This window comes from Pinus tabuliformis, chromosome 8 (genome assembly GCF_031772625.1).
Source record: "Pinus tabuliformis cultivar Carrire ecotype Pingquan chromosome 8, CPIR1, whole genome shotgun sequence".
Taxonomy (NCBI): domain Eukaryota; kingdom Viridiplantae; phylum Streptophyta; class Pinopsida; order Pinales; family Pinaceae; genus Pinus; species Pinus tabuliformis.
Window position 1 is genome coordinate 903,315,883 of NC_142294.1, and position 72,089 is coordinate 903,387,971.

General features: G+C 39.2%; 3 protein-coding genes across 3 annotated transcripts; 1 reads left to right on the forward strand and 2 right to left on the reverse strand.

Annotated features, from left to right (window-relative positions):
* Window positions 1–32,666: 32,666 nt before the first annotated feature.
* LOC149238459 (polyamine oxidase 1-like) lies at window positions 32,667–35,362 on the reverse strand. Its single transcript, XM_089366981.1, has 10 exons — window positions 35,308–35,362; window positions 34,935–35,184; window positions 34,692–34,832; window positions 34,542–34,603; window positions 34,292–34,449; window positions 34,045–34,188; window positions 33,780–33,929; window positions 33,431–33,685; window positions 33,249–33,330; window positions 32,667–33,095 (listed from the first exon to the last, which is right to left on the reverse strand). Exons 1-10 carry the CDS (start codon window positions 35,360–35,362, stop codon window positions 32,905–32,907), a joined length of 1,488 nt encoding a protein of 495 aa, XP_089223107.1. The 3' UTR covers window positions 32,667–32,904.
* Window positions 35,363–37,973: 2,611 nt separating this feature from the next.
* On the forward strand, window positions 37,974–39,591 carry LOC149238460 (uncharacterized). The gene is made up of 4 exons (XM_089369569.1): window positions 37,974–38,155; window positions 38,528–38,681; window positions 38,768–39,123; window positions 39,554–39,591. Exons 1-3 carry the CDS (start codon window positions 37,974–37,976, stop codon window positions 38,957–38,959), a joined length of 528 nt encoding a protein of 175 aa, XP_089225695.1. The 3' UTR covers window positions 38,960–39,123; window positions 39,554–39,591.
* A 7,743-nt stretch (window positions 39,592–47,334) lies between these two features.
* On the reverse strand, window positions 47,335–47,831 carry LOC149238461 (uncharacterized). Its single transcript, XM_089369570.1, has 2 exons — window positions 47,450–47,831; window positions 47,335–47,348 (listed from the first exon to the last, which is right to left on the reverse strand). The coding sequence occupies exons 1-2, from the start codon at window positions 47,829–47,831 to the stop codon at window positions 47,335–47,337; spliced, it is 396 nt and encodes a 131-aa protein (XP_089225696.1).
* Window positions 47,832–72,089: the final 24,258 nt, after the last annotated feature.

Sequence of the window (72,089 nt, forward strand, 5' to 3'; positions counted from 1 at the left end):
GTCCAATATTTTTCTTCCTTTTACTCTCAAGAAACTCAAAACAAATGATTCCACTATGTTCATCTCATAAAGACAATTCTGGGGATATAAATTTTGCCCTGATTTGGCCTTTGGATCACAAGATATGAACATTTAAAATTTAGCTATTAAGTCAATGCCACTTCATCAAAAATCCATGTGGTGCTCACATGGTCCCCTCGTGGTGCCCACATGGCTATCCTGGTCAGTCTCCTCACTGCTAATACACAATGGTGTCTTAGTTTCCAACCCACTTGTACTAGTCACACAATAACCCGTCGATGGTTTGTAGGTCCTAAACCTACAAACCATAATTTCAGAAGAAAAAAAATCCCCATCACGAAAGAAACCCCCATCTCGGAAAAAACCCCATCTTGGAAGAAACTTCATCTTAGAGGAAAATCCATCTTGGACGAAACTTCATCTCAAACATTTCTCTAAGTGGCACAGTATGGAAATCCATGAGATCTAAGATCTAGGGATGGCAGAAGATAGGAACATGGGGATTATTATTAACAAAGAAATAAATTTTCATCTTAGAATGGACTCTCAAAGACCTTATCTTGACCAAAATAATCTCATAAGTTTGGGAGGAGTGGTGTTTCTTAGAATTTGTGATATCCAAGATTTTGAGATCTTGGTATGAGGGAAGGGGGCATGTGATATGTAGTTTAAAACAACTGAGGGCCAACACCTCGCTTGAAGAGACTTAGCCTACATCTTGACCGCAATGGTTTTATGAACATTTGGGCTTGGCTTCAGGGCTCGGCCCATTGTCCTTAAGGATTTTGTAAGGTCCCTTTGGGGTTATTCCTTCTGATCTTTTAACGAGGCTCTACCCAACACATTTGACCTTCATATATATATGGTTCTCCATGATCTAATTTCCCAACTCAAACCACTAGATCAACAACTACAATTGAAAGTGACACCCCCCTCCCCTTACTGACATCACAGGGGGAGAAGGCCTCGCTACCATGATTTCACTTCATGGTTACAGGGTGAATATCTAATAGTCCACGCTCATTTGAATCATCTAAAAATTACCATTCAATAGAAACAACCCCCTTGCCTTGCTGATGTCACAGGGGGAAGGTCTCACTGTTATAGGGAAAAGTGTCCATATAGAACTGCTCTATCCCACTAAGGTGTGACAGCTGCCTTAGAAACAAACAGAGAAAAGCTACTTTTGTTTTTCCTTTATGAATTATAGATAGAGAGGAAAAGAAAGACCAACCTCTATCTTGCGCTAATCTCCTGATTTGATTCCCCTCTTCTTTGATAGTCTTTAACTACCTGCTCCCTTGCACGCCCAGCTTCACAAAGTACCTGTAAGATCACAGAAGCATATCACTATACAAAGACATGGATCTATAATCATAAACAATCTAGGATCAGATGTAAATTGACCATACAAATGTAGCAAGCATCAATGACACAAGAGCATGGAGGAAAACTTGAATATCTTTTATTGATAAAACAAGAAAGAGCCAAGATGAGTTACAACCAGTTGTTCTGACCCAGCATCAACGTCCCAGCAAAGAAGCCCCTCTTCACCTCAAACAAAGCTTAGATCACCCAATGATCTGATGTTTGTCTCAAGAAACCAACATCAATTCGTTACAATATGCAAAATTCCAGCCTCCAACCTCTGGATCTCTGGGATGAGAGATCTATATATAGATATTTGCAGTGTGAGTCAGCTCTGGGTTTTTTATTAGTGTCTTCTCTCTGATAGTTCTTGATGCCACTTGGAGATCTCATTGATCTCTTACTCATCCTTGGGCGATTCTGAGAGGCAAGTGTCCCAGGAGAAGTTTCTGGAAGATTCCATGATCATCCACCTCGCAAACTGTCTCCGCCACTTGTCTTTTCCCGTCCATCGCACCCCATAGAAGGGCTTTTTGAAATGCAACGCACTTCCTGTGTGTACAAGGTGCAATGATCCTGTTTTGACCAATTCTGAGCAGTCTCTCATGGAGAACTTCTGGGAGAAGCTGTAATCTGTTGACCTTGCTCCTTTAGGGGTTAGAACAACACTTTTAGGGACTTAGGAGCCCTTGGTTTATGGACATTTCATGCTTGGGGTTGTAGGGCCCAAAAATGTATATAACAGTTGCCCCCTAAAGCATGAGGTTGTTAATCTTTTGATGTCGGGTGAAATGCTTTATTATGAGGATCCGAAGTTCTCTCAATGCTGGGAGGAGACCTGTAATAAGATACAATACAATACATTATCTTCATAATATTTTCATGATCTAGTTGAGGCGGGCATTCCCATGCTCAGTTTTATAAATTCATTTTCATGTACATAGGACAGACAATCGTCTGAGTGTAGACTGATGATTCTGATAGAGCCATCATCCTTTTGATTGGATGATTATCTGCGCGGAAATGATGTACATTTGATGTCTTTATTTCCCTGAATATATATCGCAGCCCGGATGGATGAAACTAGATCCGGGGTCTTCAACCTCATTCGATCTTCACTCGAAGTACAAGTCGATCCATGTGAAAGCTGTTCTAGAGTCAAACATGGAAAGACATCGACTGATTACTAGCCAATGATGTTAGTTGTTAACAGGCGCGAGAGGAATCATCGATAATGATAATGACCCTCAAGGTACTACAGTACAATTCACGTGGTGTGAATAAAGGACTTGGCGTCGAACACCATGAAAAATCTTTCGGTCGAAGGCCATTGATGTAAACCTTTCACCGGAAGTGAGAAACTTGCCATTGAGGCATGCAAGCTTCAAAGTACTGAATGGGGTGTTCCTAGATCAACTTCTTGGATAATGAGCTGATGTCGACAAGAAGTGATCCGTCACAGGAGGGCCTTAATGAATCCCACATCAACGACACGGAATGGAGCAAATGACTTTAATGGAGGTGAAAACGATCTGGTGATATAAGGTTCAGGGTGGCGGTCATGAAAGAATGGAGTATAAATTTATGGTAGTGGGTGAGACACAAGTGAATTCTCTGAATGACTTCTCTTGAACATATCGGCGACACTGACGTGATGGATTGGTAGCATTAACCCCAAATGTGGATGGTATGATGGGACCATGGTGATGTGACCGGTGAATGAAACAACCCAACCCAACTTGTATGTAGAGTGAAAGTGTCATGTTCAAGAGCCACTTGCTACCAACAAAGTTTCTTCAAGTTTTCTTCCCAATTTTTCCCCAGTCATTGCTGACCAATACCTCTTTATTTTTTCAAGCTTGAGGAGGATAACATATGCTTGTTCTATAATTTTCCCTTCAGGCAAACCCATCACTATGTTTTAACGAGCCTAGCGATAGTGAAACTCGTTCTCGTCTATAGACAAGTTTGTCGCTATTAAGTTTTAACGAGTTTAACGACAAAGATAACTCGATCCTTTTCAATTTTAGAGAGTCTGAAAAGGAACGTAAAGGTAACTCCAAAATTCCTTTTTCGTCATCTAATCCCTTAAGTCCGAAAAAGTATAAAACAATACAGAAGGGATGAATTTTTGATACTTTTAACGAGCCGAACAAAACAAGCGCCCGATCTTTTTGTGTAATAATCCCTCAGGTCCAAAAAGATTCAAATTTAGAGGACAGATAGCACTTCCTGTCCCTTTAACGAGCTAGAGAGGCTAATGGCTTAGCAATCTTTTCATATTTTACGAGTCAGTTGAAAAGAGCTTAAAGGAGACTCGTCTTTTGAGGAACGAGTGATAAAATGGGTAGCAATTGATTCCAGGTAAGGTTTGGAATTTTCCAATCACGACAATGTTACAAGGATGGCTAGTGAGATCACTCTTCGCAGCTGTTCCTCAAAATGGGTAAACAATCAAATGGAGGTGAATGATCGGCCAATGCAAAAGTGGAGGTGACGGTGCAAACATGACCAAGGCTTTAAAGGTTGAAGTACTACATTCACGATGATGATTTACCGAGAAATAGTTCATTTTTTAATGAGCTTAAACGCGGGGGGAAACATTTGCTCATGGCTTATGTTTATTTTTTAACGAGCTTGAACTATGCGCTAAAACTGCTCGATGCGGGTTTATTTTTTAACGAGCTTGAACCCTGCAGTAACACTGCTTGTGGAGGGTTTATTTTTTTTGAGCTTGAACCCTGCAGTAAAACTGCTCATGATAATTTTGCATGCCCCCAGCATAATAACGCAAATCGAGGTGCATGCCCCCCAAGCTTCATTGCATTCAACTTGGTGGTTGGAATGAAGGTTTACCTTTGAGATTTGGAAAGGGGATTTGTTTCATTTTTTAATGAGGTTGACATAGTAAAAGAACTATCCTCATGACTCCTTGTTTCATTTTTTAACGAGGTCGACACGAGATAAGAACCATCCTTGAAATCCACCGTATTTACAGTATTTGATAGAAAATAAAAAACTGATGGATGATTAAGGTTGCTGGAATAATCTTCGTGGTAATGGGAGTGATGGTGGTAATCTTCCCATGGTGCCTCTCCTATCATCATTGATTGAATGATTCCTTCGTCTGTAGAATGTACATGCGACCAAGGATCTGAAGAGGTGCCATATTCCTTAAACCTATCTATCCAAACACTCGATGAGCGTTGATTTGGGTTTGCCCCCCAAGCCAAGAAAATTGATTGCTACAATATTTCTAAAATGGTGATGATCCATGCTGACAAAATGTTTAGGAATCTTCCGAATCCATTAGATATAGAAGATTTCATATTGCAACTTTCCACTGTGGCCACTTCCGCCAAATTGCTCGGAGGCGGTAGGGCAAAAGTACCCATTAAGGCAGGCTCTTTTAGGAGGCCTACCCCAATATTTTGAAGTGAATGATTGCTTCCATGGATCATTGGAATGCTTCCCGTAACTTGTGAACTGTTGGGGAGAAATGTTTGTTGGTCAACGATTGTAATTCTTCCTTGAAAGGGAAATGCAATCTTCCTGAAGTAGGTCGACACAACTGTGGCCATGGCATATATCCAGGGCCTTCCCAATAGGATGTTGTAATCGAGGTTTTTGGATAACCTCAACATCAATTTCTACTGTTTTGCCCCCCAGTTCAACTTGAAAGTTACTTAAAATCCCGTATGGAGTGTATGATCATCCATCAAATGCTTTTAACGTCGTTGACGATCTCGACAAGGGTGGTGAGCCTAAATTTTTCCAGCAACTCATCGACATAATACATGTAGATGCCCCCTCATCAATAATTGTTCGATGAATAGTTTTGTTGAGGGCTTTCACTTGAATAAGGAAAGCTAGTTGAGTCGGTAATTGAGGGTCATATCCTTTATGATCAAAGGCCACAAGATTGGAATCCATTGGGTCAATCCCACCTATTGTTGATAATAAAGCCTGCTTTTGGGCGAGGCAATTTTGCAGTACCTCAAGTGTCGACATAGCGGATGGCGATTGGGCCAGGTCCTCTACTATATTATAATTCTGTGCTACTTTGGAACGAGGATTAAATGTCGATTTGTGTACTACTCCCTTTGGCAGCTTTATCATTGGTTCAGGAATGATGGGTGGCACAACTTCGGTCAAAGTTGTTGTCGAACTACTAGGTTGTTCATTAGCCTTGTTATTCGACACCTGTGGATTCCCGTAATCTTTATTCCTTGTCAAAACATCATTTTGCTGCTTTGAGATAGACAACATAAGCACTTGGGATTGGGAAGCATTTTGATTAGCAACCAGTTTGGTTCCCGGGTTTGGAAACGGATCAGTCAATATTGCTGAGGTTTTTGAACTCTTAAAGAGTTTCTTAACTTCAGCTTTATGTGGACAATCTCTTGTCCGATGATCCTCATCGCATATATGACACCCCACAGGGGGTTTCCTTTGCCCAGAAGGGTTTGCAGAAGGTTTTTCAGGAGATGACTCATCCTGTTTCTTCTTCTTCCCTTTCTTTTTCTTCTTGCCCCCTGGTTGCTTCAGTCGTTTTCCCTTGTCGGTCGACACGACGTTTACATCCGAGGCAACAAGTTCCTCTTTTGCATTTTGACCACAATCTTACGGGCCTTTTTAGATGTAGCCTTTGTCGATTTCGTGTCTGTTGCACCAATCACGCCATCGCCGGCATGAGAGTCATTGTTTGATTTAGGAGGGAGAGGGACTGAGAATTCCGGTCTAGGAGCATTAGGTATTTTATCGTAGAGCATGCCAAACTGAGTGTAAATCAAGTCCAAATATTGCGCACGAGCGATAACCTGCTCTTCGGTGATGACTCCTCCTTTTGCCACATCTTCCGTGATGGAAGGCAATAATGACTTAATAAACCATTCAGCTAAAAGCTGATCGGGAACATATCTTTTTACCATTCTACGACGACGTCGCCACTCATGTATATGATCAGATATGTGAGTGGCCGTTGTTTGTTTGAAATTGGTAAGAATTTCCGTTCCCGTTTCGTACCTTATCGGTAATTGAAAATGGGTTAAAAAGGTTGTGGCTAGGGTACTGAAGTTGTCAAATGAAGCTCTGGGCAATTCGATATACCATTTTGCTGCCGGACCAGTTAACGTCCTCTGAAAAAGGTGAATTCTAATCGAATCATCGTTTAGGGTGTTTGATGAACACCACAGATGAAAGGTCATCACATGATTCAACGGATCTTCACCCAGATTTCCATTAAATTTAGGAATATCTGATGGAAGTTTATGCAGAATCGCCGGCCACCAAGGGGCATAAGCAATTGGATCATTCATCAACCGGTTTAGATCAGGTAACTCTAAAGTTGCCAAAAAGGGTAACTGCTGATTCAGGTTAGGCGAAGCATACCCAGGATATGATGGGATTGCCTGAGCAGTTGGTCTTTGCATACCGGCATAATGCATTTGATGTTGGTAACTTTGGTTAGGTTGGTGGGCATGACCATTGTAAAATGGTTGATTTTGACCATTTTGAATATACGGCTGTCCACTATTTGCAAAGATTTGTTGCTCAGAACCTTGGTATACTTGTTGGAATTGCAGTTGTTGGTATTGTACTAGCCATGGTTGTGAAGCCATGTGTTCTTGACCGATACTAACAGTTTGACCAAGATGAGGGGTCATAGTACTTGTTTGAGTCTGAGTCGCTCCAGATAAGGAGGCACTAACCTGAGGTTGTGATTGAGTCGTTGAGACAAGAGGCTGTTGTATTGCAACCTGAGAAACTTGGGGTTGACATACAACAGGTAGCGCTTGTACTTGCGACGCAATCACCATAGCAGGTATAGTGGGAATATTCGACACAGCGTGGACTGGTTGCATTGAATATACAACCCTTGGTTGCTGAGGTAGTATTGGTACCCAACCACTGGATGTAATTCCAGTTTGACCTGAACTTTGTTGTAAACTCCCATATGGTTGTTCTCCGAGAGGGAACAATGAAAAGGCATACCACCCTCCATATGGTGGCAATCTAGTACTTAAAGGGTAGATTGGCCTTTGAAGACACATTGGATCAATTTGTTGAGTTTCAACATAAGAAATACCAGATGATAATCCGGATGAAGAAATAGGAACTGACCATGTCGTCGAAACAGTCCCTGATTGGACTCCGGCTTGTTGTTGATAACTTGCCGGGACAGATGGTATACCATTGAACATCGTTGGAGTAGCAGCAGGAAGTTCTGTCGCCACTGTGTCAAACGACACAGTCCTAGATGTTGACGGTGGTTCAGACATTTCTAGTCTATCCAAAAGGTTACCTAGCGATTCTACAGGAGCTTTCGCTGGCGGTAGACTAACTTCTGATGACGAAGGATACAGAGTGATCCCAACTCCAAATTGCGATGGAGTACTAATTGAAGGATCTTCCACAATCTCTTCTATGGCAATTAGACCAGGTGGAAGGGGTAGACCGTCAGGTCCGTAGAACATTTCTGGTGCCGAAGAAGGTATGGAATCGGCAGCGGCAGATGTTTGAGGAGCAAGACTCTCCGAACCGGTTGTAAATGGAACTGTTTCGGTAATACAAGTGCTTATCCTCAGACTAGGATCAGTACTACTGTCCTTCTGTGGCTGCTGAACTTCTTCTGTAGAGGCAGGGATTCCAGAAATGTTTGGAGTAAGCAGAGTCTCTGATGTTGTTGGAACACTTGTTCTAACTTTAACAGGAGATTTGGAACTGGTTAAACGAGTTCGCTTTGTCCGTACTAGCTTCGATTCCGGAGACAAAGACGGCTGACTCGTAAGCCTCCGCGAATGACGGGGTTTCAATTGACTTTCTTCCACAATTGCGGATGACTCGATCAACTAAAAATAAAGGGGAAATATGTTTCTGAATTAAATGAATTTTAGACACTTTGACACAACTTGCTTTTTCAATTTTTAAGAGTCGATAAAAAACAAAAGATGACTCTAGTCTCTTTCGATTTTTAATGAGCCTGAAGTGACAAGTGCTCAGATGGACCTTTTCTGTTAAGGAGTCTGAAAAGGAACGAAAGGGACTGCTCTGGAAATCTAGGTAGAGGGATTACCAAACCAATCCCAAAACTGCAGAATACTTTTTACGGTGCGGCAGTCAATCTTCCCGAATGTTGTGTTCGGTGCATTGCGATCGATGGGGCGGCAGACACGGCTTCCTATGGATAAAGGATTAAGCCTATTGGGGTCTCCCAAAATATACTCGATGGTACGTGGGAGAACAAGTCTGTACTGGCACTTATCGTCTCAAATTTGAGGAATCACCCAACCATCAGTGAGAACAACAGTTACCAGGCTTTACGATGTCGGAATACGTCTCTAGCCTAGACTTCTAAATGTTGTGTGTTAAGTTCCAAAGCGTTGTTAGATTCATTGAATTTATTTTAAGTTGATCTTGTTTATGAAGTTTGCCTTTCAGGTTCACCGTGAGATGTAGATGTAATTCCTAAAATGCAATCTAAGATGATAAACAAACTTTTTATCTTCTTTGTGCAATGAAAATCCTAGCTACTAAGGAAAAGAAAGACAAAATCTTTTCACAAAGAGCAAAGAGCACACTCTAAATGCACTTTCCTAAATCAAGCCAATCAGATTGTCTATATGCAAATGCACATGCATGTATTTGTTTTCGACTTTCTTAGTATATGAATGCTAAAAAGAAAGTTGATGCACAAATTTGAATTTCTTTTCAAGCGACAAACATCAACAAGTTTATTTTCGAAATAAAAAATGGAGACGATCACAACACCTTACGATTTTGAAATGAATACTTGTTCTTGACACTAGAAAATTACAAATTCAGACCAAAAGCAATAGTAACAGGATAATCGACCATCAAAAGCAATCAAACTCTTTCCTACGATTGAAAATGACACTTGCGACAGTTTCAGATCAAAGGACGATAGTACGATTATGCTACTTTTGCAAAGGAGAACTGTAAATGACTCAACAAACACACAAAAACATCTATAGTTCTTTTGTACAAAGGAGGCGGAATAACAACAAGGAAAAGGGGTTTCAAACAAACATATACTGATCACAGGCAGCAAAATTCAGGAATAGAACTAGAAATAATGGATCACAGAAACCAAAACTGCACAGGGCCTAGTCTGATCAGCGCACCTATAACACAGAGAATTTGAAATGCAGCACAGATTGTCCACTCGGGAAGTGCGCTGAAGTTCATATTCTCTGAACAGTACCTACTCTGGGCCAGAAACGAGACTCTGTTTGGGTTCCGGGTCACAGTTTGCAGTTTAGTTCTTGGGTTTTGGTCGAGCAAAAAGCAATCAGTAATGCAACAATCAGGGGTAGATCTAAGGAGGATCTAAGAGCTATCACAAGGGCAATCAGATAGTTTGTGAATCAGTTGTTTAAATCATAAACAGATCCAGTAGATGGATTGAAGTAGCAGTTACCTACTTTGCATTCGTTATGGCAAATGCAGTTCGAATGCTACCTGTAAGTTTATGAAACAAACAACGAAGAATGATAAACAAACAAACTAATTATCTCCCTAGTATGGTCACCATTTTGTTACAGGGAAAAGTGTCTATATAGAACTGCTCTATCCCACTAAGGTGTGACAGCTGCCTTAGAAACAAACAGAGAAAAGCTCAGGGAAAATTTTAAAAACCCCCCTAAATTTATAAATATAATAAATGGGCGAATCTCCATGGTATATAGGAAAAATGGAAGGCAATTTTATCAATAATATAATATGTATATGTAATTTTTTGGCGAATCTCTCACCAGGCATGGCGAATATTTTACTCAATTATAAAATCTTGTAAGATCTTGGCGAGTCTTTCACTAAATAATAAAACTTTGTAAAGTCCTAGTGAATCTTAGCATAGGCTACATGCTGGTTTAATTCCCCCATTTAAATAGGCTACATTCCAGGTGAATACCATGGGTCAATACCATGTGCCATTTTGGTGAATACCATGGTTCAATACCATGTGCCATTTTTATTTTTATTAATTCTAATATTAGGGTTAATAATGGTTTTTTGCATGGTATTAATAACAATCTAGTCCATGGTATTTGTCCCATAGTATTTTGGCCATAGGTTTCACGTAAATATAACCCATTTTTTGACTGTTCGCAAATATAAGGTGACTTATGGAGTAAATATAAAAAAATGTTTTATTTGTTTACCATACTTCTCGTTTATTTATATTTTTATTAATTTACCATAACTCTTTTACAAATATGGTATTTGGCCCATAGGATTCACTTAAATAAAACCTCTTTCTTGAGCCTTCATAAATAGAACGAGGGTTATGGACTAAATATAAAAAGAGGTTTTATTTATTTACGATACGTCTAGTTTATTTATATTTTTATTTATTTACCATGCCTTTTGAGTAAGTATAAAAATATTTTTTATGTATTTACCATACCTCCACTTTACTTATATCTTTATTTGTTTACACCCTTACATGTATATATGGTGACTTATGGAGTAAATATAAAAAATGTTTTATTTATTTACCATACCTCTCATTTATTTATATTTTTATTAATTTACCATAGCTCTTTTATAAATATAGTATTTAGCCCATAGAATTCACTTAAATAAAACCTATTCTTGAAAATGGGCGAATGGATTCACTTAAATAAAACCTATTCTTGAAAATGGGCGAATGGAAGGTTGTAAGTCCTAATTTCAAGGGCTAAATTTACCTTTTTTACCCTCTCCCTTAAAATAAGGTGGGCTATTTGAGGTTATTTGTAAAAATGCACTATGATATAAAATATTCGCCCACTAAAAATTTAAAACCCCTTAATTTCGCCAAAGGGCGAACATTCGCCCCTAAAATTATCCTTGGAAAAGCTACTTTCGTTTTTCCTTTATGAATTATAGATAGAGAGGAACAGAGAGACCAACCTCTATCTTGCGCTAATCTCCTGATTTGATTCCCCTCTTCTTTGATAGTCTTTAACTACCTGCTCCCTTGCACGCCCAGCTTCACAAAGTACCTGTAAGATCACATAAGCATAGCACTATACAAAGACATGGATCTATAATCATAAACAATCTAGGATCAGATGTGAATTGACCATACAAATGTAGCAAGCATCAATGACACAAGAACATGGAGGAAAACTTGAATAGCTTTTATTGATAAAAGAAGAAAGAGCCAAGAGGAGTTACAACCAGTTGTTCTGACCCAGCATCAACCTCCCAGCAAAGAAGCCCCTCTTCACCTCAAACAAAGCTTAGATCACCCAACGATCTGATGTTTGTCTCAAGAAACCAACAGCAATTCGTTACAATATGCAAAATTCCATCCTCCAACCTCTGGATCTCTGGGATGAGAGATCTATATATAGATATTTGCAGAGGTGTGAGTCAGCTCTGGGTTTTTTATTAGTGTCTTCTCTCTGATAGTTCTTGATGCCACTTAGAGATCTCATTGATCTCTTACTCATCCTTGGGCGATTATGAGAGGCAAGTGTCCCAGGAGAAGTTTTGGAAGATTCCATGATCATCCACCTCGCAAACTGTCTCCGCTACTTGTCTTTTCCCGTCCATTGCACCCCATAGAAGGGATTTTTGAAATGCAACACACTTCCCATGTGTACAAGGTGTAATGATCCTGTTTTGACCAATTCTGAGCAGTTTCCCATGGAGAACTTCTGGGAGAAGCTGTAATCTGTTGACCTTGTTCCTTTAGGGGTTAGAACAACACTTTTAGGGACTTAGGAGCCCTTTGTTTATGGACATTTCATGCTTGGGGTTGTAGGGCCCAAAAATGTCTATAACACTCACTATTAGTCGCAACTATCAATTTCATGAACCATTAGAGGAAATTTCAGCCTAAAAGTGGCCTACTAAGGAAAAATATGAAAATAATAATTAAAATAATAAAATAAGAACTATGAATTTTGGAGGGCACAGAAGAAAACTACCTTTTTTAATTGTATTTTTTGTTTATCTCCTAATATGTTTACCAAAAATTCAAGTGTAGGCACCCATTGGATGAAAATATAAACTCCGCATCCAACAAGTGCTCATTATGCAGACTTTTGAAAAGACCCACATTGATAAAAATCAAGATACAATAAAAAAAAACATGTTGAAACATTGTTTTTAATGTATCTTACATTTTTATCAATGTGGGTCTTCTAAAAAGTATCTATAATTGGTACTTATTGGATCTAGAATTTAGTTTTTCATCCATCAAGTATCTACACTTGAAATTTGAGTAAACCTCTAAGGAGATAAACCAAAGATACAATTAAAAAGAATAGCTTTTCTTCTCTTCCCTCGCAAATATTTACATGAACCTATTTTTAAATTTAAAATATTTTGATTGGTTTACATATTATGACATGGAAATTACATAAAGAAATTATGGAAACTTTTAGGATAAAATTTCTTGTAATGCAATCTCCATTGTCCATTACAAATTTGGATTTTGTTATGAAACTAGGTCACAAAAAAGATAGAAAAGAGAGATCAATGCCTTCAAATTAAGCTTCTTTGAATGGGCAGCCTCCTTTACATTACACAAAAGAATAATTCTTGGATGATACAAATGACAAAACCTCCTTTCTATATATAAGAGTCTAAGGGGTCATAATATAATCAGAGTCAACATAACAATAATAATGTAAGGGCACAACAATAACAATAGTGGGCTTCTATGGGGCACAATAATAACAATATGGGGACTACATGGGCACAACAATATAATAAGGGGGCTGCACTAATAACAATAAGGGGTTACACTAGTAGTATAGGGACCTAACATGCCCCTCTCCTTCAAAAAGTGTTGTCCTCAATGCTTGAGTAGTTCTGGATGCTTCTGTATAGAATTTTCTTCCTCCCATGTGGAATCTTCTGCGGGTAAGTTCTTCCACTTGATGAGATACTCTTAAATTGATCGATTTCGTAGCTGTTGATTTCTTGTTTTTGTGACTGCTTCAAGTTGCAATATGATTTTTTTTTCGTCAAGTTCTGGAAATATTGTTTGAACTAGGACCTTCTGCAACTTTTGAATGAGTTCCCGCACTTCTTCTTCATTGCTCCATTCATCCTTTCCTTCATTTATCCAATCTAGTTGGATAATAAAAATGGCACAAAAAATGCTTCCACATCCTCATCCTTTCTTGAGAGTGCATTTGCAACAACATTTTTCTCCCCTTTTTTGTAGATGATTTCAAAGTCATAACCCAACATCTATGTGACCCATTTTTGTTGTTCTCCTAAAGAAAATATTTTTTCTAAAAAGTATTTAAGACTATCATGATCTAGTTTTACCTTTAAGTGTCTTCCCATTAGGTAAGGTTTGATGTTTGGAGGAACACTTCCTGGAATCAAATGAATAGCATATTCATGATCATGAATAAGGGGGAGGCCTTTGGGAGTCTCAAATACCTTGGAATAATTGTGTAATACTTTTTGGAGATCTGGAGAAATAAATGATTTCGATGTGGGAACCTCTAGCGAACATAATTGTGAAATTACGCCTTGTTTTTCTTTCTTTAGAATATTTGTCATTCCGTTAGAGCTGATTATCTTTCCCGGTTTCCATGTGATACCCCTTAATTCAACTTCCTTTCCTTCTGAAAAAAACTTCATGAAAAGTTCTTGAAAATTAAAAGTTATTTTACCCAAGGATTGTAGTCATTGGACTCCTAGTACAACATCAGCACCACCCATTGGAATGGAAAGCATTGGGCTATTCAATAAATATTCTCCCATGGATAGCTTGATATTATGGCACTTTCCAGAGCAATTTACGGTTCCTCCACTTGCAACCGTCACTTGACACTCTAGTGCTAGATATAGGAAGCAATTTGATTCCTTGGCTATCTTACAATGAATAAAATTATAGGTACTACTTGAATCAATCAACATTATTATATTTTTCTTCTTGATATGTCCTTATATATTTATAGTTTGAGTGGTAATTTCGACCAATGCATTACAAGATATGGTCGGATTTATTTCTTCTTTCTCTGGGGTTGGTTCCTGGCGAGTATCCTTTTCTTTTCACGCTTCTTAATCCTTTTCTTCTTGATATTTCACTGCTTGAATCTTCTTCTTCTTGATATGTCCGTCTATCTCGAGAGTTTGAGGAGTGGTAATTCCTGCCATTGCAGTACAACATATGGTCATATTCATTTGTTCTTTCTCTAGGGTTGCTTCCCGATGTATATCCTCTTCTTTTGAAGTTTCTTGATCCTTTTCTTCCTCCTCTTCACAATCTATGTAAAATAATTTCTTCTCAGCACACTTATGACCTTTAATATATTTGCATTCATAATTGTAACAAAGCCCTTTTGCTCTTTCTGCTTCCAATTGTTGTGGTGTCAACCTTGTAGGTTGTGGATGGCGAGGAGAAGAAACACTTCCATATTTATAGTTATGAGGGGTAGACTTCCTTGTTGCCATTATTTTTCTTTCCACTTTTCTTTCTAACATGTATGCCTTCTCTAATGAATCAGGTTCCTAAAGGTGAACCTCATGTTGAATGTTATCCTTTAAAATCCCTATGAAGACATCAATCATCTACTTCTCTGGAATATTATTTACCCTTATATTCAATTTTTGAAAGTCCTCAATTTGCTCTACCATTGAACCCTTTTTTTTTAGATTTATCAATTGGCTAAAGAAGGTGTTTCTCTTTGTATCCTCATAATGTGCTATCATTCCCTCCTTGAAAATTGACCACGTGACAAGTGGTTTACGAGAACAAAGCCCTTCATACCATAAAACTTGATTCAGTTCTAAATATAAAGATGCAATACGTACATTTTGTAATAGTTCCACCTCATGTAGATCAAAATATTTCTCCATCTGTAGTATTCAATCTATCGAATCCTTGCCATCAAACTTCCTCATATCGTTTTTTCTTGATTTTAGGAGCTCCATCTTGAAATGATTGTAACTCTGTAATTTTAGATCCTTAAGTTCTAAAATATCGTCATGTGATATCCCTCTGAGTCCTCCTTCTAACCTTGCAAGTTGGATCGCAATTGGATTCACGAAGAAAGAGTTATGCCCAATCTCCCTGATGACCTAATTATAGATTGGTTCAATGGAGCAAACTTGTACGACATTTCGTGTGTCACGGTTTAGACATTAGGCTCTGAAATTGATACCAAACAAATGAAAATATGTCTTCTTTCTATCACATTTTATGAAATTTGAATCAGATGCTCTGAGAAAGAGTTATGATGATTTTCCCAATTTCACCTGTTTGGAATGTAATTCGGGGGCTTGTAGAAACCCTAAATGTCTTGGACCGTATCTTTGAAAATATAGAGAAGAAAAATATGAAATTTGAGCCCGAGCTTCACTAAGATTTTGGCTCAAATGGGATTTAATTTTAGAATCTATAACTTCATATAAAATATAGTATTGCAAAAATGCCAACATGACCTGTTTGCGATGGAATTCTGGAGCTTGCAAAAACCCTAACTTCCTCATATCATATCTCACCAAATATAGCGAAACAAGATATGAAATGCATACCCAAGGTTCATAATAATTTCTTCTCAAATGAGGTTTTCTTTTAGCTTCTGAAACGTCACAGGAAAAATGTTATAGCGAAAATGTCACGATGGTTTGTTTGGAGCAACAAAACCCTAGAATCCAAAGCTCTGATACCAAATGTTATGAAACTAGCTCACAAAAAGATAGAAAAGAGCGATCAACTCCTTCAAATTAAGCCTCTTCGAGGGTGAAATGTCCTTTACATTACACAAATGAATAATTCTTGGATGATACAAATGAAAAAACCTACTTTCTATATATAGGAGTCTGAGGGGTCATAATATAATTAGAGTCGACATAACAATAATAATGTAAGGGCACAACAATAACAATAGTGGGCTGAGGGAAGAGGGCTTGGGCGGAGAGGCGAGAACAGAATTAGGGTTCTGCGAAAAACCCTCAACGGAGCCGTCGGCACTGCCCGGCAGACGCACCAAACCTGCAAGAATCGCGCTGCAGCGTGACAGAGCTGCAGGGTACTAGCAAGAGGCAATGGAACAGCCTTAGGGGGGGGCATCAGAGCCCTCCCCCTCACAGCACATGCCTGAACATACCGTCATCTTTGGCTCAGTGGATCAGGAAATCCTGAGCAAAGGGAAACAGCAGCAAAATGATGAAAAGGAGACAGGACAACGGAAAAACAAGGACGGTAACACGCAAGAAAGACAAGAAACTCCAGATCAAAGCCCGAAAATATCCTCTTCTACATGCCGACCAGTGGCCAAAGAACGGCCACGAATCGAGCTACCCGGTGACATAATAGACAGCAGAATAGAGTACATGACTGAACATGCCCTCATTGGGAAGTTCATAGGGTTCTGGCCGACTGAAAGAGCTTTACATGGATGGATTGTGGCGAAATGGAAACCCAAAGGAGATGTTACCCTTCAGTTGGGGCCGAAAGGCTTCTTCACCGCAATCTTTTTCTGCCTAGAGGACAAATATAGGGTCCTGGAAGGAGGGCCTTACTTCTTTAACTCAGCAGGACTATATCTGCGGGAATGTATTCCAAGATTCAACCCAGATAAAGAAGACCTCACCTGGGCCCCGGTATGGATCAGATTATACTCTCTTCCAGACGAATATTGGGAGGAGAACGTTCTCAAGGGTATTGGAAATGGAGTGGGAGAATACATCAGAGCGGCAAGAGAAACCAAATCGTGTAAGTATATCTCCTATGCTCGAATCTGTGTTTTTATCCGCCTGAATGAAGCTCTACCAGAGTCGATAACTCTTGCCCACAGAGACGAAGAATCAACCCAGCCTCTCGATTATGAACACGTGCCCTTTAGATGCAGAAGATGCCATGCACTGGGGCATCTCTTCAGGGATTGCCCTCTAAATGCCAAAGACAATACCCCTGCCCCTTCTGAAAACCCAACCCAAGACGGCTTCACCAAAGTCACAAGTCGGAAACGCTCGCATAAAAAGCCTCAAAATGGAACCAAACCCCAGCCCAACAAACCCCTAGATTCAGCATCCAAGAACAGCTTTGATATACTTTCCCAGACCCCTGAAGATCAACCCCTTACCACTGAACCCAACCCCACATGCCCTTCTTCTTCATCCCACCCGTCCCCCTCTGATCTCCCCTCCAAATCTCATTCCCCCATCGTCTCCCCTTCTATCCTAAGCAGAAGTCAGAAAGAACCAGTGGAGATTCACAAGAACATGGAAGTTGACGGGAAGGAAGACGCACCCCAGGACTTAGAGATCAATAAGGAAGAAAGCGGTCAAGTGTAGCAAATGGACGAAGAGCCAGAAAGCATAGATCTAAATGGTTTGGATATTCTGGAACTAGAACTAGCTTGCAAAAAAAAAGCATATGACACCATATCTGAGCTTCAACTCAACAAGCTCGAAGTGTTTATTTCAAGAGCCTACCATCAACACCAACTGGGGATACAACCAGGTAGTCATTGGGATAGCAACTTGCGCCCAAAAGACTCCAAAAAGAGAGGAAGGAAAACAGACCTCCAGCGAACTATCGAGGTAGGGAAAATCCTGGTAGACTCAGGCAGATATGCAAAGTTAACGAAGTACTACAGGCCCTCCAACAATAGTTGATCCATGAAGCTTGTATCCTGGAATTTAAGAGGGCTTAACAACCCCGGGAAACTAAGGATGTTAAAAAACATGATCAAAATGGAAAAGCCGCAGATGTGATTTCTCCAGGAAACCAAATGTAGTAGTTCTACTCTAGGCGACATACTCTCTAAAGCATGGCCAGGCTGTCGATCGGTTGCTGTAGACGCCTTGGGAGCCTCAGGAGGACTTGTTATAGCATGGAACACCCAAGCGGTTACTCTCACAGATTTTCATGCCTCTCGTCATCTCATTCAGGCAGCCTTCCATATATTGGGAACCAATATTCATGGCAACCTATCAAATGTTTATTTTCCACAAGATACAGGTAGCAAAATCATGCTCCTTGACACTATAGAAGCCCTGAGCAATAATAGAAGTCACCCACTATGGATCGTGTCAGGGGACTTTAACATGATCACCAACAGCGAGGAAAAGATAGGAGGGAGAATCAGAATGGAGCCGGAAGTTGCACGCTTCAAAGACTTCATCCAGACTGCGTCCCTAATCGATTTGCCGTTCTGCCATGGCACCTTCACCTGGAGCAATCGCAGAGCTGGCAAGTCCCAAATCGCCTCCAAACTAGATCGATTTCTCATCTCTGACAATTCGGTGCACCTAGGTGGAGATATCTCACCGGAAATTCTTACACACACTGGGTCGGATCACTGGCCGATTGCTCTTCAATGGAAGAGACCAGGGGATTTGACAAAAAGACCCTTCCGCTTTGAGGGTTTTTGGCTTTCTCACCCTGCATTCAAGGACTTCGTCAAGACCACCTGGGCATCTTTCGTCCCACCAGAAGGCGCAAAGATGTATCAATTTCAACAGAAGCTAAGATTTCTAAAAAATCAGCTAAAAATATGGAATAGGGAGACCTTTGGAAATATATTTAAGGCACAACAAGAGTTGAATCAAGAACTGGTGAATCTCCAACAAAAGATAATCACAGAAGGCCACACGGAGACCACCCTGGACCAAGAACGGCTCATTCACAATCAGCTTGAAGAAAGGAGAAAGCAGGAGGAAATCTACTGGAGGCAAAAATCAAGGGTCAGGTGGCTGAAGGAGGGGGAGCGCAACACCAAATTCTTCCACAGAACCACGGTGCAGAGAAGGATGCACAATACCATCCCCTTCATCCAGAAACAGACAGGGGAAAAAGTCGAGAAGCATGAAGAAATCGAAGAGGTGCTCCTTAATCATTTCCAACATGTCCACCGGGAACCAATAGATGACAGGCAACAGGCTATTGAGAAAATAATCAGAAATGTGCCAAAAATAATTTCGGAGGATCACAATGAGCTTCTAATGCGTCCTATTCCTCCACAAGAGGTAGATGACGCAATGGCCCAGCTCAAAGATGGTAAGGCCCCTGGCCCAGATGGCTTCACCACCACGTTCTTCCATGCCTTTTGGGACATGATAAAATTGGAGGTTTGGCAGATTGTTGAGGAGTCCAGGGCCATGCGTTGGCTCCTCCCTTCCCTCAACTCCACTTTTATCACTCTCATTCCCAAAGAGGAGAATTCCATTACCCCTGACAAGTTCAGGCCCATCGCTCTCTGCAACGTCATCTACAAAGTCATATCAAAAGTCATTGCAAACAGGCTAAAGCCCCTCTTACCTCTGCTTATCTCTCCAGAACAGTCGGGGTACGTGGAAGGACGACAAATAATGGATGGCATCCTCCTCACGCATGAGATAATCCACTCCCTCAAGCACTCAAAACAAGCAGGTATTATTCTCAAACTGGATCTCTCTAAAGCTTTCGACAAGCTCAGCTGGACTTATATTCATCATATGTTAAAAGCTTTTGGATTTGGTTCCATGTGGATACGCTGGATTATGAGCCTAATCACATCCACTCACTTCTCCATCCTGGTGAATGGCATCCCCTCTCGTCCTTTTAAGCCATCTCGAGGCATTAGGCAAGGTGATCCCTTATCCCCCTTCCTTTTAGTTTTAATGGCTGAGGGTCTTGGTAGACACATCAAACACGCCCTCCACTCTCAGCAGCTCAAAGGCATCTCGGTTCACAACACCCCTGCCACCTCTCAGCAGCAATTTGTTGATGATACCATGCTTTTTGGCTACCCCTCTGCCCAGGAAGCTTCCCGCTTCAAATCCCTCCTCAACGACTTCTCGGAGGCTTCTGGCACTTATGTCAACACCTCCAAGTCGTAGATATTCTTCTTTCATACTCCTCCTCCGGTAAAATCTGCAGTCATTCGCATTCTTGGCTTCCCCTCTGCTACCCTCCCCTCCAAATATCTTGGCGCCCCTCTCACCGCTTCCGCCTTAAAGCTTCCCGCTTGGAGCTCTCTCCTAGAAAAGCTTGAATCTCGCCTCAACCTTTGGACCTACAGATCTCTAAACCTCGCCAGTCGGGTGGTGCTCATCAAATCTGTACTCCAAGCCATGCCTCTCTACCTCTTCTCCATCCTTGCAGCCCCTAAGTGGGTCCTAAAGAGAATAAGGAGCCTACAACGTGACTTTCTTTGGGGCAGCTCAGCAACAAATCGCAAATGGGCTTTGGTTAAATGGTCTTCTGTGTGCATGCCCAAGGACAAGGGCGGCATTGGACTAAGGGACCCAGAGCATAGTAACTCCATCATGAATGCCAAGATTTGGTGGCAATGGATCACTAACCCGGAAAAGCCATGGGTTAAAATCTGGATGGCAAAATATGCTAACCACAGACCACAAGAAGAACTCATCAGGTTCACGCCCACTGAAAAAGGGTCGTTAATCTGGAACACCGCCAAACAGCACCATCATCTAATCCAACAACACAGCTTCTGGGAGATTAGGAATGGAAGCTCGGCCAGATTTTGGACAGATGCCTAGAATCAATTGCCCAGGCTCACTAGTGTTCTCCCTCCATCTCTGATACCTAACAGGCAGGAGCAGCAACAGGATAAAGTCCATCATTTTTGGATGCAGGAAATGGAGCAAGGGTACAGAAAATAGAGACAGAGTAATCAAATTCTCAGCAACACAAACATACAGGAGATAGAAGAACTCGAGAAAGAGTTAAGAAAACAAAGCATACGGCATCATGAAGGTCACGACATACTCAGATGGGGTTATCAACCCAAGGGGACTTATACCACCTCCGAGGCCTACAAGCTGGTTTGCAACTTCCCCTCTCCGACTGATCCCTTATGGAGCAAACTTTGGGAGCTCGGAGCATGGCCCAAAATTTCCTACTTCCTCTGGCTTGTAGGACGTAAAAGAATCCTCACTTGGGACAGACTAAGGAGAAGAAGCTTCCAAGGCCCTTCAATATGCCATAATTGCTTTCAAAACGAAGAAACCCTTCAGCACCTCTTGGCTACTTGTCCCTTAGCCACGCAACTATGGGAAAAGGTGAGCTTCAGATACCAAAAAAGATGCAGAGAGGGCGAAGACATCATCAGCACCATAAGGCAATGGCCAAAAAGCCCCTACAACTGTGAGATCCTCAACCACCTGTGGAAAATCATCATGGGACTAGTCCTATGGAATATCTGGAAGGAAATAAATAAACGCATCTTCAAAAACACGAGCTCTCATATTGAAGAAATAAGGAACAGGCTTCAAGGGAATCTTAAAGAAACTATGCTGCTCCGAACATGGACAAAGGAGGATCTCCCCTCAACAGACAATGAGAAAAACATCCTCGACAATTGGCAATTGCAACTGCCACAAGAAGTTCACAAGCAGCGCCCTTCCAATAGCAATACCAAAGACGACGACTGCTGGAAAGCCCCCCCCATTAACTCTTTAAAACTCAACTTTGATGGGGCCTCCAAAGGCAATCCTGGAGCTGTTAGATTTGGATGAATTCTGAGGAACCATGATGGCACTCCCCTGCAACTCTACTTTGGAAATATGGGGTGGGATACCAACAACTCCGCCGAACTAGAGGGCCTCTGGCAAGGTCTCCTACAAGCGGAAAAGCTCAATCTCCAACCCTTGATTGTGGAAGGGGATTCCCAGCTTCTCATCAACATGGCCACCCGCATTCAGAATGGCTCCCAAGCCAGGAAAATAGCCCCAAGCTGGCGATTAGAAGCAAGGCTAAACATCATGGAACAGTATCTGCGCAACAACAGAGCCATCTCCTTTAATCACATTAGAAGAGAGGGCAATAAGATAGCTGACCTCTTGGCCAATATTGGGGTAGAAAATGATCAGGTCATCTGATCAGGAACCACGGATATCATTCAAAACAATCTCCAAGCCCAGGAATGTGAATGCCTCATCCAAAAAGATGCAGGCCACCCGGATGCGGGTGTTCGCACGGAAGATGATGCTAGGCCACATGGCCAGCAGGTGACGACACGAATCTACACGAGGGAGGACACTCGGAACGCCGCCGAAGACATAAATTCTGAGGCCTCTGTTCAAAACCTTCAATGAATTTTAAGGCGGATTGTAATCGTGGCAGAGCGCATTTATGGCACCCAGGTATCAAGAGAATGTTGATAGAATTAAGCTGGATGTTGGTATGGGGTACAACCATTCTCAGAGAGGAAGGCACGCTGCGCAGACGGGCCTGGGCAAACTCTTCCTTTTGGCAGACGCTGCGGCCGTCGAATTCCCTGTTGATAAAGGCAGGGGCATCACTGTATTATTTTCAGGTGTTGAGGAGAGAGGCCCTGCCTTTGAAGAACTGTTTTACACAGTCAGCTCCACTGCCATCATGGCCAGGCCAAGAGAAAGAATGCCGTGCAGACGTGGCACTGGTCGAGGGGGCTCCTCACGCCTTCCAGCAGCGGATTCCCATCACCATTGTTGCTGCTGCTATTGTCACAGAAGGGCCGGGGCTTCCCACTTGCAGGCTACACAGTTCATGGACACGGGTAGCCCCAATGCAGGACCACCCTCGCTTCCAGCGTTTGGCACTGCAGTGTTTACTCTTGGAAACATCAGCGCACACATTTCAGTCCTATTTATTAAGGAAAACGAGAAGGATGAAGACGGGTCGAGCAGCAGAGAATCGCCCTCCGATGTCCAACCGCAAAGGGCTGAGGAAAGGGCTCCTGAGAAGGCTCCCACCCAACTTCAGACGCAGGAGGCGTCATCATCCAAGGCAGGGGAAGAACGGGAAGGCCTCCCTGAAGAATACGGATGGGTCCCGATCATTGAGGAGGAGCCTGAAGAGTAGCAGTCAGTGGAACGCTCCGTCGACCATCTTTTTGTTCAGGTCTTTTGTCTCGGTCGCTATTTGTGCATGGGATAAATCACATGTTTATGTCTGGGTCTTTTAGTTCTTATGCAGGTCTTTATGTGCTTTGGTTTCAGTTAGTAGGTCTTTTAAGAGCGATAGCACAAGTCCTTGGTCGCCCCTGCGAGGGTAGTTTTTTGTGTCAAAGCCCCTGCGAGGGTAATGTTGGTTTAAGAATGAAAACTCTGATGAATTTTGAGGCGGCTTGGACTCATTTCTTTGGAAGGGCCAGCTGCCAACCCACAGTGCCACTGTCGGCCATGGGAAACCTGTTTTTCTGTCTGTAATGTTCTTATGTACATAATTAAATAGATTAGCATAGTTTTACTGAGAAAAAAAAAAAACAATAGTGGGCTTCTATGGGGCACAATAATAGTAATACGGGGAGTACAACAATATAATAAGGGGGTTGCACTAATAGAAATAAGGTGTCACACTAGTAGTATAGGGGTCTAACCCTTGCCCACAATATGTGGTTACATGAGTCAATGGCTTAGCCCTCAGGGAAAAGTCCTCCGATTAGTGTATGCATTAGCTTGAGCACCAACGTTTGGCCCTGTGTGTACCATAAACATTCAATGGTTTTCAAGGGACTCTTCCCTAAGCACATGCCACTTATATGCATATGTAATTGAATAATAATTCCTCTGAATCTCAAAATTAGCACAAGGCTCACCAACCTCATCATTGCATGCAGATGCTTAACATATTGATGAAGATATTCTATCTCTTTACGCACAAGTGATATAGACCACATACTTAGAATAATTACAGGAATAAAAGGAAGGCATTCAACAACATTGCATGGAGGAATTCCACATTCCTTAATGTAAACATATGCAAACCATTAACTCAGTGACTCAATATAGCAATTGGTCAGTGTAAATAATTACTCATTAACAGAGATTTCTACTTCTTTAGACTCTACAACCTTAATTTATTTCAAACTAATAATGTCCACAGAGTTAAACCATTTCATGAGATCTTTACATAAACATTTACATAACTCATGTATGCAAGAACCAATAATTCTTAACACTAACATGACATTATCGTGATGCAAATAAAAAACAAAATATATTATAGGCAAAAGCCTAAGGTTATACTTATCTTATAAAAATTTTTGCATTAAGAGTGGGACTCTAACTCTCCACCCAACCACAGACAACTACAGCCAACTCTTACTTGCAACTATCACCCTCAAGCCAGACTCCACTGCTTGAGGTGGGGTGCTTTTGGAAGAAAACCCAATTAATTTCTTCAGCTAAAACAATATGACACAAGGTGACACAACCTTTATCCACCATCTACTCAATTTCCCACTCATTCTTCCATACTTTACATACGACACTATCCTTCATCCCAAGATACCACATAATAGATAATTCTCAACTCACCTATATGAGAAGAGAGTCCATGTTAATGGAAGTTTCATTAGAGGATATGCTATTGATAGGTGGACGAGATAACCTCTCCAGAGACAAACACCGAAGCTTCAACACCCAAGGAAACTCCTACTGGTTCATCAACCTCACATGCACGTGAGTGATCCTTCCCAATATAGTAGGTTTTTCATTCTCAATATAGTAGGCTTTTCAATCCTACATTTTGGTGGGTTCTTCATCCCTTAGCAAAGCCTCCACTCTCTCTAATATTTCACCAAGTGAGTCTCTCTCAAAGAATTCCTCAGCTAGTAATCTTTTCCATGTAGGTTTTAACCCTGTATATAAATTACCTGCAAGAGGATTCTTAAAATAAAAAAAATATGCAATGGCGAGAATATAGAACAAATACACATTCCCCTGGATCCCAAAATTTGGACTACCAAATTTATATTTCATTCTATTCATTTCAATGTTACGATACATATATATAAATGTCGAAGCGTCCATAAACCCCAATCCATTAACCCTGGATTAGAACATAATTGTAGTTCCCTTAGCTAGATCTAAAAAATACCATGGGAAAAAAACCATCATGCCCAAAACCATGTGCGAAATCCATGCCCAAAACCATAGGTAGGTCTGCCCACCTAATATAGTGTCCAAATAAAAATTCTCAGGGCACCACCCTGATGTCCGTGCAAGGGGGCTATAGCCCCCCCTGCAAACCCCACCATGACCACACGTTGCACCTGAGACAACAATGGGGGGGCTACGCCCCCCCTCTAACCCTCTAGTTCGCTTGTGAACCCAGTTGTGGAAAGAATATAACACACACTCAACATTCCAAAGTTTAATCCTTATGCTGCTCTTTTTGATGCCTCCAATCCCTCGAGGAATTTTCATCGTTTTTTTCCCTTGTTCTCTTCCAGATACATAAGAGAAAAATGAGAGTGCATTCCTCCCCCTCGTGGACTTCCTTTCATACCTCTAATAGAACAATTGTCTATCTTTTTCCAAGGCTCCACGCAATCCACCCCTAGACAATGCGACCCACACTTCCCTAAATTTGTTTCTCTTACTTTTCTTGTCATTGTAGTCCTTGTCTCTTTAGTTAAATTTAATGCGTAGTCACCTCATTTAATATTCTCAGCCAACCCATGGCTAATGTATTTAATTTTGTAAATTCCTTAAGGAATATCCTCACCAAGCAATTGGATCTATGTCCCTTCTCTCAAACTTTAATTAATTACAATTATTTACAGTAATGAGAGGTTTCGCTAGGGTTTATTACACTTTCCTATTAAACACACATGGGCAGCAACATAATCTGAAAGATAAAACATGATAATACATTTTTATTAACAAGAGATATACATTTATAGTACATGGTTTGACCGTTGGGTTCCACATCCCAAGGTCTCATGGAGTCCTTTTCTCTATTCGGCTTCCACACTAACCCATTGAGGATTAGGTGTCCAACATTCCCCCCTTAATCCGAAGGGTTATGTATGAGTCCAAGAAGAGAGTTGTAATACAAAATGTGCAAAAATGCATGGCAGCACTAGGTTGAATGTGCTCTCTGGAATGTTGGTATAAAGGGCGGTGGTTTAAGGATGAACACCAACATTGGAACGCTTAGTGCAGTTCTCGAAACTCTTCCAAAACTGGCAAGACGCTGAAGTCTTCTACTAGAGGAAGTGCTCCTATTGTTTTGAAGAGGGAAACCTTCAACCATGAAAGGGATGTCTCACCCTGCATAAAAGGTAGAACTTCAACCTGAAAGGGGAAGTCTCAACTTGTGATGGTTTAAGGATGACCAACAACTATGGAATGCTTAATGCAATTCCTGGAACTCTTCCAAAACTGGCAAGAAGATGAAGTCTTCTGCTAGAGGAAGTGTTCTCAATTTTGTTCCTGAAATTCTTCCGAAACTGGTAAGAAGCTGAAGTCTTCAGCTAGAGGAAGTGTCTGAGATTACCAACTGAAGGCATGTTCAAGAGTGTCTTTGTTTCTAGCTACAACTCTGAAACTGGTGTGGCAGGTTGTGGCTCATGCTCTCTTGATGTGACTTTAAAGCTTGTAGATGACCATCATTTCCCCCCCTGTCAAATACAAGGTGAGATGATGGAGAAAACTCAACTGCAAGATTGTTCAATACTCTGGAACAAGTTCTGACATGTCATTGGAATATCTTCTTGGTTGTTGATGCCCATTCCCAAGAAGCGATCCATCCTAGATGAATCTTTGTTCTTGCAAGAGACTTGTTTCTGAAGCATCTATTTGAAGAATGACAGGTTTTATGACAGTGCTTACATGGACGAAGATCAAAACAGTGATCTTTCAGATGGCCAACTCGGTCATAGTGTTGGCATTTCACAATCTGTTGTTGTTGCTGTTGCTGTGGAAGAGAGGCAGAATCTGGAACAGCCGGAGGTGAACTATCATGAAGGAATCCAGCACTCTAAAACTGAATGGGCTTTGAGTAGTCTGGAATATGAAAGGACAAATCCTTCTCATATCCAAGACTAGTTATGTGCTTGTTGTGGACAAGTTGTTCCCAAGGTCTGATGATGGGCTTGGGAAGTGTAGACTGAGTTTATGCATCTGCATGTACAACTACTCCTTTATTGGGCACTGGATCTGAATGAACTTCAACAATATTGTCTTGTTGTTTATGGGAGTTTGTTTCATTGTTCTGAATAGAAACAGGTTCAGAATGACTCCTCTGTTTTAATTCTTCTCATTGTAGCTGAGATTCGAGCTGCAAAAAATCAATTTTCTCTTATGCATTTTGTAGACAGAAGTGAATGTCTGTGAGAGAAACTTTGCTGATTTTTAATGTATCATGAGTAGTAGACAATATTAGAGTTTTGAGGAACTCTAATACTTCATTGATTCTGACCATTTTTTCTTAATGTTATAATTACACCTTAAAAACCGATCACAACTACTACTCAATGCAGAAAAGTAATACCCACTCATAGTACACAACAATATCCTTTATAAATGTGCAACAAATGATTAGTGTGCAACCAGCAAGCATCAATTACAATCCATATAAAAATAAGTGTTTACTCATGACCAACATTGTGTTCTGACAATACAACCAACTAAACTTTTCTCCACAAAATATTACTTTTATTTTTCAAAACAATCATAGCCTTTATACAGCCCACCAAACTCTTATGTAGCAGTCGAATCAAGGAATCAATGCATATATATGTAGACAAAAAACTATAATGAGTTTTAAATACAATGCCACACTGGGGTAGTAGCAACTGCAAACTTGCTTGGATCCTTCAAATACTCCTTCTCTTTCAAAGCAGAAATGATGGCTATCAAAACTTCAACAATTATAGCACCATGTCATGGATAGGACTTGAATTCTCACATATAAATACTTTGACTAGGGTACTAATCAATATTCTCTGATCTTGCCACTTTCTTCAAAGAAAACAATAGTCCAATGTAAGAAACCCAACCAGAATAACTAAGAGAAAACCACAAAGAGTTCTGAATTTGTATGGTTTGGTCCACTGTAGTATTTTAACAAACAGTTTGTGTATCAAATGTTGTAGGTGCATTCCTTGTTGTTGGCTCATGTAAATACATAATATGCTGGGACAAATACTTGTGGAAGAACTTCAAAATATTAATTTAATATCAACTTTGGACCCAAAAAGCATAAATAATACTAAGAACAAGTGTAGAAACCACAAACTTCTTCGCTCTTCATTGAAATACATGTTCAGAATATACACAATGATGTTGTAGATGCTAGTAGCCATTTGATACCACGAGCAAGAACTACCAGTGCTTAAATCAACACAGGGTTTAAATTTACAAATCACCAAGACAACGAATAGGGGCAGCATTCCAATGGACCATCTGGCACAGCTCTTGAAGACTGTGAACACATTCTACACAATGAATTATTTCAACGTGTTCCCATAAATGACCAAGTGCATAATTTTCAACGCACAATCAACAGACTTTAATTAGTCAAATGCACAAGTGAGGCTCCTCCAAATGACGGTCTCGATGGGGGCTAAGAGAACTACACACATCAAGTCATAGATTCATAAAATATGCTTTAACCATCAAGCATTCAGGGTACAAGCACTAGTCAATGTGCACTTGATTCAACAGTCGGCACCATGGATTTCAAGAGGAAGGGTTTATGAACCATGCTAACACATCCTTCAAAAATAATTTCGACTCATAATCTTGCACCGTACAGGGTCTTCATAAAAAATTGAACGCACACATGAATACTTCAACATACAGGTATATCGGTCTTCCAAGAAGCAACTTCACCATGCAATATATATCGACCTTCTTAATTTTTTTTTTTAAGATAACTATTTATTGACCATCAAAAGCTTCTCCCAAAAAAACACATACCTCAATGTTAGGCAGGCAGCTTTCACAGTTTTTCGACTTCCAGAAAATGCAAAGATTAACGCACAAATTGACCAGAATGACCAACGCATCATGTTACGCTGCACCAGACCACAGTTACCCTCACGGTCTTCAATTTATATCAGCCTTCAGTTGCTAGCATACCATACTCAATTAAACGCATGAGTAACATTTCTTTTTTTTTTTAATCCTCTGCATATAGTGCGTCGAATCTATTTGTGTTCCTCTAGCGAAATTTTCCACTCCATATCTACGTTCCTCCTTGTTCTATAGAAATGAAATATTGTTGTAAGGAGTGTCGCAAAGCTTGTGAAAAATGCTTGTAGCTGCAAGCCTGTAACCATGACAGGGAGCAACGTAACTCCAAAATTAGAAAGGGCTCAGCTTTGGAATAGTGGCCAATGTGGAGAGAGAGTTTGAAAAATGTATAAGAGCGCAAAAATATGACATGGGTTCAACTTAAAAAATACTAAAGATGGCAAAGACATTGACTAGTTGCCCACTACTACAACCTTGGAATGGACATCGATAAGATAATCGAATCCTTTCTTTTGAAGCTTGGCTTCATTAAGGGCTTACAATTCAACACTGACCTTTCATACTTCAATTTTCTCTATCGTGTACACCTACAAGAAATAGCAGAGTATGAAAGTGGTACCTAGTATGCACCTCACGCATGGCTTAATCTCTTCGTGATTGGAACATCAATTTTTTGAAATGAATAAAGCATATGAGAAGAAAATTTCTACATTGTGTGGTGAAAATCTTGGATACCCGGAGGATGAAGGGAAGGACGAACAATTCTCATCTCACAGAAAAAAAAACACGGGCATCACTGAAAATGGAAATGTAGTATGATATCAAATGTGTCCAGGAAGGTCGGACCAGCGTTCAACTCAATCAACGGAGCAACGTTACAAATTCAGGAATGCGCAGAGGTCGTTGTGAGGAATACATTGCAGTCAAAGAAGAATATGAACAACCCTTACAACATAATCAAGTACCCGACGGGCGTTTGTGAGGTAGAAAGGAGTAACTTACGATGAAGGGAATATTGATGCGTTATGCATACAATGTTATGTTCTGAAAAATGCTCTGAAACCGGCATAAAAAACGTATTAAACACATATGACTGTTATGACAACATATGGCAGAGGTGAGCAGCGCAACCTGGGAGGAGAAGCATTCGAAGATCAACATACAATTCTCAGGAGGTAGCACTGGAAAATATAGGAATAGTAATGAACAACGGATTATATGAAACAACGTTAGGGCAGTGCAGTGTTATATGTAACAGGATTATAAAAAATTGGTCAGAGAAGAGCAGATACTAGTAGCATTATGGGCAGTGTACCAGCAGGGTATTATATGTCAGAGTAAAGTAGAAGAGCAGTGCTTTTATATGCAGGTGAATAAAAAATGACACTGGAGAAATAACAGGTTGCAGCTAAAATTTAGCTGAGGAAATATTCATGAGAAAATATTCATGAAATGCATAATTGATGGCAGAAATAATATGCACATAAAGGCCATAAAACAAATGGCTCAAAGTAATTATGTAGGGCAAGAATACGCCTGCTCTGATACCATGTTAAACACACATGGGCAACAACATAATCTGAAAGATAAAACATGAGAATATATTTTTATTAATAAGAGATATACATTTATAGTACATGCTTTGATCGTTGGGTTCCACATCCCAAGGTCTCTTGGACTCCTTTTGTCTATTCGGCTTCCACACTAAACCATTGAAGATTAGGTGTCCAACATTTCCAAATGATAGAAACATTATTTTTCAATTTATTTAGTATGAGAAGTTAGTCCTCTAAATGCATAGGGTATACATATTTCATATACACCACTTCCGTCCAAAGATAGTGAGTTTTTAATAATATTTAGCTAAGCATTGAGGGTCTTTCCAAGTGCATTATATTAGATATCATTTTTTGAGATTCAACTTCGTTAAGAAATTCATTCATCTATGACCATTTCTATGAGAAGTAGTTATAACTAACTAATTTCTCATGATTTTTGAATAGTCCACTTAGCACTCGTTGCATCGGGTGATGCTCACAAGGGTGAAGAAGTGGGATTGAAACTAGTGAAATGAATCACATAGCGTGAATCATCACTTTTGGGGCTTGTACCCAATAACCAGGACTTCTCAGGAGGTCACCCATCCCAGTTCGCATTAATGTATTTAATGTACGAGTTCTCTAAAAGGATTATGTGTAGTTGCTAGGATTTTCACTTAACATTTATTGTTTGTAGACGACATTCTCATCTTTTGTGATGGTACAAGAAGAGATGCTACAACATTAAAGATGAACTTGCTCTCTTTGAAGAAGCTACAACTATGTTGGTTAATTCAGCAAAATCTACTTTATCCATTTGCGGGTTAAATGTTGAAGATATAGCCTTTTATCTAGGTACTTTTCCTTTTATAGTAATTGAGATTGATGTGCGATTATTTTGGATTCAAGTTAAAGCCTAACTCTTATAAAGTTGTAGATTGACTTTAGTTAATAACAAAAATTGGAAAAAAACTTAAATATACTTAAGATGACTTTCTAAAGCAAGAAGACTTGTGATTATTAAATGAGTCCTTGAAACTATACCATTTATTGCATATCACTTACCTAGATTCCAATCTATTGCATATCACTTACCTAGATTCCAAAATATATATTAAACCCAAGAAAGAAACTTTGCTATAAAATTTTATGGTCAAATTCATTAGATCACTATATTCTTCCATGAGTAAACCCGACAAGAATATAGTATCCCTAACGCTTTTGGAAGTTGAGATTTTAAAAACTTGCATTCATGCTTTAGGAACTAAAACATTAACCAAGAGATTAAACTACCAAATAAGTTATAAAACCCTTCTAAATTATCAACCACCCAACCAAAATCCAATTATAAAACCCTTCTAAATTATCAACAACCACCCAACCAAAATCCAAGCTACCAAGTATCGAGCCCATCTAAGTCATGTGAATCCCACCAGAATTTGCCTCATTCTCGATTCTCACTGGACGTCGTTAAACGAACGCATCGGTGAGATATCCAGGTGCGCTACTGTAATAGACGTTGGTAAAGGCACTTTCAAATATCTTGATGTTAACGTGGTAAGCCTAGATCGATTTGGAAGGGCCATTATTAAACCATTAAAGAGCAACGAGGTCTTCGTAACATTGGTTAAATAATACAGACAAAAATATTCAGTTTTGCTGCAAGCTGTCTATTTTGTTTGGACCGTCCATTTTCAGACCATATCCGGGGATGGCGGTAAGAGAAGTCAAAATCAAATTATTTATTGAATGACGTCCCCGTGAAGTAGGGTTTATAATTGATATAACACATCCAAAACAATCGCCTTCATTGTGAGGTCTACATATTGATTTCACCCGCTTTCATCCCCTTCTTTGATTTCACCCACCTTCTTCCCCTTTTTGAGAATTTCCCATTAAAATATACGAAACATATCACTTATTATTGCGAACCCCAAGCATTTGGGATTTTTTTTTTATTTATCTCATCTTAAAACCAGATGGTACAAGTTCCTACGCCTGCGTAGCACATCGCATAAAAATAAATAAACAAATACTCTGATTCTGTGTAACGTATTGACCTCATACAAATGATAACGTGGTAGTCTCAGCGACCGACCCATGGACGTGTAACTAATTAAAGAATGATTACATAAATCAGTTGAATATGGAATAAATATGGACACTGCAGACAAATCCCTGCTGCCCACGTTGATTCCCATGAGCTAACAAACAACTTAGCGCGCGTCCGCGATAGAAAGTAACGTAAAAGTGACAGCATTGTTTGTGCAATTGGAAGCAGCACATTGAAATAACGTTATGTCTGCAATAATTGGAGTGAAGTAACAAGTACAAGGTTGTAGCTTTCGCCTATGGACATTTGATCTTGCAATTGATCATTTTGAGAGGTACGTCTATGGCACGATGAAAATAAAGCATTTTGGTCATGCTCCTGGACCTGCTTTTTCTTCTTCAAGCCTTCTAACACCATACTTGCTGTCTCTATTCCTGTTCATTCATGATAACACTCCATCAAATAATTTAAAACTTTATCACTGATACTTGTGTCTATATTATCAATGATACTTCCTTGTACAATCAACTAGATCATATTATGGTATGGTTGTTAAATTTTGTCACCCAAGTAAAAGCAGCACAGACCTGAAAGGTAGCCACCATGTACATATCCATTGAATTTCTCGCTCGTGTGTTCTCCTGTGAAGTAAACGGGACCCACCGGTGCCTGCACTCAAACCACATTTTATGCATTTGAGTTTCATACATATCTTCACAAGAATTATAAAACAACCTTCTTGTTCTTCGTATATATATTTTTGCTTTACCTTTATGTCGTGGAAGTGCTTCTTGTCCACCAAAATAGGATAATTACTATAGCTCCCTCTCTGAAACCGGTTGCTCCACCATTTTGGAACCAGAATTTCCTCTGCTTCGGGAATGCTATCGCCAAATATTTTTCTGAGCACCGACATTGCTTCTGCTTTTGTCTCCTCATTACTTTGTGCCTCTACGCGCTTCGATTCCTCGTCTGTGACTGTTACGACCAGTATGTTCGATCCTGGATACGCTTTTTCCATGTGCTGCAGCATACATGATAGTTTTAGTAAAATGATATTATTATGTTGTGAACGCGTTTTCTGCATAGAAAAACTATTCGGCCATAATACTACCCACCTGCCAGAAAGTGTAATATCCACGCTTTGGGTGGGCATAAAGGAAGAATTCCTTGCCATCCCCGGTGGGCCAGAACTTAGTGGGAAATTTCAGGAATATCTTCGTGTAAGTTCTGATATCGCAGTTGAAGAGAGTTTTTCTTTTCCAACACTGCACACCAATCGTATGAAATCCATTATTGGTCAACGATAATGTACGCTACAGAATTGTCGTTAATATGGACAAAAGCAAAATGTAAACAGAATTAGGTAAGCGATGTGCTTACAGGCAGAGGAGGGCTAAACTTGATCAGATCACTTTGAAGGACTCCCAGGCTAACGGACGAAATAACATATTTGGCCATGTAAAGTGACCCATCTTCTGTCTTAACCCTAGCGCCATGGTTCGAATATTGTATTTCTGTGACCACCTGCAACATCAAACGTACAAATCCGTCAGAATATAGATCGACAGTCTGTAATGTGAAGATTCGGTGATCTGTCTGTCCTTTACGCAATCCACAGAGCTTGTACCTTGTTCAATTTTAGTCGGTCATCAACCACATGTCCACTGCCAGAATATTCGAGAAATTCTTCTGACAATTTACAGACGATATGTTCGTAGCCTCGATCGTCAGCAACCATGAATTCCTGCTCCCCAAATTCGGTGAAAGTCGGGATGGGCTCTACTTCTGTATTGACATTAGTAATTGATAATCAGTAGCCAGTCACAATTGCAATGTTTGTGTAAATAATACCAAAATGAAGGTTATGGAAAACATACCTGCCATCTCAAAATCATGCAAAATATAATCTATTGCCAATTCCAATGGCGTTGATGGAATGCTGAAGAATTTCGTAAACATTCAGCCGCATTAGAGGCTGTAAATTTATGAAAAAAATATTAATTCTAAATCAAGCTCTGAGTACTTACAATTCCTGAGATTTCAATTCTTCCAATGGCGAAACGAAATTAGCCACTGTTGAAGCAGCTTCAATGGCCAACGCACGATTAGCAGAATCCACTGCTAACTCATATGAAGGTGCTGCAACAGATTCAGGGATTCGAGCACCGCTGTCGTACACACACGTCGTTAAATTCATCAATCAAATGTCTGCTTATAGAAATAGTGCATCACCAGAGCAGGAGATAGAGGAAATTAATTAGGGTGAATACCTGGGGTCATATATGTTGAAAACCGCATTGCTATAATCAGAATAGCAGGTGCGGAGGCTGTGTTTGTTGGCAAGTTCCCAGATGGGATTCATGTTGTTACCCCCAACGCCTGCCACCCACCCTGCACCACTCTCTACTGTAAGGCCAGCGAACTGATGCTTCATCAGCCGCCCACCGATTCGATCTGAGGCCTCCAAAATGAGGAAGTCTTTGATTCCATTGTCTGCTAGAACCTTTGCAGACATGATTCCTACAACCCAAGTTACAGATGGCACGGATAAGCAAACATAAATTAAGAGATGACCCAATTTCAGGCACAGACCAAGTAAGCACACTATCCTTCCCTCCAGTTCACACAGTTGAGTTTGGTTACCTGAAATGCCTGCGCCGACTATAATGACGCTGCAAGATGAAATGGATGAATCCATGATATGGGCTTAAGGAGCTGTCGAATTGAATGATATGCGCTGAAGGAGCTATAAACTTGAATGACCGACTATTGAGGAAATGTGAACGATAGATGTGTATATATATTGTTGAGCAACTGGTGAGACAACGTCAACGCTCAATTCAATCAATCACGTGGGAAACGTGGTTGATGGTGGGAAACCTGGGTTGTTGAGTCAAACTCGTTTCCAAGTACCTTTCGACTCAGCAGGGTCGATTTAATTTCAAAATTCTTAAAAACTGACCATGTCTGTTTGTTCTGTAACGGAAGGCAGGTCACTATCATCATCATTAATAAAATAATAAAATAGTGTTGTGTGTCAAATAATTTTTTTGCTTTTCATAACTTTCAAGTGCTTTCAATTTTTATTTTTATTTTCGAGTTGCACAATAAATCACACTGGTTGATTCGAAATGTGTGGACAAATAAAATATCATATGATTTAGGCTAAAAATTCTTTCATAAATTTTCAATATTTTTTCAAAAGATTTTACTAAATTTTTAATTAATTTAAAGATTAAAATTTGATGAAATATCAAAAGTATATTTGAATTGTTAAATTTAAATTTGAGATTTTTGTGATTTATATAGGTCCCAGAAAAATATCTTTAGGATTAATTATATTATTAAGATTTGATCTTTCAAATTAATTAATGTGATTCATCTTCAAGAGATAAGGTGCGAAAAAATCATATAATTTTCATGAACAACACGAATGTGTCATTGTTTCAAGTTAGCTATTAAAAACTAACAGTTGAAAATTAATTAAACATAAAAATTCTAAATTTTTTATTTTAGTAAAAATCTTGGAAAAAAATAAAAATTATTTATAATATAATTTTAAATTATTTAATATTCTCAAATAAATTATAAAATATTTAATATTTTGAATTTGGATATATTATTTTTTAGAATGTTAAGAATAAGGTTGAAAATTAGCATGTTATAGTAGTATAGGCCATTTAAAATCAAGTCCTATCTTCATTATTTTAATTATATTCTGCTCCCAAACTATGCTTAAACAAAGCATAAATAAATGTACGTTTAGAAATTGAAACTTTAATTAAGAGCTTTTAAGTTTTCAAAATCCTTTTCAGGTTGATATGTTTTTAAAAGTTTTATGTGTTTTTAAAAGTATGTTTAAACAAGGGAGGCTGCGATGCAGCGAGTCCCTACACCAAGTCGGTGCTCATTCTTTTCGTAATCGTTCCTTTCGTGATGCGAGTAGCAGTAGTATCGGGCCGGTAGGAAGTAGCAGTAGCAGAATATAGTAATAGCGGTCAGTATACTTAGTAAAGATATAGCAGGTCTCCGAGACAGCAACTCCTCTTGTTGTATTTGAAATCTGGCTATGCCATTTCACATGGCTTGGGGACTTGAATGTCCCGGAGTTGGTGCTATAAATGGCAGAGTTGTTAAATAAGTAGAAACCTGAAATCTGGGCAACAACATAACTCGGTTATCAAATTATTGATTTATATGTGAGAATCCACTTTATGAGAATAAAGACTTAGTTATGAGAAAGCATGTTTACGTGTATAAGTGGAAGTAATGCCTTTGTTGAGATATGTGCCTTGAATTATTATCCTTGAAGGTACGTGGGTGTATCGGCACCCGAGTTAGTAGAGTATCGTCGTTTTAAAAATGAGAAGTGGAAATTTGTAGCAGAAGTCGATTTTCCTACATCACATTCCTTTGTTGCGAATCACCTGCAACAAAAACCAAGGTGATTGACGTAACATAGAGTATGAATGATCCTTGTCCACAATAAGATTCCACAATCATAGTATTATGCATGAATTTAGAAAAATATTCATACACACAAACTAAGAATTCCATTGATTGGTTGTAGTCAAATAATTGTGCACATGTCCATTGCTTTCAATAGTCCAAATTTATCAAATAATACTTGGGATAATTCACAGAGATAATTTTGCATGGCTGCCACTATTAAGAGTCAGAATCCTTGACCGGAACCTCGTTGGTGATACTGCACGCTGTAACTGAAGCATATGCACAATTCGTACATTGTATTGAATGGAATACAAAACATTGAAGCAATCTTCTGGTTTGTGCGTTGTATTGAAGGGAATGCAAAATGTTGAAGTTGAATTATATGGCATATGTTAGTTCGTGCTCACTAAATTATAAGGTTCGTGCACTTATGTTGAATAGTATGCAGTTAAAGCAATGTGTCAAGTAAATTGAGTAGTCAGTAGTTTATGCCTCTGCGTTGTATTGGTTTATATATATGCTTTGTAGCAGAAGTCGATTTTCCTACATCACATTCCTTTGTTGCGAATCACCTGCAACAAAAACCAAGGTGATTGACGTAACATAGAGTATGAATGATCCTTGTCCACAATAAGATTCCACAATCATAGTATTATGCATGAATTTAGAAAAATATTCATACACACAAACTAAGAATTCCATTGTTATACACGTTAAAAATCAAATCAAATAATATTTTATTATTATTGAAATTTGTGAGAGGTATTCATAGTTAATATATTAAAAAAACAAAAGGGTAAGTAAATATTGGTTATTTATGTGAATTCCATTGTTATAACGAGTTGCTTTGTTCGCAAATGGCGGAAGGTGTGGGGAGGTCAACCGACACAGGGGAGTGGAGACCGTCGGATGAGAGGGAGGACAGGTGGACGGTGGATGTGCAGGAAGGGATAGGTGGAAGGATGGACGGGGGCACGTTTGTGCCGAGAAAGTTCGCAAGGATGTACGGCGGGGCACGTTGCTGTCCAGAAACTTCAAAGTAATGACCTTATTCATGATCGACCCGCTGCTAATGCTCCTTGATGAGCCTATTTGTTTCTAACTCTAGCTAACTTCTTCCTTCCTATTTTCCTGTTTAGCCTCAGATGCATTTCATGACACTTTATTATTTGCAGTGAGGGCTAATGGGTAGTGGTGCAGATTGGTACCGACAACTCAGGGAAGACTGATTGGAATGCAGAAGAACAAGAGATTTGGAAGACGGATCGACCTTAAGGCATTGAGATCAATATGGGTTTATTCACAAAATTGTTCCTTGGATTTGTACTCTTCTCTGTTTATATGTGCCTCTCTCAACAGGCCTACGTATACCGTCTGCACCCGAAATATTCAGCAACAGATGGTAATGAAGGAGGAGACTCCGAGTCCTCCTTTGTGAGCCGAGACACCAACAGGCTTGGCAGGAGGTTGCAGGCGGTTCTGGTAACTATGACGATTTGCAGAAGCAAATGAAGTATCAGGAAAAACAACACTTGAGGCGCGTTGGTGGAAGGGAGGTATTTAAGGTAGGTTTTGGGAAGCTTATAATTTGGCATTGGGATTCAACTAGGCTTCCCCAAGTTCTAAATGCTTTTTCCTTCTGGTCTCGTAGATATTCAGCCCAGAAAATCGAACTGAAGACAATTTCAATTTCAGAATATTATCTCCAAGATCTATTAATACCGACTCCAGCCGTGCAGTTTCCCAGCAGCCTTCTTATTCTCATGAACGAGCTCGGGAAAAGGATGGGAAGAACATTAGATTTATGGGTGATCAGCAGCTGCCTTCAAATAAGAGGAGATAAATCGCATGCGGTCGGATCAGTTTCAGAATGGGATGATTAATTCGTCGATGAAGGAGTCACAGAAAGAGAAACCTGATAAGGCTGTCAGCAATGGCTCCGGGGAGGAAACGGCCACGATGCCCAAAAGAATCGTATCCGTGCGGACAAGATCTGAGGCATCCCTGGTAATAATCGAATTCTTACTTCTTTTTGTGAATGTATAATTATGTGGGACTAGCACAAAACTGGGATTAAATGAGCCTAGACTATGCACCTACTTTACTTTTACATACACTTGCCTGATTTTTTAATAAGCAACGTTATTAAGCTGCTGAGTCTCTGAATTCTGTAAATCGTATTATGATATAAATCAGCTTCTGAAACAAAGAATATTATTAGAACCGACACTCACCCGACCAATGTCGACTGCTGTAATGTCTGTTTGGCCTCCTTGATACAAAAACTGGACAGCAAGATAGTCCGGATATTTACTGGTTTTGCCTTCCATAGTCACAGGGGATTCTGTAACAGAGTCAAATGTAAACATTAATAAGTTTCTGTTTAACTTCCTTACCTATGAGTTTTTGATTGGAAAAGGGCATACCTTGTTTACAGAACGAAAGCTCCAGACGCACAAAACGAAAGCTCCAGACGAAAGCTCCAGACGCACAAAAGACGAAAGCTCCAGACGCACAAAAGACGAAAGCTCCAGACGCACAAAAGAATACAAGCTCAGCTATGCAGCAAGGGAAAGTGGGCGGGGAATGTATCACAGCAAAGAGGCAAGAAAGACAGCATCTGTTCTGCATGCAGAGTGACACATTGCAACAACAATATCAACCGATTCAGCCTCCTCAGATAGCTCAAATGTAATAAGAACATAAAATGCCTCAGATTTAATGCTGGCATTAGTCCAGCATTAGTTCAAACCCGTTGACGGTTAGCGAGAATGCAGCAGGCTTAAAACCAATTTAAGCTATGGTCGGGCTATGGTCGGGCCTCTTCCGCCTCGGGAAGAGGCCAAATAAGATGGGAAAAGTTAAGTTCGAAATAAAAGTTTGGTAAAGTTTGGTTATCCGGCACAGCGCGTTTGAGAGCGGTTGAGAAAACTTTGTAATAAGCACACTATAGCACACTAATAGAACTTGAAACTAATGCTAAGTCCCTGCCGATCGATTACAATAGTCCCTAGTCCCTGCCGAATGCCAGATGGCAGGGACTAATAAAGCATAAATAAATGTACGTTTAGAAATTGAAACTTTAATTAAGAGCTTTTAAGTTTTTGAAATCCTTTTCACGTTGCTATGTTTTTTAAAGTTTTATGAGTTTCCAAAGGAAAAGGTTAGATTTTTATACATAGGTTGATTTTTTGTCCTTGCTATAAGTAAAATCTAGTTTGGGCAACTTTTGTTTCTATTGTAATTTTTAATTTAATTATTTTTTTAAAATTTGGTTTTGGCAATTTTTGTTTTTAATGTAATTTCGAATATGTTGAATTTAATTATTATTTATTTATTTATATTTTATTTATTTTTGCCAAATTTCATTGCCAACAAAATAATTGAGATTACATTGAGAAAATGATTGGTTTATTAATTTTATTAGTGGGAAGATTTAATTATAACTATAAAAAAATATTTTTTAAAGAGAATAATGATAAATGAAAACAACAAAAGACTAAATAATTTTAAATATAATTAGAGATTTGTTTGGAGATATACCACTTGGAAATATTTTTTTTTTTTGTAAGCTGAGGTGGTACTCTTTTTATTACTGGATAGAAAATAAAACATTACATAGTATCAAAAACATTGTAGACCCGCCCACATGGGGAAACCGGGTATTTAATCCATCTATAGTTTTTGATGGCCGCCCAAAAGTAAAAGGCCCAAAGTCTGATAATCCTAGCCAAATAAACAAGGCAGTCTTGAGATCTTCTAATACTACTAGTCTGCAAAAAACAGATATCTCTATCTAAAACATGCAAAAAACTGTAACTGGTAAGACTATGAGTTTTCCTGAACATATCTTGTGTCAAACATTGTCCATTGCTGGTTGCTGACTTGCTCCTCTCTCTGCATCTTGGTGGTCTCCCTTCAGCAGCTGATGAATTTCGTCCAATTTCTCCTCTTGCCTCTCCATGGCAATGCGGATGAAACTCAATTCTCTGCGCATATCAGGGCCTCCCTGGGCAATCTCGACCATCTCCTTAGCAACTTGCTCTAGAGCCTTTGCCAGCAGCCTCTTCATAACCCAGTATATGTGAAGAGATTGTTTAAACAAGGACATTCTTCCCCTGGTATGTCCTGGATCATGTAGCAGGAACTCCCAGTCCTCCATTTCATCTTCAGATTGATCCTGGAGAGACTCCTCCTCCAGGTATTGCATGATTCTTCTGACTGCTGGGTTGGTGTCTCGCTGATAGGCCCTTTCTGCCCGACGGACTCTGTGATTCACCGTCCTTCTTGTCTTTTTAACAGGTTTCGTGTCCTGCCTGGAGTTCTCTCCTTCCTCAGGCGTCCTCTTACTCTGTCCCCGACCCCTTTTCCTACTCGAATCCGCACCGCTGTCTGGGCCCCTCTCTCGTCTTCTCATGCCATAACGACGAACCTTCACCTCCTGCGGAGCAGGGTGGTCATCCTCCATCTGATGATACTCCTCGCCTGCTAGATCGTTCTGAGAAAAAGACCGCTCGTTCCCCTCGCCTCGTGGCAACTCCTCCTCAGACTCGTCCTCAATCTCCCAGATCTCAGTTGGTTGGTCTTCGCTCATAATTTCCTTGCCTTTCCGGCTCTTATTCCTAACTGTTGATTTATGCTGCTCCTCTGCCTCCCTGGTTCTCAGCCGAGTTTCCATGTTACCAACGGAACTGTCACAGAGAATTCTCTGGTGCCACGAAAACTTTATCATATGATGCTGTCTCTCAGCGGTAATATCCACACCTCTCCAAATTAGGAAACAGCTAAATGACTGTTCTTCCTTCCCGGTTTGGGTATATATCATATTTCTGTCTTCATCGTACACCTTGGGATCAAAATTTGTTTGCCGCCGGTAGCTTTCCGGGGTGACGTTTTCTTTGGCCATCATTCCTTGATTAATTTCCGCTGTCAAGAGATCTGACAGACCGCTCCACCCTCCTCTACGATCGCGATCATTTATTGCTTCACATTGGATGTGATCCTGTGCAGTTCTCCACGCACGCCGCCACTGTACTGCCCTGTATCCTATGATCATATCGCCTCTCTGCCCAGACTGATCTGGGTTCATTACACGGGACCTCCACGTCCTCTCATTGCTCCAGCTCATTGATCCTCGTATTTTCGCTTGTAGCTTGATCATGGTCTTCATTAATGATTTCTGCCAGGTCTTTCCACTCCCTGCTCCCGCACACCGCTCTCCATTGATTGTCCACCGTGCTGCCACGACCTCTACATCCCCAGTTCGCCATGAAATCGGCCGCCCGATTCCCCTTCCTTCTGACGTGATTTATTATTTTGTATTCGATTCTTTTCAATAAAACTACGATTTCCTGGAAAATTCCAGTCGTACGCCAGCTTCTTGTGACCTTCTCCCAGTCTCGTCCATTACTGAGCTTCTTCAGCATTTCAACCGCAATCTGGGAATCTCCAGCAATTTCTAAATTGGTGTAACCATTTCTTACAACAATTCGCAATCCCTGGTGAAGAGCCCAAAACTCAGCCTCGTTGTTCGTCATTTCTCCACCCCAATCTGCGTAGATCCACCTTACCTGCTTGTTACTATCCCGGAAAATGCCTCCAAAACCAGCTTCGCCCGGGTTCCCCTTCGAGGCCCCGTCGAAGTTTAATTTTATGAAGTTTTCTCTGGGATAGCTAAATTTATCAGGGCTTTGGGTCCGCATATCATGTCGGGAGTTCTGCTTATGATGGACCATCTCAAACTTTAAATTTAAACTGTTCAGGATTCCTTCCTCAACCTGGTTTGCCTTCCAATCCTCTCCATCCCACTTTTCAACCAGGATTGTTTCCCTCATTAACTTGACTGCTCGTCCCCAAATTATTTCTGGATCCTTTGATTTATTCTGGAATACTCTGCGATTCTGCTCCTTCCATATCATCCAAAATATGAACCCTGAGATGAGATTCCACGCTCTTCTGACCACTTTACACTGAAAACCTTCTTTATTCCATTGAAAAACCATTTCATTGAATTCACTGGGGGCTATCTCGGATTTTCCAAATATTCGTTTAGTGTTCATCCACAGAGTCTTTGCGAACGGGCAATTAATCAGTAGGTGATTTCTGGTCTCCCCTTCAGCTTTACATAGACAGCACCTCGATGGGCCACTGAAGCCTTTTTTTTGAATACGGTCCCAGGTTAAAATCTTATTCTTAGTTGCAAGCCATAAGAATATGGAGACTTTTGGCCACCAGTTACTTTCCCATATAATTTTCCAGTCTAAATTCTCCTCACCTCTGGTTTGGGTATCAGTTAGGTAGTATGCCTCTTTGGTGGTGAAAGAACCTTTCATGGAATTCCCCCACCTGAGGATATCCTTTCCAGTGCGTGCTCTAATTTTCCTGGACTCTACCTCTTTCCTGTAGGCTTCTTGTTGGTCTTGGCTGAGCTCCCTGTCCCACTCAGTCGGGTCAGCCCATATTCTCCAGACTCCTTCCGGATCATTAGCTTTCCAATAGTCTCTGACACATTTTCGATCTCCTTCTATTCTATCCTGAATCTGTTGAAGCCCCTGAATTCTACTCATTCTTTCTTTCTGCTACCACTTATCATCCCAGAAATTGGCTTCTTCTCCACCTCGAATCTCCCAGAAAGTATGTTTTTCAACCAAATCTCTGTTTTGACGAGCTAGGTCCCAAATTGCTGACCCTTTGGGGGTTTCTCTCTGTCTTAAAATCTCAACTGTGGAGTCAGGCATATTGTATTTTGTTTTCCATATGGCTTTCCAAAGATCATTGCCCTTCCTTAGCCAGCGCCACCAGAGCTTTGCTCCCAACACTTTGTTGAGAATTTTAGGGTCCCTCAGCCCCAAACCTCCTTTTTCTTTTCTCTCTGTTAAATGATTCCAAGAAACTAAGGCCCATTTTTTCTTCTGGTTAGACCCTCCCCAAATAAAATTTCTAATGATCTCTCTAATCTTTGCACATACTCCTAAAGGGGCTACCATTATCAACAAGGGGTAAATGGGGATAGCTTGAAGGACAGATTTTGCGAGAACCACCCTTCCTGCTATGTTTAAAACTCTAAAGGCCCAGTTTGCTACTTTGTTTCTCAGCTTATCCAGGACTCCTTGCCAATTTTTCATCTTTTTGGAAGTAAAGTCCAATAAATTTCCCAAGTATTTCGTAGGCAATTCTCCTCTTTTAAAGCCCAATAATCTTATAAGGTGTGTTTTGACTTGGTCCACTGTATTAAATATGAATATACAAGATTTATCTCTATTAATTTCCAGACCAGAAGCCTCAGCGAATAAATCCAAAATTCTTTTAAGATGTCTGACTTCTTTGACAGTTGGTTCCCCGAATAACATGATATCATCAACAAATTGTTGATGAGTTAAGGGCAAATTATTTCCCCAGAGCTGTAAACCTTTGATTCTATTCGTTGCTCGTTCTTTTTTAATAAATCGACCCAGACCTTCGGCTGCTAGAATGAAAAGAAACGGAGATAATGGATCTCCCTGTCTAATTCCTCTAGATGCATTAAAGGTTTTTGAGGGAGTTCCATTAACCAGAATGGAAAAATTTGGTGAAGAAATCAAGCTATGAATCCACTTAATCCACCTCCTGTTAAAACCAAAACTTTCCAGGACTTCTTCCAAATAGTTCCAATTAAGACGATCATAAGCCTTCGACAAGTCTAATTTGATCATCATACCCTTTTGCTTTTTTATTTTTAGAGAGTGAATAACTTCTTGAGTTACTACCAGGCCATCTAGGATCTGTCTACCTTCAACAAAACCTGTTTGTTCAGCAGATATTAACTTGTCCAGAAGGGGTTTTAATCTCTTGGCGATCAGGGATGTAATAATCTTGTAAATAACATTACACAGAGCTATGGGTCTAAAACCATTGGCATCTTCTAAATTATCACCCTTAGGAATCAAAGCATAGAAAGTAGAGTTAATGGCAGGCCATACCTTTTGGTTCATCCTAGATTCTTCTATCAGATCAAGGATCTCTTTTCCCAGAAAGTGCCATCCCGCCTGGTAGAAATCAACTGTGAAGCCATCCGGGCCTGGAGCAGTACCTTTCTTCATTGATTTTACAGTTTCCTCTATCTCTTCTAAGGTAACAGCTCTCATCAACGCCTTGTTTTGGTCTTCTGTGACTAAACGAGGAATGGCCGAGCATATTTCCTGAATTGCTCTCGTTCGATCAGCTTGAGGTTCTGTAAGGATTCCTTTATGATGATCTACCAGGACTTGTTCAATCTCAGCTTGCTCAACCACTCTATCCCCATTGTTATCTTTGATGGATAGAATCTTGTTTCTCTGTCTATGTTTGATCATAGCCTGATGAAAGAATTTAGTATTCCTTTCTCCCTCCCTTAACCACTTTATTCTTGATTTTTGCCGCCAGAGAACTTCTTCCTGCTTTCGTCTTTCTTCTAATTTTCCGAGTATTACCCCTTCTTCTCTAATGCTTTCCTCCGTTCTGCCTTCCATTATCATCTTTTGTTGAAGTGATTCCATTTCCCCCTCTAATTTTTGTTTGTCTTCCATAATGTTGCCAAATTCTTCCTTGTTCCATTTCTTAATTCTCCCTTTCAGCTCTTTCAGTTTCAACTGGAACGTATGCATTTTTCCTTTGCCCTGCACTGTACTCTGCATCCACCATTCTTCGACTTTCTTTATGAATCCTGGGTCCCTTAACCAGAAGGCTTCAAATCGGAAAGGTCTTTTTCCACGATTCCTTTTAATATCCACCTCTAGTCTAATCGGCCAATGATCAGAACCAAGGGTTGGCATGATCTTTGCTTCGACGAAAACATCCTTATTCATAATAGCTTCTGATACTAGGAAGCGATCAAGTCTTGAAGCTATTTGGTTCTTGCCCCCCCTCCTGTTGTTCCAAGTGCATATCCCATTAATAGTCTGGATGTCTACTAATCTTAAGTCCTCTATCATTTCATTGAACATATCCATGAAGTGGTCCAACTTCCTTATCCCTCCTTTTTTTTCTTCTAAGGATCTGATTAAATTAAAATCGCCTCCTATGATCCAAGCAGCCTCTGGATATATTCTGCGGATGATTTTCATACTATTTATAAAATTTTCTTTTTCCCCTGGGGAAGGGGGACCATAAACCCCTGAGATAACAACCTTTTCCTTTGTTCCTACTATCCTGCCCAAGCCAGTAAGGACTCTACTCATGCTGGTCCAGCTTTCTAGAATGATATCGTTTGGATTCCACAAAATTTCAATACCTCCCGCTGAGCCAATAGCATCTTGCCCCATAACTTCGTATTGCAGTTTATTTTTGTCAATTATTTCTTCAAGCTGTTGAACTGTAATTTTTGTCTCCTGTAAAATCATAATACTAGGCTTCTCTTTTTTCAATTTCTCTTTCATATATCTCTGTTTACCCTTACTGTTCAAACCCCTAATATTCCAACTGATAACAATCATTTAAAACTTTTGGTAGGAGGGGAAGAATACCTCTGACAGAGGTATCACTTTACCTGAGTTTATCAATGTTTCTCCCACAGTCTGAATAGTTTCACTCATCGTTTTCCGACCTCTTTTCCTACTATTTTTGCCAGAGCCGTCCATTCCCACCTGTCCATTCCCCTGTTCATTCCCTATAATTATCTGCTTGTCCATGTTCTCCCCTTTTTTTTCCTTGTACTTCTGAAATGCTTCCTTATACAATTGTTTCTGCTTCTCAGGTATGAATCTACTGTCTAGATATTTCCATTCCTGAATTAGCTGTTTCATGATTCTCTCCTCCTCCACCTCGCTTTCTACTTGGTTTTCTACTTCCATCTGGGATTGCGTTGCTGCATTTTCTGCCTTTCCTTCCATCCGTTCCTCAATCGTTTTCCTTAAATTTACATCTTTTCCTTTGCTTTCGCTTACAATCTCCATTGGTGAGTTTCCAGGGTCTTCGTCGTCCTCCAAATTTACTTCATAGTCCTCGTTCTCGCTCTGAAGCACTTGAAACTTGTTTTGACTTGATGTGTGGCTGGGTTTTTCTTGTGACTGGGATTTTGGTCCCTCCTTGCTCTGTTTCTTTCTCCTTGTGACCTGTTGAAAACCCCTGTCTGCCTCCTCCAATTTTTCTGAATTTTTCTGATATTCCTCTTGACTTCTTTTTGACTCCTCCTCCTTATTCATCGGGCATTGCCGATATAGATGGCCATATTCATGGCATTTGCGGCACCTAAATGGGATATGTTCATAGTCTATTGGCTGTTGCCAGATTTCATCATGATATTCCAGCTCAATACTTTCTGGGAGGGGTTCTGCTAAATTCATGTAGACACAAATCCTTGCATATGAAGTATATTTGCCTCGTTTTGTAGCTTCTGCAATTTTGACAAAACCCCCGATTGAATTCCCGATTCCTTCTAAAATTTCAGGGTCCCAGAATTCGTCTGGGAGCCCAAACAGTCTAACCCAGATTGGGGCGTCCAGCATTTTTTCCTTTTCTGGGTTGTATCTTTCCTCCCAGTATTTCATGAACAGGCCTGCATTGTTCATGAAGTACGGTCCTTCTTCGAAAACCCTATCCTTGTCCTCCAGATTTGTGAAGATGGCTGTAAAAAACCCTTTTGCTCCCAATTTCAGATCTATATGGCCTTTTGGTCTCCACCTTTGATCAATCCATCTGTATAACTCCTTCTCAGATGGCCAGTAGCCTATGAATTTGCATATCAGGGCATGGTCCTTCATGTAACAGTTATATTCCTCAAGTTTATTGCAGGGAATGACATATCTTGGTTGTTTTTGTGCCCTAGGTAGGCATTTTCCTCCCATCCTTTTCTGCCATAGGTTACCCATCACTGGGGCATAGCTTTCCTTCTGGTTATGCTGCATTCCGCTTGCACTGGTCTCCCCTGCTACCACGTTTTTGAAGGAGGGGATCTCTCCCCTCCCCTTTGGATTTTCCATTTTCCCCTCAGCTCTTGACTCTAATTATTTACCCTTACTTCGCTGTTGAAGATTGGTTGCCTGAGAAGCGGGTATTTGCGAAATTTTCCTTCCCGATCTATCCTCTTCGGCTTTCTTCATCCTCTCTCCCGAGTTAATCGCCTGTCAGCCCCGTCTGCTGCGTCGTCTGCAAACCCTAGCAACCCGCACCATCTACCACTTGGAAATATTAGTGACATAAGATACACAAAATATTAATAAATTGAGATTACATGAAGAAAATTATTTTTCTTATTAGTTTTTCAGTTGGAAGATTTAATCATAACTATAAAAAGATACTTTTTAAAGAGGATAATGATAAATGAAAACAGCAAAAGACTACAAAATTCTAAATATAACCAGAGATTTGCCTAGCGTTACACTACTTGGAAATACTAGTAGCATACCATACACAAAACATTAACATGAGATAGCTATGTTGAGAGATCCACATCCAAGACTATAATATGTATAGGCTCCTTTAATCCTTCATAAGCAGTTCCCATCGTAGGAGGGAGACCAAGGTGTTGTTCTATTCTATCTAATATGTGATCCATGTCTCTCAAATGGTAGTGGAGTTGCTTCGTTTAATGAAGGACATTATCCATATGCTCTTGTCGGCCCATTAGTGTCCATCTCAATAGAAATTCTATATGCGAATAAAGTTCGATCATTTCCTTTATGAGTTAAATCGACCATTGGTGTAACCCTATGTCAAGGATCCAATTAACCCATTCCACCAAGACCTTAGACTCTGAGAGGGGAACTTTGTTAGTGGATTATTCTCCCTTAACTCAAGGGATTTCTTCCCGAAGCATGTTTAATGTCAATTCTCAGTATCACCCGATGAAGTCTTTTAAACGATGATGCATGCAGGTGTGCCCCCTTTAGGCCCACTCTTGGTAATATGTTGCACCCTCTTCACCTGCACCCTTTGACATTATGTTGAGGCATGAGATAGTTGTTCTAGAGTCTGAAATAAAAATTGAACATAACAGGTAAACTCCAATCAATTATAAGTCTACCTCATCATATATATTTCAGACTAATAACCTATTTCAAACAAAGGATGACTCACACAAGCTTCCCTCTAGGCCCACATAGTTGAGGGTGGTGCAATGATCACCACAAACCACTTCCTCCAAACTATAAGACACCAACATAAAATAGCCTTATAATGAATTCCCCAAGAAAAACGAAATTGCATTATTAGACAGGTGGACCTAAAAAGTACATGGCCAAATAACAACAAGGGATTGAGGATGCAATTGAACAACTAAACACTAGGCATTAAGAATAAACCTTGAGGAAAAGAATAAATGATAGGAATCTTGAATTCTCCAAAATCCTACAGTATAACATCCCTCCCTTTATCTCTAAAATTACAAAGACATATGCTTCTATATATGGGGTAATTTAGGCAGGCCTTTAGAGAAGCCAATACAATAGAGAGAAGGCTAGAAAAATCCAACCAACATTAACTCCAACTCTTCCAATAACTCCATAAAGGGAGTTTACCATAAGGCTTCACAAAGTAAGACAAATTCATTGCCTAGGTAGATACTTATACACCTGAATTCAAGAAGACATAAAATATTTGAAAATTGTAGGCATATGAGTATAGCTGACCATAGGAGCTTGAGCATTTACTTGCAATACCAAATGAGGAAACCGAAAACCAGAAACTCCTCACACCATGAAACATCAAAAAAAATACTTTCTTTCCTTGTGTGTTGCAGGCACTAAGAGACTTGTAAATAGAGACACATAGTATTCCAAAATAAAATTCAATAAACAAAAGGAAGTTACCCCCGATATAGTGTTTCTTCGCGCAATTGAAGGAAAAATCATGCCCTCTAAACTGAAGAAATAGTTGGGTTTCCTATGTTCCTATGCATTTGGGCCACAAACCAACATAATTCCACCATTTCCTGAGTAGAAAATATCCACCTTCCGTCATCCCTTCCCACACCAAAATATACAGGTATACAAGTACCAATCCACAAGAAGAAATTTTGGGCATGAAAATCACCATTGGGGAAGCCTTGTTATAATCCTCCTCTGCATGAGTTATAGGCTTGAGAAATACGCACATTATCCACCACCACCCCTCTTCAGTGTTATGTTTATTCAATTTTTTATGTGGTTCATGGACCCCAGAGGTTAGTGACCGCTATGTCCATGAAATATTTGTACCATGCAGATCCACCCAAAGGGATCACTTCCTGTCAACTCAACCACAAAGCCTAACCCCGATGATGTTAATAGAATTGAACCTATGGCCTCTCAATAGCAAAGGTTATTTAACAACGGGGGCTCGACCAATTGAGCTAAACCCTTAAGGCCTAAAAATTTTGGGCATTGGGTACCACCTAGGAAAGAAAGTCAACCTCCCTCTCAGCCCAAAAGTAAGAGAGAGATCGCTATTAGTAATCCATCCCTTAATATACACTCACTTAAGCGTGCAACAAATTACAATTTTCAAAAGCGTACACATGTCAACTTAGGAAAATAAACCTTTGATTTAGAGGATAATAATTATTTCACCTAATCAACTAAACTAAATTCAATTAACATTATCTTTAATATTAAAATAAATTTAATATCTTTAAAATTAATAAAATGTAATTAATTTTATATTTTCTCATTTTAATTAAAAATTCTAATTTTATTTTTTAATCTAAATATTAAAAATACAATTTCATACCATATTTGAAAAAAACAAATTCATAAATTATTTTAGATTACACTATTTATCCCAAAAAGAAAAACATTATTTCAATTTTGGGATATTACTTTACATAAACTACATTGTGTTGATAAGCTTTGTGAGATATTTTACTTTTAAGAAATTAATAATAGAGATAAGAAAAACATTATATATATGTATAATTTAACATCATGAAAATTATTTTATAATAATCATAAATTTTGTTAATAATTAGTTAATTAGGTAAGGAGACTTTCATGAGGTACGTTTTTTTCCATAATTGTTTTATAAAAGGGAATAGTGACAAGCCACCTTATGGGTGACAATATTTTTTCCTGCTTAAAAGTTTAGCTACCTTAAAATGAATTGTTGTATGTTTTAATTTATTTATAAGCAAACGTGTAGCCTTCAGTTATAAAAAATGAGATGGTATGCATATAAATTATAGAAATAGAAAAGAACTCCAAAAATAAAAAAAACTTAAACTTTAATTAGTAATCTCTTTCCATAAGTATAGTAAATAGTAAATTATAAAGAGTGAAATAAGCAAAGTAAATTTTTTTGGTCATTTATTAGAAATTTGAACTTTGAATCTTATTTTTTATATATTACTTCATAATATGGTGATTGCCAATTAGATTTCCCTCATGAAAAAAATTCTTTAAAATAATATGCACAAAAATTATTTTAAGACAACAAAATAAGATATGAAAATAACTGAAAAACAAGTGAAACATTATAAATATAAACTATTTACTCAAATTATTGTCACTATTTAATACTATTTCAATCACATAACTATGGGAAAACATAATCACATATACAAAATATGAAAAAATATAAATATATCCTTTCAAATGTTTACAAATAATTTTTATTGAGTGATAAGTCTCCAAAAACACAAATGAATCAAAGCTAAATGTCTCGAATGGAGTATTATTAACGTGTCGATGGTGTTGGACCTACCAACATGTAAGGGGATCTCCCCGGTATGAAATCCTAATTACACCTCTGATCGTTTGGTGTAGGAGTCCCAACAGTGGATCGTACGGTAATGCCTTGACCATGATTTCGCACAAAGGCAAGTAAGATATCTCTATTGGTAGAAAGGGTGTAACAACTGCAACAAGCAAAGGAAGGTGCATGAGATGTTCTAACACACTAAGGGTGAGGTAAGTGCGCCCCTTAGAAACCTATAATAGTATGCGACTTGGAACGGAGCAAACAAATGAAGATGCATCACAAGCTGGAAAGCAAGTTAGCGAGCAATCCAAAGTGATGGTTAAACCAACAACACATTTTAGAAAGATTCATACATACTTATTGAGAATAGTCCATACATGCATGCGTAAGCAAACAAATGCATATATCACTTAGAGTAAACTAGATAGCATAGAACACAATACAACATATGCATGAAACGAGCTGGATCTGTTATATTAAGTGCCAGTTACAGTCATACAATACATCCATGTCCAGCCACTAGTTCCAATAGTAGAACGTTACAACCACAACTGCCTGCTCCTCCAAAGAGATGTACTAGCTCAGCGTAGTGGAGAAGCCAAGGTTCATTACAATACTATCCAAGCTTTCTCTAAGATACTCCTATCAAAGCTTGGCTGACCAAAAGCCTTTATAATGAGTTACGAGGTTCTATTTATAGCAAAAGGGGGGGTGACCCTTGACATTCCCCTTTGTGACAGTTCATCTAACCTCATGACTCTTCATCTACTCTATGATTGTTACATCCAAATATCGACACTTGAACTTCCACTTAACATGATGCTACATTACAATGCACATGTTCTCATGTGAGACAAAATGGCTTGAGCAAGCCATGCAACAAATCACTGACACTTGCTCCATTGAGCTAGGACAAACTCTTTAACATGCTTGAGATGGTGAAGGTGGTGAGCTGATGCAGAGCTTGGTTATCCGTGATGGTGTGCATGCAACCCATGGTGACATCTTGCTGATGCGAACTCTTGCCTCCGTTGCATTCGAGTGCATTGGTGTGGCTCCTTCATCCAACTCATCTGCTAGCATGCGCATGGTCTTCTTGGTGCAACCGAACCGGCAACACACTTATGCATAATGTCTGGCTGATCTTCCAGTGTGTGTTAGTGGTCATGCGCATCAACTGTCAATTACATGCTCAGCTCCAGTTGGACTTGCTTCTCATCTTCGGCATGGTGAGTGTGTTGAACGGGTTGGATCGCATGTGTGTGCACAATGACATGCATGCCATTGGATCCCTTGCATGCGATCAACAACACTGCTCACCATGTCTGCTTTGTACCAGCTGCTTCTATAACTTGTACGGGCGCAGTTTCATCTGTGAGTGCATGTTGCACCCCATGTTGTTCATGTTCCTGCTGCAACTCATTCACTTGTTTGTGCAACTCATGTTCCTCCTTGAGTTGTTGCTTCAACACATGCAACTCCTTATTTGTTCCATTCTCTGTCTTCATGCAATCGTGTTGTCACCTTATAGCCTGAGTCTCCAAAGTTTCTTTCATCATCAGTGGATTTCCTTGAGCTTGCAACTTTGTTCTGCCTCTGTGTTGTCTACAACCTTCCGCTTGCATTCATTGCATTTGGTATGCTACCTTGAGATGTTGTTCATGATGTTGATCATTGTGATGTTGCCGTTTTCATATCTTGATGTCCTTTTCTACGAACAACTTGATGTCTTTGTGAGTAGGAAATCTCATAGACACTTGATCAACTACATCCCCAAGTATGCTCTGAATAGTGTCTTCAACTCTGCTCTCCTAGAAACCATTATACCTATGTTGCTAAGAGGCAGATGAACACTTGCGATACCTGGAGACATGAAAGCACTCATGGAAAGCAACCTCTCAGTCGAAAACCAAAATGAACTTGAGAAGTCACTTGTAACATACCTGTGTGACTGATCATGAAGGTCACGTAATTTCTTCCGGGAGGTCGGGAGACTCACTGACAAGACTGCGCAAGGCATAGTTTGGGCTATTGGGAGGCTAACTGATTTCTAGAACTATGCAATGCACAGTTCAGTCTAGCTACAAACTGCTGGAATTGTGTAATCTCAACTGGCAATGGTTGTAAGCTCAGTGACTGGATTGCGCAATTTTCTCGGCCAGCAGTCACTGTCCCTCAGAAGTGCACAATGCAAGACTCGAGTACAGTCACTGGGTAGAAATGCACATTTCCTAAGAGGAAGACAGAGCCTTCCTTATCAGGATTGTGTAATGTTGTCTTGGTGAGGCAGAGCCCGGGCCAAGGTTGCCCACACTCATTGACGGGCAACTGAAAGAGAAAGTGAATGTAAATGCATGGTGATGCTGAGTGCAAGCATAAGTGAATTATCATGCATGCAAACGATGAATGAAAGATTCAGAAAATGGAACAACATGCATGTGAGTGAGGCAAGTCGTCGAATCAGTGATTGTTCGGGAAAAACAATTTCATGCATGCGACAATAGTGAGATGTTAACGAAAACTGAAACGATGCTAGTACAAGCTAGTATGTATCAGAATGACATCAAGCACTCACTGAAATCAAGCAGACAATTTTCATATAAAGAGAAACACAAAAAGCGCCAGAAATGCAACACAAGACATGGAAAGCAGCCTTACCCCAAAACAGCTGAGCTGAATGTGTTGATAGCTCCTATATATGATGTGGAATGTCAAAGATACAAGTTTTATTTGAGGAATGAGTTCTGCAACATCCGTTTGATGAGTTTTGATAAAATTGAGGTTGTGACATGCATACCACAAATCTAGGGAAAGTGACACTTGGTGGGAGGTTTCTAAAAAAATGCTTGCATGTAACCTCCAACTGCCAAAAATAGATCCCTAAAACAAGGGATTCTTTTGCATGTTGCCATGGGATAAGCAGCCCATGCATGCAAGTTTGTTTTGCTCGGTCCCAGAGGGAACTAGTCAACTCAGCTCCACATGCAAAAGGCTACTCAACTCTTGGGAGAAAATGCACATTTCTGGCTAGGAGTTGGGTTGGTTGCTCAGAATATTTGTGAAATTTCTAGGTAGAGCAGCTGAGTGTTTCCTAGATTTTCACAAATTCTAGTGGAGCAGCCTAGCTAGGAATGATTACACAATTTTCTAGGTGAAGCTTACTCAAGAGAATTGCACAATTCTAGGGCCCAACAGGATGCCAGCCATGATTGCACAATTTCTAGAGGGAAGGCTGGTTTCCTTCCAGATTTGTGCAAATTCTTGAAGGAGCTACTTAGCATGTAGCTAGATGAAGTCCGGAGGAACATCTTGTGAGGGTAATGCATCAAGGTTTGATCGAAAAGATGTCTTTGTGCAAGCAAATCACTAGAGCTTGTGTACTTGATGAAGCAAGACATGTTGCTGTGAAGGTTGGTAAGGAGGCTCCAAACCGAAGCTAAGGAAAAAATTTGGAGGGTGGTTGTAGCCTCTACAACACTTGTCGACACACTGGTAGAACTCTGTTGACACCTAATCATAGGGATTGGGTGAACAACTGTAGTTAATATAAATAAATAATAGAAAAGATGGAGAGTCACTGGGAGATGAACTGAACAATCACTCCCTCTTATATGTAATAATGAACAACCTGAGTGAATAACATGATTTGATTTGAGGAGTTACCTCCTAGTCTGACATGGTATTAGAGCCAGCACCATTTTTGGCTTCCCTCTTTAGTTTGTAACTCCTATTCTACCTATTTTTCCTATGTTATGAATCCTATGCAGGCTGACACCTCTCTCACTATTATTCTTTTGATTCTGGCTAGCCTGGCAGCTCTAACACTTCCACTGGTCTGACATCTTCGTGAACCTTAATGCCTACTTGTAGATCTGTTAGGCTGCCACATGCATTGATTACAGAAATAAAAGCCAATTTGTCAGGCTCTATCCCTGCGCGTTGCATTTCATAATACATCCTTAGCCCTTCCTTGCAAAATCCATTCCTAACATAACCTTTGATCATGTCATTCAATAAAAAAACATTATTTTGTTTGTATTTGTGTAAATTCATTTGAGTACATTCGATTTGGTTGCCATATGTGTTTGCAGCTGCTGAAACTTGTCTCTTCTTCTTCACTTTAATCACCCACCATTGTTTAACTATTGCCACAACAGTGAAGGTGGGAGTGGGATGAGGACCATAAGAATAGAAAGTATAAGAATTAGTACACAGACATAAGGGCAGATGTGGAAGCATGTATTTATTGAAGGAAGTTTCATTCACAGTTGGAGATGAAGATTGGGAAAATGGCGAACAATTCATTGTCAAGAGGCGGCCTACAATCAGACCACCATTATTCACTCATTTATCAGCCTCAAGATCATCATTAGCTTTGCATGGTTGGTATTCTATTGATATCCATTGAACGCCACTCCTAAGCTGTTGGCTGATACGTTGCTCCGTCCATCAAGTCTACGAAGGCTCCAATCCAGCCAAGGCTGCTAAACTAGTTGCCCCAGCAATAATACCTCTAAGTTGAATGTTGTTGATAAGTTGAAGGATGTTGAATCTGCTTGGTGTTGATAAGTTGAAGGCTGTTGAATCCGCTCCAATATATACGTTGTTGATAAGTTGAACGTTGTTGGTATAACACAACTTGTAGAGATAGTATAACGTTGTCCATATACATTGTATTATTTCAACTACATTTCTCTTTTGGTATTATTTCATTGTGTTTCCATCATAATAATGTTGTCTGACATGATATAACACCTTCCCCACATAATACCTCTATCAAAATCAGTTTTTTTTTTGCAACATAAGTTTTTTTTCCATAGTACACAGATTTTACAATGCATTCAATCATATCTATTCTGGGAGTAGTTATCACTGGCAAGGAGAACTATCCTGAGTGGTCCTGGAAGATAAAACACACCCTAATTTTCAATGAGTTTTGGAAAGGAGTGTGTGTTGGAGATGGAGACAAAGAGCCAAAATAGCATACCTCTGACATGGAATTTACGATTTGGGAAAATAAGAAAAGAAAGGCCTATGTACTGATTGAATCACCAATAAGTGAAGAGGTGAGTCGGCATATTTTTCCATTTTCAAATGCTTTTGAAGCCTTACAAAAACTAAAGGAAATATATGACTCACACTCTGCAATTGAAGTTGTTCAACTCATGATTAAACTCTTCACCCTTGAATTACAAAATAATGATCCTCTTGCTCTTGCATAAGAAGTAAAATCTACAATGCATGATATGAAAGTCACTAATGTTGAACTAGATATTCCTTTGATAGCTTTTTTGAAGGCACTTTATTCCACTTACTCAAATTATCTTGAGTCATTGCAAGCAAATGGAAACCTCAAAGATATTACCTTTGACTCCCTTGTGAAAAAATTTGTTGAAAGAGAGAAAGCTTTTGGGAAGAAGGCAACTCTTGAGTCTTTTGAAGAGGCTGTGTGCCTTGCTCATAGAGAAAAGAATCTTGCTCAAGATTCTTCCAAAGGAAGAGGAAGAAATTTCAGAGGTAGGGGGCGCAGACACTCTCAAAGAGAAAAATCATATTTGCATTGCATACGTTGCAAAAGACATGGATCACATGATGCATCCACATGCAAGTTGCCTTGGGATAGAATTGAGCAGGAAAGAAATCAACCCAAAGGAAAAACTAATGACAAAGACAAAGGTAGAGCACTTGAATCCACTCACTATGTTGTGGTAGACTGTAATATTGGAGTAAATGAAGGCTTATTTAATGCTTCACTTGCTTCTTGGAAAAATAATTGGTTGCTTGATTCAGGAGCAACTTGCAACATGACTTTTTGAAGAGATTTTTTTGAAGAATTTACTGAAAATGTTGATGGAGAATTATACTTTGTAGACAAATCAAAACTCAAGCCATCAGGGCTTGGCACAATTAGGCTTAAATTGCCTGGTCTTCCAGACTTTCTTCTCCATCATGTTCTATATCTCCCACAGCTGAGGAGAAACTTATTGTCCTTGGTCTCAGCAGCCAGCAAGGACACTCCATTCAAATGTTTGATGGAAAGCTTTAGGTGAGAAAAGCATCAGATCACTCATTTGTCATGACGGGGATAGAAGAAGAAAGGCTTCTCAAGCTGCAGGGTACCTCTTCTCGTGCACAAAATTTATCATACAATTCTCATTATGAAGAAGGTACATTTCCATCAATTTTATTATGGCATGCTAGATTTGGACACTTGAATTATTACAGCCTCTGCTTGTTGAAGAAAAATGATATTACTAGTTTGCCTACAATTCCTAGGAAACTTAAGCAATGTGATGCTTGCATTCTAGGAAAGCATAGCAAACAGTCTTTTCATGATTTACATTCAAGAGCAAATAGAAAACTTGAACTCATTCATTCATATTTATGTGGTCCAATGCCCGTTCCTTTTGCAAATGGAAATAAATATATGATGACATTTATTGATGACTACACCAGAATGCGTTGGGTTTATTTATTGAAGAACAAATCTGATACTTTTCAAACATTCAAGAACTTTCATACATGGATTTTACATCATGCACAATCTCATATTGGCTATATTCGCACTGATAATGGAAAATAATACACTTCAAATGAATTTGAAAACTATCTTTGCTAACATGGAATCAAACATCAATCAACTGTGCCTTATAATCCCCAATATAACAGAGTAGCTGAAAGAATGAATAGGACAATCTTAAATATGGTACGCTCCATGATGTTTTCCAAAAATGTAAAATTGGTGTTTTGGGTTGATGCAGTTATATGTGCTGTATATGCAAAGAATAGATTTTCATCTAATGCTATTAGAAACAAGACTCCTTATGAAATGTGGTATGGGCACATTCCTTCAGTAAAACATCTCAGGGTCTTTGGTTCCACATGTTATGCCTTGATACCAAAGGTACATAGAAAGAAACTTGGTGCAAGAAGTCGTAACTGTGTCTTCCTAGGGTATTCAAACACCTCCAAAGCATATCATTTCTATGATGAAATCAATAAAAATTTTGTTGTATCTAGAGATGTAATCTTTCTTGAATAATCCAAAACTGGCAATGTTGTTGAGCGACAAATTGATCGCTTGGATAGATTCACAAATGCAAATTCATTTCAAGAATATGATAATCAGATTCCAAATCTTGAAGGGGGGATTCCTATGCTAGATCAACCTATGGAATCTTCTTCTAAAGCACTCTCTCCCCCGCATGAAACTCCAACAACGGATGATACTTTGAGTGATGTGATTGATAGAATTGGGAGACTCAATCTTGATTCAGTCCCAACTCAATCAACGGAGTAGCCTGGACCATCTGAGAAAGGTCCCCCAAAGTGGCTAACAAAGACACTTGAAAGTGTTCATCCTAATGAGGTTGGAAAGACAAGAACTAGAAATTCAAACCAGAAAAATGGAGGTGATGTAGATGACTCTGATTCACCTATTGATATGGATGTTTCTTATGATTGTGAATTGAATTTGTCTATAGATTTTGAACCAACTTTGTTCAAAGAAGTTTCTTCTCATGATGAATGGAAAGAAGCGATGCAAAAGGAGTATGATGCCTTGATAAAGATTGGCATTTGGAAGCTAGTTGATCCTCCATTGGGAACCAAACCAATTGGCTGCAAGTGGGTCTACAAGAACAAGTATAAAGTTGATGGCTCACTTGACAAGCACAAGGCCAGGCTTGTGGAAAAATGTTTTTCGCAGAAGGAAGGGGTCTATTATGAGGAGACATTTTCCCCCACAGCAAAATGGGCTACCATCTAGACACTCTTTGCCCTAGTAGCTCAGAACGGTTAGAAAGTCCATCAAATGGATGTAAAAACTGCTTTCTTGAATGGAGATCTAAAGAGAATGTTTTTATGTCCCATCTTGAAGGATTTTATATGAAAGGACATGAACATAAAGTATGCAAACTTGTGAAATCCTTGTATGGCCTCAAACAAGCACCACGAGCCTGGTATGAAAAACTAATTGAGCATCTTCTGAAACTCAATTTCAAACATTATGATCTTGATGATGCAACTTTGCTTGTCAAGAAGGTTGGAAAAACAGTTGTATATCTTGTGGTATATGTAGATGATCTTTTGATGACAGGGAATAACCCACTAAGGAGAAACTAGCAGATATCTTTACCAAGCCATTAGAAAGGGAACCATTTGAATATCTTAGGTGGTAGGTAGGAGTTGTTACTCCTCCCATGAAATGACTTCATTTCGGAAGGTGGTGGCAGCTACTCAGCATGTGGAAATCATGGGAGAGTAGGTTGCAATGGTTCAGGGGGAGTGCTTATGAAGTATTCTTTCCCACTGATGTGAAAGGGGGAGAATATTGGCATCGGAGTAGATCATGCATAGCCTAAGGGAGATCTTATGATGTTTCCATCAATGCCAAATGGGGAGATTGTTGGATATTTGATGGTGTATGGGTGATTGTGTAAATGTTGGCATTAATGTCAAACAAGGATTGGCCTGATGATTGGGTGTTTGGGTGGAATCCCATGGTAGACACAGGCTTCTTGTAGAGAATCATCACAGTAGCAAGCTTACTGAAGAAGCCATAAAATGATGATTGGGTGTTTGGAAGGAATCCCATGGTAGCTACAAGATTCTTGTAGAAAATCATCACAGTAGAAAGCTTACTGAAGAAGCCATAAAATGATCATTATGGCGATTGTGAGTTCAGTTGTTCAAAGAGTCAATGATCATAAATGTTTGCAGTCATCTTCCACATAGCTGAAGGACTCAAAGCTTAAATCAAACCCTCTCCATTAGAAAGTGATCTAAATAATATTTCTAATGATATGCAAAAGTCCAAAAATGGACTCCTGGACCAAAAGTTATGGCCTATTGAAGTCCAGGGACTTGAAGTCCTAAGAAGGTCAGGATGTCTACATGTTAGCATAATCGATAATATGAGCAATTGGAGATCGAGATGTTTGCGTATCATCATAATTAGCGATATCAACAATCAGAGGTTGGAGGAAATCATAACTTCGGAGATCAAAGTATCGAAACTCCTTTAAGTGATTAAACCACATAAAATTTCAATATCGATAACTGCTAATAAACCTTTAAAAGTGCTAAGGTTTGCTAGAAGAAGAATAACAAAGGATTTCAGGGAAAAACTAAGGATTACGAGTCCTCTTCTCTCTCCTCTAGCTAGACACATGGCAACATATGATTAGCTCTGATAAGCTACAATGGGAGCTGACATCAACATGACGTGGTAGTACGACTGGACATGTGGCAGGCATATTTAACCATATTGGGTAGGCTAATGGGCTAGATTCAGGTGAAACGTGTCACCACTAATTAGTCTCCACGTGGAGGTGATAACGTCATATCAGAGCTTTGAAATTGGATGATTAATATATCATAACTCTAGTGAAGTTGAAGTTTTGAAAAGTTTTGATATAGAGGGCTTCCAATTTTAGGCTAACACATGGTTGTAAGATCTCAATGAACCAAGGTCGGAGAGATGTTAACAAAGGGAGAATGTCCCTCGGTAGAGTCTAAAGGATTAGCACCTTAATTCCAAGAAGTAGGAGACATCTTGTGGTCCTATGATGAGAATCACTTGAGGGCTAAACAAAAGGAGCTCGAAAATTGGAGGATTAGAATATCAGAACTCTGCACCACTATGAAGATTATGATATGGAATTGTTCTGATATGGAATCACTCCAATAAGGAAGTACGAAGCTTTAAATAATGTATGGGCTAGTAGCTATGATATTGATTGAAGGCACAAACGAGTTGGTAATTGAAAAAAGGGCTAATTCTGTGGAAGATTCACAACAAGAAACAGAGGACAACATTGGTAGTAGGAATGAATTTGAGTGCTTAAAGGAAGCAATCGATTGCTTTGTGTGCATGAATGGTTGTGGTAAATAAGAATAGAACAATCACCTTTGTGGATTGTCAAGATCTGTGAAATGATAAATAAGCATGGGACTCTCGGAGGAGTGTGTAGGTCATCTAAGAATTAATTTCTCAGTGCAGGATCTCTGTGCAGCTAGAATATGAAGATCTGCGAGGACCATCTCTTCTTTGGGTGTTATGACAAGAAACTATCAGAAGATGCAAGAGAGTCAAGTGAAGCAATGCTTAAGTATAGATTAGAAACTATAGGACAGTGTGGAGAGACTCCCATGTGCAGTTTACCTCAGTAGAACAAAACCATCTCCAACAATGGAGGAAGTGAGCATATGTAAGAGAGAGCAATTTTATGAGTGTGAGCATCGAAGCAAAGAGGCTAAAGCTCCTAAGAGGACACAGTGTAATATTGTGGCAAGAGTAGCGTGAGGATGTCCTGTAGAATTGTAAGGATAGTCCTAAAGTGCAGTTAGTGAAGAGTTGTTGATAGTGAAGGAAGAGTGTAGAGGAAGTGTCATTGTGAGCAACGAGATGAGATCTGTTGCAAGTGAGCACAAAAGGCCGAGTGCAGAGGTCAAATCTGTGAACAAAAACTAAAGGAAATATATGACTCACACTCTGCAATTGAAGTTGTTCAACTCATGATTAAACTCTTCACCCTTGAATTACAAAATAATGATCCTCTTGCTCTTGCATAAGAAGTAAAATCTACAATGCATGATATGAAAGTCACTAATGTTGAACTAGATATTCCTTTGATAGCTTTTTTGAAGGCACTTTATTCCACTTACTCAAATTATCTTGAGTCATTGCAAGCAAATGGAAACCTCAAAGATATTACCTTTGACTCCCTTGTGAAAAAATTTGTTGAAAGAGAGAAAGCTTTTGGGAAGAAGGCAACTCTTGAGTCTTTTGAAGAGGCTGTGTGCCTTGCTCATAGAGAAAAGAATCTTGCTCAAGATTCTTCCAAAGGAAGAGGAAGAAATTTCAGAGGTAGGGGGCGCAGACACTCTCAAAGAGAAAAATCATATTTGCATTGCATACGTTGCAAAAGACATGGATCACATGATGCATCCACATGCAAGTTGCCTTGGGATAGAATTGAGTAGGAAAGAAATCAACCCAAAGGAAAAACTAATGACAAAGACAAAGGTAGAGCACTTGAATCCACTCACTATGTTGTGGTAGACTGTAATATTGGAGTAAATGAAGGCTTATTTAATGCTTCACTTGCTTCTTGGAAAAATAATTGGTTGCTTGATTCAGGAGCAACTTGCAACATGACTTTTTGAAGAGATTTTTTTGAAGAATTTACTGAAAATGTTGATGGAGAATTATACTTTGTAGACAAATCAAAACTCAAGCCATCAGGGCTTGGCACAATTAGGCTTAAATTGCCTGGTCTTCCAGACTTTCTTCTCCATCATGTTCTATATCTCCCACAGCTGAGGAGAAACTTATTGTCCTTGGTCTCAGCAGCCAGCAAGGACACTCCATTCAAATGTTTGATGGAAAGCTTTAGGTGAGAAAAGCATCAGATCACTCATTTGTCATGACGGGGATAGAAGAAGAAAGGCTTCTCAAGCTGCAGGGTACCTCTTCTCGTGCACAAAATTTATCATACAATTCTCATTATGAAGAAGGTACATTTCCATCAATTTTATTATGGCATGCTAGATTTGGACACTTGAATTATTACAGCCTCTGCTTGTTGAAGAAAAATGATATTACTAGTTTGCCTACAATTCCTAGGAAACTTAAGCAATGTGATGCTTGCATTCTAGGAAAGCATAGCAAACAACCTTTTCATGATTTACATTCAAGAGCACATAGAAAACTTGAACTCATTCATTCATATTTATGTGGTCTAATGCCCGTTCCTTCTACAAATGGAAATAAGTATATGTTGACATTTATTGATGACTACACCAGAATGTGTTGGGTTTATTTATTGAAGAACAAATCTAATACTTTTCAAACATTCAAGAACTTTCATACATGGATTTAAAATCATGCACAATCTCATATTGGCTATATTCTCACTGATAATGGAAAATAATACACTTCAAATGAATTTGAAAACTATCTTTGCCAACATGGAATCAAACATCAATCAACTGTGCCTTATAATCCCCAATATAACAGAGTAGCTGAAAGAATGAATAGGACAATCTTAAATATGGTACGCTCCATGATGTTTTCCAAAAATGTAAAATTGGTGTTTTGGGTTGATGCAGTTATATGTGCTGTATATGCAAAGAATAGATTTTCATCTAATGCTATTAGAAACAAGACTCCTTATGAAATGTGGTATGGGCACATTCCTTCAGTAAAACATCTCAGGGTCTTTGGTTCCACATGTTATGCCTTGATACCAAAGGTACATAGAAAGAAACTTGGTGCAAGAAGTCGTAACTGTGTCTTCCTAGGGTATTCAAACACCTCCAAAGCATATAATTTCTATGATGAAATCAATAAAAATTTTGTTGTATCTAGAGATGTAATCTTTCTTGAATAATCCAAAACTGGCAATGTTGTTGAGCGACAAATTGATCGCTTGGATAGATTCACAAATGCAAATTCATTTCAAGAATATGATAATCAGATTCCAAATCTTGAAGGGGGGATTCCTATGCTAGATCAACCTATGGAATCTTCTTCTAAAGCACTCTCTCCCCCGCATGAAACTCCAACAACGGATGATACTTTGAGTGATGTGATTGATAGAATTGGGAGACTCAATCTTGATTCAGTCCCAACTCAATCAACGGAGTAGCCTGGACCATCTGAGAAAGGTCCCCCAAAGTGGCTAACAAAGACACATGAAAGTGTTCATCCTAATGAGGTTGGAAAGACAAGAACTAGAAATTCAAACCAGAAAAATGGAGGTGATGTAGATGACTCTGATTCACCTATTGATATGGATGCTTCTTATGATTGTGAATTGAATTTGTCTATAGATTTTGAACCAACTTTGTTCAAAGAAGTTTCTTCTCATGATGAATGGAAAGAAGCGATGCAAAAGGAGTATGATGCCTTGATAAAGATTGGCATTTGGAAGCTAGTTGATCCTCCATTGGGAACCAAACCAATTGGCTGCAAGTGGGTCTACAAGAACAAGTATAAAGTTGATGGCTCACTTGACAAGCACAAGGCCAGGCTTGTGGAAAAATGTTTTTCGCAGAAGGAAGGGGTCTATTATGAGGAGACATTTTCCCCCACAGCAAAATGGGCTACCATCTAGACACTCTTTGCCCTAGTAGCTCAGAACGGTTAGAAAGTCCATCAAATGGATGTAAAAACTGCTTTCTTGAATGGAGATCTAAAAGAGAATGTTTTTATGTCCCATCTTGAAGGATTTTATATGAAAGGACATGAACATAAAGTATGCAAACTTGTGAAATCCTTGTATGGCCTCAAACAAGCACCACGAGCCTGGTATGAAAAACTAATTGAGCATCTTCTGAAACTCAATTTCAAACATTATGATCTTGATGATGCAACTTTGCTTGTCAAGAAGGTTGGAAAAACAGTTGTATATCTTGTGGTATATGTAGATGATCTTTTGATGACAGGGAATAATCCACTAAGGAGAAACTAGCAGATATCTTTACCAAGCCATTAGAAAGGGAACCATTTGAATATCTCAGGTGGTAGGTAGGAGTTGTTACTCCTCCCACGAAATGACTTCATTTCGGAAGGTGGTGGCAGCTACTCAGCATGTGGAAATCATGGGAGAGTAGGTTGTAATGGTTCAGGGGGAGTGCTTGTGAAGTATTCTTTCCCACTGATGTGAAAGGGGGAGAATATTGGCATCGGAGTAGATCATGCATAGCCTAAGGGAGATCTTATGATGTTTCCATCAATGCCAAATGGGGAGATTGTTGGATATTTGATGGTGTATGGGTGATTTTGTAAATTTTGGCATTGATGTCAAACAAGGATTAGCCTGATGATTAGGTGTTTGGGTGGAATCCCATGGTAGACGCAGGCTTCTTGTAGAGAATCATCACAGTAGCAGGCTTACTGAAGAAGCCATAAAATGATGATTGGGTGTTTGGAAGGAATCCCATGGTAGCTACAAGATTCTTGTAGAAAATCATCACAGTAGAAAGCTTACTGAAGAAGCCATAAAATGATCATTATGGCGATTGTGAGTTCAGTTGTTCAAAGAGTCAATGATCATAAATGTTTGCAGTCATCTTCCACATAGCTGAAGGACTCAAAGCTTAAATCAAACCCTCTCCATTAGAAAGTGATCTAAATAATATTTCTAATGATATGCAAAAGTCCAAAAATGGACTCCTGGACCAAAAGTTATGGCCTATTGAAGTCCAGGGACTTGAAGTCCTAAGAAGGTCAGGATGTCTACATGTTAGCATAATCGATAATATGAGCAATTGGAGATCGAGATGTTTGCGTATCATCATAATTAGCGATATCAACAATCAGAGGTTGGAGGAAATCATAACTTCGGAGATCAAAGTATCGAAACTCCTTTAAGTGATTAAACCACATAAAATTTCAATATCGATAACTGCTAATAAACCTTTAAAAGTGCTAAGGTTTGCTAGAAGAAGAATAACAAAGGATTTCAGGGAAAAACTAAGGATTACGAGTCCTCTTCTCTCTCCTCTAGCTAGACACATGGCAACATATGATTAGCTCTGATAAGCTACAATGGGAGCTGACATCAACATGACGTGGTAGTACGACTGGACATGTGGCAGGCATATTTAACCATATTGGGTAGGCTAATGGGCTAGATTCAGGTGAAACGTGTCACCACTAATTAGTCTCCACGTGGAGGTGATAACGTCATATCAGAGCTTTGAAATTGGATGATTAATATATCATAACTCTAGTGAAGTTGAAGTTTTGAAAAGTTTTGATATAGAGGGCTTCCAATTTTAGGCTAACACATGGTTGTAAGATCTCAATGAACCAAGGTCGGAGAGATGTTAACAAAGGGAGAATGTCCCTCGGTAGAGTCTAAAGGATTAGCACCTTAATTCCAAGAAGTAGGAGACATCTTGTGGTCCTATGATGAGAATCACTTGAGGGCTAAACAAAAGGAGCTCGAAAATTGGAGGATTAGAATATCAGAACTCTGCACCACTATGAAGATTATGATATGGAATTGTTCTGATATGGAATCACTCCAATAAGGAAGTACGAAGCTTTAAATAATGTATGGGCTAGTAGCTATGATATTGATTGAAGGCACAAACGAGTTGGTAATTGAAAAAAGGGCTAATTCTGTGGAAGATTCACAACAAGAAACAGAGGACAACATTGGTAGTAGGAATGAATTTGAGTGCTTAAAGGAAGCAATCGATTGCTTTGTGTGCATGAATGGTTGTGGTAAATAAGAATAGAACAATCACCTTTGTGGATTGTCAAGATCTGTGAAATGATAAATAAGCATGGGACTCTCGGAGGAGTGTGTAGGTCATCTAAGAATTAATTTCTCAGTGCAGGATCTCTGTGCAGCTAGAATATGAAGATCTGCGAGGACCATCTCTTCTTTGGGTGTTATGACAAGAAACTATCAGAAGATGCAAGAGAGTCAAGTGAAGCAATGCTTAAGTATAGATTAGAAACTATAGGACAGTGTGGAGAGACTCCCATGTGCAGTGTACCTCAGTAGAACAAAACCATCTCCAACAATGGAGGAAGTGAGCATATGTAAGAGAGAGCAATTTTATGAGTGTGAGCATCGAAGCAAAGAGGCTAAAGCTCCTAAGAGGACACAGTGTAATATTGTGGCAAGAGTAGCGTGAGGATGTCCTGTAGAATTGTAAGGATAGTCCTAAAGTGCAGTTAGTGAAGAGTTGTTGATAGTGAAGGAAGAGTGTAGAGGAAGTGTCATTGTGAGCAACGAGATGAGATCTGTTGCAAGTGAGCACAAAAGGCCGAGTGCAGAGGTCAAATCTGTGAACAACCATTGTTTCATATTTTACTTGTAAAATTATATGCCTATGTTTTCAACTTGAAAATTGTATGAAATTTTGAGAAATCTAGGGCATTAGTATTAGTTGATTTATCTTCTTTGGTGACTACTTGTGAATGATTTTTACTTGATTAGATTAGGATCTTCTTTATGTTAGATTCTTAGTTTTCTTCTTCATCAAATAGTAACCAATGCAAGAACATAAATAGATAAGAGACACAACATGTAGGCTATGATCCAAGGCCAAAAGCTCTCACTCTTCTAGAGGAAAACCTATGCAACTTATTCTTATAGAGATTCTAATTGACGAATACGAAGACCAAGACCCTTGACCTATTAGCCACTCCAAGACCAAGACACTGATTCTCTTGACTATCTTTACTTCTTCATGATTCTTCCTTTGCTTCGACCTTCTCTGCATCAAGACATTGTCTTTACATCACTATCTTATCAAGATCTTCTCATCATTGTCTTTAAGATCTTCCTTCTCACTAGCATGACATTCATAGTACCGAAATGTATGACTGTGGTGCACTATGAACTGTCTCATATTGTTCATTGCCACTGAATTATAGAGGGATCTGAATTCCCTTAAACACTGACCTATGATCTACTACTGTGGCATCAAGATTCCTTTTCTGAAGTCTAAACTTTTGTTCCTTTACTTTTCATTACCACTATGATCCAAATTACATAGGTGAACAAAACTTCTTGAATACTCACCGAACTGTAGCCTTCACCCAAACTTTGTGACTATGTTTAGGGCACCGAAATAGTCACACTGATCTTAAAGATAGTTTGAACTACTTGTTGCCACTATTATTCTAAAATCACAGACAGACCCATCCAAACTTCACTGTGGCATCATCTGAACTTCTCTATGTATTTTTTTTAACGAAAAACTCAGAGATATATCAAATTATTCTATATGCTAATGTGAAAATCATTCACTCCTATTTATAGTTGTTGTCCAATATATTAATCCGACATGAAATTATGAATATATGTGTCTATTGAGGTGAGTCAACCTAAGTTCTTCCATACAATTTGGAGGCCGACATAGAAGAGGATGGAAAGTTCTTGTCATTGGAGGGATATCTAGACATATTCATAGACTCATATACATTTTTGTATCCCCAAGAAGGGGTTATTCATACATGACATATATTCTTTGACTTTAATGACTAATCCTAAGGTTCTCAAGGGGAGCCAACTAAAAATTAGATCACTTTTTCATGAAACCTATGAAGCATGGATTACAATAATTTTTTTTTTCTTCATTACATCATTTACAAAAGTCTTAATTACATGTCATTATGAAGACCAAACCTAGTTACAATTTTCAACACTCCCTCTTAACTAGGGAGGTATTCATAATGGTACTTGGTCATTCTCAATCTCAAGAATTTATCATAAGAAGAATTCAAATTTGTAACTCATTTGTATAGCATCATATCAACCAACATTGTTATATAGTAAGGCCTTTACAAATAGCTCTATCTCTCTAGAAGATCAAAGCGCAATGTTAGGAAGACCAATGATTTATAGAAATACTCATCATTGGCTCTCTAGGAACATACCCAACCCAGGTTCATTCTGGATATTCTCCATAAGGACTATTCTTTTTCTCAACTCCTGAGTCCCACAAATAATATCGGTCCTCCACAACTAATCTTACTATTGGATGCCCTATATCATCCTCAAAGAGCCTCATATGCCAAATGATTACGCAATCCTTCGTTATGTCTTCCTAGGTGAAGAATATAATGACATGTCTATCTCTCATTTTCAAACTAGGAGGACATATTCCATTAAAGGAATGTACTCATTCCTATCAAAAGGGAATGTACCTAAGCTCCCTGCTTAGGAATTTTCCAAGTTTCTTCCAAGTAAGAAACTTTTTTTCAAGCTCCCTCTTAACCAGGGACCTATTGCAATTCCTGATGTGGAGATCCTAAAACAACCAGCTACTTGAAGATCTCCTTCCTTTGATGTCATGAATTTATTATTCATCAAGGAGTCTTCATCTTTGGAAATCTTCTACATAGGGCATAGATCATCCATCACTTTTATCCATGGGTTAGTCATGTTCTTAACTCATGAAAAAGTGATCCATTATATTTCCATTTGGCTTTGCTTCATGTCATTTTGCTTTCATGCAATATTTTCAGAAGGATATTACATCCTTCTATATGGTCTGCTTGGAAGTCATTCAAAAATCTTCCCTTTGACATTCCTACATAAGCCTGACTAAATGTTAGTTCAAAAATAATCAATGAACACTTCAAATCAAAATTACCTTTGTGATGATATTTCACCATGACATCTTTTTGTAAGTATCAGCATCCCGCATCCCTATTGACACATCTCCCTCATATATTCAATGTTAAGGGTATTTATATTTTTCTGACTTCCATTAGAGTCTTCACATCTTTCTGAGAGATATTCTAGTCACATATTCTTAGACTTCAGATGTTGAATGCCTTCTACCATCGTTGCATATTCTCACGATCTCTTCCTTTCACACACTTCCTTCTCAGGAGCTTCCATTCAGAGTTCCTCAATCGTAGTCAACCACCTCATACTTCATATGAGGAAATACTATGTTGATTTCATCTAGTGTGACTCGTGCCTTCCGACATTATTTCATAGGAGGAGATTACTTTCCTTTGATCATGCTTCATAATAGAAGTAGTGATCCCTCTCACCTACAACCATACGACATGACTTTATAATATTAAATACAAGCATACATACCTTATTTACCTTTAGACCATCTAGGTTTCTTTCAGTAACTTCCTTGATTGAAAATACCTTCAACCCCTTGATATGCTTCATCTCTCATGTCATCGTACCATCATCCCATGAAGTACACAAATTGGAGTGTCTGATAAAACACTTGATTTCTTTCAAGATCAGTGAATCCTCTAATGAGGATTCCATCTCACATATCCTTATTCAGCAGATGATTCCCTTTTAAATAGATGTATGATGAGACTTTTCCTTGATGAATTCTTCCTTTGATTTTTCAATGAGGTCACCAAGAGCTATATCCTTCAAAGTTGACTACCAGACATCCTTTATGTTTTCTATAGTGATGTCACGATCTCTTGTTTCTAATGCTTCCATGATGCCATGATGAATCTTATCATTTATTATAGCCATATCTTATAAGGTTGAGGAGCTATGAAAATAAATTTTGTAGGAAGAATATCTCAGTCAAGTTCTCTTACTTCCTCTTTTCTTGGACTTTCTTTCTTCATCTTCCTCCACTTCTTCGGTGATATGGGCTTCTTTTATTTCTTTTGATATTGTCCATTTAGGACAATCTATCCTGTAAATTCCATAGTCTTTACTTCCATAGCATTGAATCTCAGCTATGCTCTTCTTTATTTTTTGAGGACCAAAATTTTCCAAACTTTTTTCCTTCCAGCAAATGTTTGAGTCCTTTAACCTTCAACACTTTTTCCCTCAACTTGTCTTCTTCTATTTTGCATAGAAACCACAAGTTGTTGAATGAGGTAACTTTCTTATCCCCATGGATATATGTTACCTTGATCATCCGTTAGTCCATTCTAGATCAATGGTGATTATCTTCTTATCATCTCTCCTGCATCTTGTAGATGAAATCTTATGAATATATCCCTTCATCCTTTGATACCTTTAATTTTTGTGTAGATCATATCCAAGTCATGTGAACTTCTTTACCGCATCTTCAGGAAATATTCTTACGATTTTGTCATATACATCTCTTTGATGTCTTCAATATTGCTATATGAGGGGACCTTTCATAAGAATCCCTTTCCATGAATTCATGGGAGACCTTTCCATTGATATGTTTACTGACTTCACTTTCTTCTAGGACTATGTTTATCCTCCTTTTCTATGCAAGAAATTTTGATGACCCATATGTCTTATATATCTCCTTGCAAACACGAAGTCATTTTATCAAATTGTTTAAAGAATGAAAGATACTTACTTGACAAGTGAATATGAAATCTTCTACTTGACCACTTTGACGATGGTTGAAGAAGATGTATTTGTTGCTTCCTTGGATGATCTTCTTCAAGGGCAAGGAGAGGATCCTTGCTTCAATGAGAGGGAACTTTCCAAATAGCTTTGAAGATGATGATAATGCCTTCTTTCTTTCAAGATACTTCAACTAATTTGGTAGTGAATGAGTGAATATCAGAATTGTTTCTAGGGTTTAAACTTTTTACAAGATGATTTGATCTTCATATTTAAAGTCCTTCAAGCTAACTGTCTTTATAGATAACTTTATGAGGTCTTTTTATGGTGATTAGAGGATTCAAAACTTTTGTTGTTGTAGTGTGCTTCTTCGATCTAGGGTTTTATCTTTAAATTTAGAACTTGATATTTTTCTTTGCCAACCTTTTATTTGATGCCTTTCTTGAAACTTGATCCTTGAGTGTCTCTTTGGTTAGATGCCCTTCCTTTGACTTCATCACCTTAGCTCTGATTCCATGTTGAGAAATATAGTGAATTATTATTAGTTGA

Coding starts and splice junctions, on each gene's coding strand:
- LOC149238460 (XM_089369569.1), top strand. CDS start 37,974: ATGGCGGAAGGTGTGGGGAGGTCAACCGACACAGGGGAGTGGAGACCG. Junction 38,156..38,527: donor TGCTGTCCAGAAACTTCAAA/GTAATGACCTTA, acceptor ATGGTAATGAAG/GAGGAGACTCCGAGTCCTCC. Junction 38,682..38,767: donor GTGGAAGGGAGGTATTTAAG/GTAGGTTTTGGG, acceptor CTGGTCTCGTAG/ATATTCAGCCCAGAAAATCG.
- LOC149238459 (XM_089366981.1), bottom strand. CDS start 35,362: ATGGATTCATCCATTTCATCTTGCAGCGTCATTATAGTCGGCGCAGGC. Junction 34,604..34,691: donor GAATTGAAATCTCAGGAATT/GTAAGTACTCAG, acceptor GAAATTCTTCAG/CATTCCATCAACGCCATTGG. Junction 33,930..34,044: donor AGTTTAGCCCTCCTCTGCCT/GTAAGCACATCG, acceptor ATTGGTGTGCAG/TGTTGGAAAAGAAAAACTCT.
- LOC149238461 (XM_089369570.1), bottom strand. CDS start 47,831: ATGAAGGACCATGCCCTGATATGCAAATTCATAGGCTACTGGCCATCT.